The sequence below is a fragment of the Neovison vison genome, chromosome 7, assembly GCF_020171115.1.
Source record: "Neovison vison isolate M4711 chromosome 7, ASM_NN_V1, whole genome shotgun sequence".
Taxonomy (NCBI): domain Eukaryota; kingdom Metazoa; phylum Chordata; class Mammalia; order Carnivora; family Mustelidae; genus Neogale; species Neogale vison.
This window is the reverse complement of record NC_058097.1, coordinates 192,763,025-192,835,113: the sequence shown is the minus strand read 5'-3', so window position 1 is coordinate 192,835,113 and position 72,089 is coordinate 192,763,025. Positions and strand designations below refer to the sequence as shown.

General features: G+C 36.4%; 7 protein-coding genes and 1 pseudogene across 7 annotated transcripts; 2 read left to right on the top strand and 6 right to left on the bottom strand.

Annotated features, from left to right (window-relative positions):
• Positions 1 to 2,270, top strand: part of LOC122913645 — a 5,179-nt pseudogene extending 2,909 nt beyond the window's left edge.
• Positions 2,271 to 12,799: 10,529 nt separating this feature from the next.
• Positions 12,800 to 13,817, top strand: LOC122914408 (olfactory receptor 5W2-like). The gene has a single exon (XM_044261021.1). The coding sequence runs from the start codon at positions 12,800 to 12,802 to the stop codon at positions 13,736 to 13,738; it is 939 nt and encodes a 312-aa protein (XP_044116956.1). The 3' UTR covers positions 13,739 to 13,817.
• A 3,890-nt stretch (positions 13,818 to 17,707) lies between these two features.
• On the bottom strand, positions 17,708 to 18,712 carry LOC122914406 (olfactory receptor 5I1-like). Its single transcript, XM_044261020.1, has one exon. The coding sequence runs from the start codon at positions 18,710 to 18,712 to the stop codon at positions 17,708 to 17,710; it is 1,005 nt and encodes a 334-aa protein (XP_044116955.1).
• Positions 18,713 to 25,822: 7,110 nt separating this feature from the next.
• On the bottom strand, positions 25,823 to 28,540 carry LOC122913644 (olfactory receptor 5L2-like). The gene is made up of 2 exons (XM_044260296.1): positions 27,632 to 28,540; positions 25,823 to 25,864 (listed from the first exon to the last, which is right to left on the bottom strand). Exons 1-2 carry the CDS (start codon positions 28,538 to 28,540, stop codon positions 25,823 to 25,825), a joined length of 951 nt encoding a protein of 316 aa, XP_044116231.1.
• Positions 28,541 to 37,206: 8,666 nt separating this feature from the next.
• On the bottom strand, positions 37,207 to 38,142 carry LOC122914405 (olfactory receptor 5L1-like). The gene has a single exon (XM_044261019.1). The coding sequence runs from the start codon at positions 38,140 to 38,142 to the stop codon at positions 37,207 to 37,209; it is 936 nt and encodes a 311-aa protein (XP_044116954.1).
• Positions 38,143 to 46,270: 8,128 nt separating this feature from the next.
• LOC122914404 (olfactory receptor 5L1-like) lies at positions 46,271 to 47,206 on the bottom strand. The gene has a single exon (XM_044261018.1). The coding sequence runs from the start codon at positions 47,204 to 47,206 to the stop codon at positions 46,271 to 46,273; it is 936 nt and encodes a 311-aa protein (XP_044116953.1).
• Positions 47,207 to 56,860: 9,654 nt separating this feature from the next.
• On the bottom strand, positions 56,861 to 57,796 carry LOC122914403 (olfactory receptor 5L1-like). Its single transcript, XM_044261017.1, has one exon. The coding sequence runs from the start codon at positions 57,794 to 57,796 to the stop codon at positions 56,861 to 56,863; it is 936 nt and encodes a 311-aa protein (XP_044116952.1).
• A 4,303-nt stretch (positions 57,797 to 62,099) lies between these two features.
• Positions 62,100 to 63,041, bottom strand: LOC122914402 (olfactory receptor 5D18). Its single transcript, XM_044261016.1, has one exon. It carries the CDS (start codon positions 63,039 to 63,041, stop codon positions 62,100 to 62,102), a length of 942 nt encoding a protein of 313 aa, XP_044116951.1.
• Between the last annotated feature and the right edge of the window lie 9,048 nt (positions 63,042 to 72,089).

Sequence of the window (72,089 nt, the reverse complement as noted above, 5' to 3'; positions counted from 1 at the left end):
TTTGGAGGGGAAGGGTGTGGGGGGTTAGATGAGCCTGGTTGTGGGTATTATGGAGTGCATGTATTGCATGGAGCACTGGGTATGGTGTATAAACAATGAATTTTGGAACACTGAAAAAAATGTAAATTAAAAAAAAGATTTGGCAGGACAAAGAAAACTGAACTTTGCAAGCTTCAATAAAGTAAGAAATTCTAGACAGGATTTGGTCTATGGTAGTAAATTAGTAAGCTATAACGAGGCTGTTTATGCAGCCTACTAGGCTCTGAATTTCTTATAACTGGTGATAAGGATTTGTTTGCACCTCCTGATACAAGGAGGGCACCTTTGGCATGGGAAATTTAGTTCCTGTTTTCAGGGGACAGAGGAGAGTCAGAATATCCTCCTTGCACAGACTGTCTCTTAAATAACTAATCAATATGCCATAGTGGCATATTTGGGGTGGCCAGCCATGGCCCCTATGTTAGCATCCTGCAGTGATTCACATGTTGGAAAGTATCACACAGAACATGGCTCCTACAGTCTGTACCCACCAACATTGCCACATTGCCCAACTTTAGGGCCATCTACAATAGTTTTTTTTTTTTTTATTATAGTTGACACAATAGTACATTAGTTTCAGGTCTACAACCTGGTGATTCAACGAGTCCATATTTTAATGCTATGGTCACCATAAGGGTAGCTACCATCTGTCACCATACAATGCCACTGTGGTACCACTGACTGTATTCCTTATGCTGTACCTCTCATCCCTGTGACTTACTCCATAACTGGAAGTCTGTATTTCTTACTGCCTTTCCTGTATTTGCCCTCCTCTCCTCTGGCAGTGATCAGGTAAATGTGGAATCTAAAAGAAAAACAAAGCAAACAAACAAAAAGCAGAATTTGACCTCTAAATACAGAGAACAAACTGATTGTTATGTTACTTACTTTTTATGTACTCTCTGGATTTGTGTAATATAACAACTCATTGAACAACAGTAATAATGAAGTGTTCAGCTAAGGTAAAACTATATGTTGGCTAATTGAACATATAAATAAATAAGCAAATAAGTAAATAAATACATGATTTATAGAGTCTTCCAAAAATGGAGAATTCCTGAAAAGAGATAGTTTTCATAAGTAACTGATATGTTTCCTCTTTAATTTTAAAGTGTTAATTTCTACTATATATAAGGAAGTGTATTTCTTTTTTTTTTTAAAAAGAAGTGTATTTCTTAAAGAAAAAATTTATCCAAAATAAATTTAGAGTAAATTAAAATGAATAAATAAGTAAATAAATTCGATGCTTGGTCAGTTTTCTGAGGTTAAAAAAGACAATTTACAGAAATAAATCATGTTCTATCTTAGAGATAATACTTTTTGGATATATATGGAAAGGTCAAATTCTAAACTATCATTTTCTTAATTATTTTTGTTAGAGTTTACAACAAGAATAAAGAAGATGGACAGGGAAATTATTTTTCTTGGGAATTACCAATAACTGGACCACAAAGGGAGCCCTTGTACCATGTTTCTAGGCACTTATTAATTTCCTGGCAGATCTTGGAATGTTCATTACAATTACAATAGATTACACACCAATACTTTATCCTCAGCCACTTCTCCTTCCGGGATCTCTGCTATAGCATACAATTGGACCCAAGATGCAGCTGGCTTCACTTGCCAACATCAAATCAATTTCTATCACTGGCTGTGCTCTGCAATTCTTCACCTTCTATACTTACAGATTCAAAGTGTCTACTGCTGTGGTGATGGTCTTTGACTGGTACAAAGTCATTGGCCGCACCTTGTGCTCTCTGCCCATGGCCCGGATTTACATGGTAGGAATGTCAGATGCTTTGATACCCCTGACATTAACATCCCACTTATGTCTCTGTATGTCATGTGATTCATCTTTTCTTCTGTGATATCTCTCATCTCTTATTGTTGTCTCGCTTAGATACACAGGTCAAGGATTTTTTTTGTTTTTACATTTTTGTCTTCATTGAACTGAGCACCATTTTAGGAGTTCTTGACTCTATCTTGTCAGTCTTGAAGATCCACTCTGCTGAGAGAAGATTCAAAGCTTCTCCACCTACACCTCCCACCTAGGAGTTATGGCAATCTTCTGGGGAGCTATGCTTTTCATATATTCCTGGCCAAATTCTTCCTTCTCCTTAGATTAAGACAAAATGAACTCGTTCTTTTATACTCCTGTGAGTCCTATGTTAAATTCTTTGATTCACAGCCTGTGGAACAAGAATGTGAAAGAGATGATGGAAAAACTGAAAAAAAAATCTGATTTTAAGTAAGTATATAGTATAAAATATATATTTATATACATATACACATAAATATACTCTTCTGATTTCATATATTGCATTATTTCACTATATTATACTCTGCTATTGTCATAAATAAATTAATTAATACAGAAGTATTTTACTATGTCACTATGATACCAATATTTGGAGTTTCCTAAATATGGTATATTTTACTGTACATCTCCATTTAAAATAAATCTCACTTAATATTTGGAACACTTTTCTGTCGTCATCTTAGTGTGCTAATTTTGCATTTATTGTTTATTTTATGCATTATTTTAATTATTATAAGAACTATAAGTGTTTATTACATTGTTTATATTCCAATGAATTCAATAATGTAATATAAATAAATAAAATTAATTAAAAATAAATAAAATTAATTAAATAAAATTAAATAGTCTTAAGAAATATCATGATAACCTCTAAATCTCCCTGAAGTGAAAAGGTAAGAGACTCTAAGTTCAAACAAAATGCCTACCTGTAGAGTGTGGAGAAAAAACGATTCCTTGAAATTCTGTTTCAGATCTAAATGGTGAAGAGGATACAATGCGAGTGGGGAGAAAAAAAGGAATCCAGATAAAGATGCTGGAATTACAGATCCTGAGGTGGATAGGACAATGTCTTCTTAGAGGTGATGTAATTGTAAGGAAACAAAATTTTCCCTTTCTTCCCTTCCTGGTTCTTGGCTGATCTAATAATTAAATTGATATAAGATAGATTAACAGGAGAAAAAAAAATCAACTTTGTGAGTGCAGGATCTCATAAAAATATAAAAATAAGATGTGGCCAAATAAGGTATCTGTTACAATTTTTAGAAAAAGAAACAATACATTTGTGAAGAATTGACATGACAAAGAAGTTTGGATTCCATGTAGTAAATAAGTAAAGAAGTAACAGAGTTTGTCTATGTAGACTTCTCAGCCATCAGTTCCCTCTCTGGTGATGAGGAAGTCTCTCTCCTGGTGCAAAGGGAGTACATTTCACATAGAAAATTTATTTCCTGAAAGACAAAAGAGGCTCAGAGTGTCCTTCTTGCATCTGCTATTCCTTAAGAAACTTTGACTTAAAATAATCAGTGGCTGGGGCACCTGGTTGGGTCAGTTTGTTAAGCATCTGACTCTTGCTTTCCACTCAGGCCATGATCTCAGGGTCGTGAGATCAAGCTCCAAGCCAGTTCCATGCTCAGCAGGGAGTCTGCTTCTCTCCCTCTCCCTCTGTCCATACGCCCACCACTCCCTTTATGCACACACATTCTCTCTCTTACATAAAAAGAAAAATATTTAAAAAAAAGATCAATAGCCAAAGTGGTATCTTTTGGGGTGGTGTATTTTGCCCCCCTTCAAAATCCAACAAGAGAGGGATAAAAGGATAAAAGTGCCAAGTGGAAAGTCCTGATAAAGTACATCTTTGTGCTGAAATTCAACTCAGTCATTCCCACTTGGCTCTTCCTTCCCTCTGTCTTCTCCATCCTGGTTAAATGCTTCTCTTTGTGGTTTAAGGCATCAATGTACTTGTGGTTCAGTTGATTTGACCATTGTCTCCAATATAAAACGATGAATGTTCTTTGCAATAAGTTGAGTATCATTCTTATCAATCCCATTTCTTTATCATGTCTGGGGCACAAAGTGGAAAAACACATAAATAATAAAAACTACACCCTTGATAACATTTTTGAATATTCATTAGATATTTGTCAAAACGTAATTAAATCAAGGTATAATGTGTGCCTTGTATATATGTATTTAATAGCTTATAAGAAAATGCATAAAAGGGTTGTAGATACTAAAGTAATAAACTTAAAAATATACTTATATTAATTAGATGGGAAGTAAAAAAAATCATCTGTGTACTTTCTCGATGTGCTCATCTTCATTTGGCTCTGCTCAAGTTTTCTGATGTCAGCCACTGGAAGCAGCTTTTTGAGAAAACATGGATATGTACCATGGAAGACTCAATGACATTCTTAAGTATCTATCAGATAGTACTCCTTAAGTAATTATAATTGTCCTTGATGAAAGAATTTCAGAAAGAATTTCAGAATCAAACCTCAAAAGGCTCCTCTGCTTTTAAAGGTGACATTTGTGGAAAACTATGACAGATTGCGGGAAAAATGTGATGAGAAAAGACCTATGGGAAGTTTTCTTTTGGGGGAAAAAAAAAAGTTTTAAGGGTTTCCACTTGTACCATATTTTTCCAATTTATCAATACTCTTTTGTTAATCTTTCTTATGAGTAGCAACATAGCAAAAGCCATTCTTTTTGAAATGTATTGAAGTGTAAACCAGCCAGTGGATCAGAGGCTTCTAATTCAGGAGTTATAAATATGCTATCATCCTTCCATATGACATATGACAGTAAAATCATGTAAATACTGATCTGATCTGCATATTGGCCTCGTGAATCACATCTAATGAGTCTGGACTGACGAGAAGGAAATCATAAACCAATTAAATGAGATATCTTAGGCTCAACGAATGTATGTCTAAAAATGGAAGAAACCAATTTAATTAACTGTAGGCTTCATCTCCCTGATTTATGTAATTAGAGAGTAAAAAATCACTCACTAGGAATGTTGACTCGTAGACTCGTGACTTAAATAGGAACTTGGGGCAGATGGCCTGAACTAACCCTTCCATATGGGATTCTACAGAAATAGGAAAAAAAACACACACACACATTAAAAGGCTTTGGTTATTCTGGCTCATTTACTTCCTTCCTCACCAGTTCCCTTCCATTCTCTGTGTGGCTACATCACAGGGTTCTCACATAGTCACCAGGGACAGAGAATTATTATCCAGTATTATGTTATAAGTGACTATGGATATAATAGGCACGTTTCTGTACCTGGACTCCTTTCCTTCGGCCTTGCTCTGAAATCCCTAAGGATAAAAATGACATACTGATAGTAGATTTGGGCATTTGTACCACCTAGTGAGCAGATAGATGCATACTAATGATAGACTGTCTAGCACCATGTTTTAGAATATAACAGAAGTAAAAACTTAATAACCCAAACCTGTGTGAAAGCCAGAGGCAGCAATTTTCAGCCTCTTTGGACAGTCCTCTCCAGAAATATGCTGTGAGCCTGGCACTGAATACAACTTGAAATCACTGCGGTGTTTAACAACTTGTCCTTCCTCATCTCACACCCACTCTGTAAGAGGATCCCTTACTAGATTATCGCTAAGACCCTTTCCACTTGCCATAATCCATTGCCCTATGCCTGGGTAAATGTATCTACTGCTGGGTAAACGTATCCCCACTATTGGAAATGTTAAAATAAGGGTAAGCAAACAAACCAAACAAGGGGCTTCCTCTTCATACAAAAGAAGGGCGTTGTGTCTCGAGGCTGATTGGACCTAATGGTATGATATTGGCTAGAAGCGGTAGAAGTCTGAGCCTTGTAAACACAGCTTCTTTCCTGACCTCCTCTCCACTTTGAGGATCTAAGACACTTCACGGAAATTGTGGTACAACATTATTAGTATTCAGGTAGATAAAAATTAAAATCTCAGGTCTGTACCTTGACCCACCTAAAGAAGAACCAAAATGAAAATGATTCATGATATTAACATCAAGTACTTGTGTAGAGGTGGGACAATTTTTCCTCTCACACACTGATAGCAGAAATCAGAACCGAGCTACAAACTTGGAAAACTGTGTGACAGGATCTGCTATAGCTGGTCCCAAAATTCCTTCCCTACCTCTACATCCAATACAAATGAGTGACTATGGACATCCAAACCTTGTACAAAAATGATGGTAGTAGCATTATTTGGAAATGGACAATAGCATAGGGTATGGTTGTCCATTGAGATACCACACAGTGAAGAAATTTAGTAAGTTACCATCAGGTACAACAACATAAGGGAATCATATGCATAACAAGGAGTGTAAGACGTACAAGGTTACAAACCAAATGATTTCACTTCAGTATATTAAAGAAACATACTGAACTATCATACTGGACATCAGTTTGTGTTAGGGCTCATAGTCTCTGAAATGCTTTCATGTTCGTGTTTTGTTTTAGGTCATGTGTGCAGAGATATTTTTATTCCTGAAAAGTCACTAGTTTTTTTTTTTTTTTTAATAATAGATACACACACACACAACCTCAAAATTAATTATAAAATTAAAGATATTTACTATCAGATTATAGACAGCTACATAATTGCAGACAGGAAAAAAAGACAGCTGTAGCTACTGTAGACAGCTACAGAAATTTTAAAATCTCCAGTTTATTTTATAGAATGTTTTCAAGATAGTTCTATAAAATTAATAAAGCATTTCTAACTGTTAGAAATACTTCATTAGTCCCCTTATATGTTACTAAAAATGGGCTGCTTGCTTATAAAATAGAGATATTAGCAATGCACAACTCCTGATTTTCTTGTTTCCTATAACAGAAAGACTTAGTGAACTTGGTACCAGTATCATGCAGAGAACTTATTCAAAACAGCCCAAGAGGGGCGCCTGGGTGGCTCAGTGGGTTAAAGCCTCTGCCTTAGGCTCAGGTCATGATCTCAGGGTCCTGGGATCGAGTCCCGCATCGGGTTCTCTGCTCGGCGGGGAGCCTGCTTCCTCCTCTCTCTGCCTGCCTCTCTGCCTGCTTGTGATCTCTGCCTGTCAAATAAATAAATAAAATCTTTAAAAAAAAAAAAAAAACAGCCCAAGACTCAGGGCCAGAAAGCTATTATCTGAAGGAAGGTTTTTTGTTTTGTTTTGTTTTTGAGAGAGAGGACACACACGGGAGGTAGGTGGCAGAGGGAGAGGGAGAGAGAGAATCTTAAGTAGGCTGCATGCCCAGCACAGAGCTCTAAGTGGGGCTCGATCTCAGGACCACAAGATTATGACCTGAGCTAAAATCAAGGGTCCAATGTTCAAATGACTGAACCACCCAGATGCCCCTGAAGGAAGACTTTTTTTTTTTTTTTCCTTTGAGATCTTATTTATTTATTTGGCAGAGAGAGACAGTGAGGGAAGGAACACAAGCAGGGGGAGTGAGAGAGGGAGAAGCAGGCTTCGGCCGAGCAGGGAGAGCCCAGTACAGGACTTGATTTCAGAACCCTGAGACCATGACCTGAGCCAAAGGCAGATGCTTATTGACTGAGCCACCCAGGCACCTCAGGGAAGGCATTTGTAAGTAGACAGTTCCTATGTGGTGCTATGTTTAGGGATGCCAGTGCACCAAGGGAGTTCCTTAGTTAAGGACTTAGTTAAGTCTCTGACTTCTTAAATTTTACCTTTAGCCTTTCTCCTCATAATTAAAGAAAGCTGTTCTCTATTAACAAACAAATCCCTTTGGGAATTAATTTAGGTTATCCAATTTTGTGCAGTGTATTACCACACGCGCTCCAGATCTAATGGGGACCAGGAGGAGACCAAGTTGTCTGGAGGGCAACCATGTTTATGATGTTCAAGTCTGGCTCCCCTGTGAACTGAGGGTAGCCTGAGGAGATTCGACCTCCCTGCAGGCAGAGAAGCACCTGCAGGGGAAGAAAAAATGAGTAGGGAAAGGAATCAGAAGTTGATAGAGGATGACTGCTCCTCCTCCAAATAAGAGAGAGAGAGAACAGTAGGAAAACTCACATCACATGAGTTCATCTGATGGCAAGTTACTGGCCACTATTTAGGAGCTTTGAGAGTAGTCTTAGCAATATTTCCTAGAGGAGTACATTTGGTATTTGACATTTTGATTATCATACAAAGAATAACAATACATTTAGGAAAAATACATTAACCATTGCCATGAAAATCACTTTTCCAAAAGTTAAAAGTGTAGTCATCTCTTTGACTTTTGCTTGAAGGGTAATCTAGTTTTATAGAAAGTACAGGAAATTCTGTAACAACAGAGACGAACAAGCGAAAAAAAAAAAAATAAGTGCAAAACCTATGTCTATTGACTCCAGGTGAGGTTTCAGGAGAAATATGAAAATACCTGAAGCATTGGGATGCATAAACTGGTAGATGCCCCATGAACCCTACTTTTTTTGAGGTTTGCCTACACAAATTTTGCAATTAGGTTTGGGACAATTGAATTACCTGCCTCAAAATTTACTGTATGTGACATTTTCAACTTTTTTGGTAACATGAATCAAGAGTAGACACTTAAGGGGCGCTTGGATGGCTCAGTGGGTTAAAGCCTCTGCCTTCGGCTTAGGTCATGATCCTGAGGTCCTGGGATCGAGCTCCGCATTGGGCTCTCTGCTCAGCAGGGAGCCTGCTTCTGTTTCCGCCCCCCTCTCTGCCTGCCTCTATGCCTACTTGTGATCTTTGTTTGTCAAATAAATAAAATCTTAAAAAAAAAAAGAAGAGTAGGCATTTAAAGAATACATAGCAATGTGTGCTTGTAAGTGCGTACCAATGATTCACACACATGACAAATTATGACTCCGGAAACAGACAACACTGGGATTATCCCCCTGACCTTCGAGGTTGCACAAATGCAAGGAAATAAAATTTCTTTCCTATTTGGTTCATGGAATTATGCAACACAGGGAGCTTTCAAATCACTTTTTCTTCACACCAGCATTAATAATGTTCAAGTACCCAGCTAATATAATTAAATTGTATTACCTCCCATGTGGTAACACTTCTGCCCTCCATTGTCATTGGGGTCCCACCTTGGTGAAGTGGGACTGAGTCGTCTCTCATCTATTAGAAATCAGGGGAGTCTTTGGGAAATTTGTGAATTTTTGAATGTCACTTCAACACAAACACACTATCACATTCTGATGGGGGGGTTTGGAGTGCTAGCTTTTTAGGACAAAATTTGTTTCACTGAAATATATGCAAGAATCTCTTGTGAACATTTTCTGTAGATTCAATGAAATTTAGTGAGACTCTAGAGCCTGACTTATTGCTTCTCATTTCAATTTCTGTATCATGTTATGATGTGGTGAGATACAAGCCAGGACATGTGGTACATATGAAATGCATCATAATATGTGCCTATAATTAGACAACATAAAACTTCTGACTATGGTTAAAAAGGCCAAGAATGCCTTTATTTAAGGTCAATCTCTGTGCTCTTAAAAATCATTCACAGAGGGCGCCTGGGTGGCTCAGTGGGTTAAGCCGCTGCCTTCGGCTCAGGTCATGATCTCAGGGTCCTGGGATCGAGTCCCACATTGGGCTCTCTGCTCAGCAGGGAGCCTGCTTCCCTCTCTCTCTCTCTACCTGCCTCTCCGTCTACTTGTGATTTCTCTCTATCAAATAAATAAATTAAAAAAATCTTTAAAAAAAAATCATTCACAGAATTTATTTTTAAAAATATGTGGATGTATGGGGCGCCTGGGTGGCTCAGTGGGTTAAAGCCTCTGCCTTTGGCTCAGGTCATGATCCTGAGGTCCTGGAATCAAGTCCCGCATAGGGCTGTCTGCTCAGTAAGGAGCTAGCTTCTGCTTCCCCCTCTCTCTCTGCCTGCTTCTCTGCCTATTTGTGATCTCTGTCTGTCAAATAAATAAATAAAATCTTTAAAAAAATTAAAAAAAAATTTAAAAATCTTTAAAAAATATATATGTGGGGGCTGCCTGGGTGGCTCAATGGGTTAAGCCTCTGCCTTCAGCTCGGGTCACGATTTCAGGGTCCTGGGATCGAGTCCCACATCAGGCTCTCTGCTAGACAGGGAGCCTGCTTCCTCCTCTCTCTCTCTCTCTACTTGTGATCTCTCTCTGTCATATAAATAAAATCTTTAAAAATATATATATATATGTGGATATGGTGGTGTCTGGGTGGTTCAGTAGGTTAAGTGTCTGCCTTCAGCTCAGGTCACAAACCCAAGGTCCTGGGATCTAGCCCCGCAGGCGTCAGGCTCTCTGCTCAGCGAGGGGTCTGTTTCTCCTTCTCCCTCTGCCCTCCACATGCTCGCTCTTAAATAAATAAATAAAATCCTTAAAAAAATAAGAATATATAGATACAATAAATTACATTTGCATAATTTTATTCATATTAAAGTTTTTATGATATGTAGAATTACAAGTGGTCATTTGACAGAGGATATATAGAATAAATTAATGTGCATTAATACAATGGAATCCATGGCCTGTATTCATCATATTTATTTATATATATGATGTTTATGTCATGATATCACTTATTTAAAAAATAAAAATTCAGTAACACAGACAACAAAATGCAGTTATAAATAGGCAATGTGATTTCAGTCAGTGTTTTTTTGCTGTTTCCACAAAAATCTACATGGTTAATCAATTTAATGGGAACAAGTTTGTGTATCTGTGTAAGTACCTGGACATGAGTGGGTGTGTAATTGTTCTGTAAATTATGAAATTATCACAAAAATCAATTCTAGTAGAGTATAGGGATTGGGGAATTAGAAATAAGGAATTCTTGTTAAATGGGGTCATTTTGCTATTCCTAAAATAGGTATAATTTTAAGTGGTAAGGTAGAGAAGGACACATTTTTTTAATGGTCTGTATTTCTTATTCAATCACCTTACCCCTATGAAATATCAGAAAACAAACCACCACGGTATAAGCTATCTCGCTTATTCCTGTGAGACCCAGTTTTGAGCACCAGGGATCAGACTCAGAGATGATTATATAATCCAGGTCAGTCAGGAGACAATGCTGAAGCCTCCTACAGGCAAAACTGCGTGGGACAGAGGTCAGTAATTCTGGTACTAACTAACTAAATGTAACATTTTTTGCTGTTTCTCTCATTTATACCCCAGATTTTTTTTAGCCCTTTTTTAACTGAAAGCACGATATAAAACCAAGGAAGTGTCTGAGATATTATACAAACTTTCATTTCAATTACTTTTATGAATCTACTTATTTAAAATAAATATACATGTAGAAAGCAGGGAAAACAAAGAAAGCAAGTACGGATTGCACAGATGTCACCTATTTTTTATTGTTTTTCATGTCTTGTATTTTTATATATTCTTAAAATTTTTTTCTTAAAATTTTTAAGGAAATATTTTTAAAAATATGTTTCTACAGAGACTGATATTTAATTTAAATGAGTTTAAGCTAAGGGTTTGGAGACCAGTCCATTGATCACTAGATCATTATTCAGATTTTTTTTTAATCTCTTCTTCATATAACTTCATCTCCACATTTCCTAAATTTTCACAAACAGAGGAGGACTTGTATGATATTACATAAAATATAATTGGTTTGGGTAAAATAAAACAGTTGAACATATAATTCAAGTGACCATTTTTTTTTAAGCAAAGGGAGGCAGATTTCAAAGATATTTAAAAGTAGATGGGATAAAATAAAACAATATTAAAAAGTCTGGGAATTTGGAAAAGGTGCAGTTCAAATTTGAATCTCTCTGGAGTTTAGGGTTGTGGACAGGAGTACTTCTAACATGCCTCTTATAGATCTGAGCTATTGGTGAATAGACCATCAAAATCCTAGTAAATTGGGGCAGAGAGACTCACACAGTAAACCACACTCCCTTGTTTGCTGCTCTGTCACCTGCTACCAGAATCTCTATGATTAAAGCCCAAATGTTCTTCATAATCTCCCCTGAGCAAGAGCAGGTGTCCGAAGGGAGCATGATTAGACCTGGAAATTTCCTGTCTGCCCATTTTAGAGTGTGGCTCCTGGACACCCTCAAACTTGCTTCTCAGCAACCACACCCTCCCTGCTCCAGTGGGTCCTGAACCTCAGACTGGCTCTATCCCTTGTTTACTGAGACTGGAAAGGACATGAGGTGGGTGGGGAAGTGGAAGCATGTTGTCTGAAGGAATTCTTCATATGGCCCACTGTTTTGGATTTTGGAGGGAAAACAAAAGAATATATTTATTACTGAATGCCTATTCAATATATTCATAACTGAGTGCCTCTCAGTTATGCCTCTCTATTAGAGAATATAACAGTATTTCTACTAGATAAAAAAAATGTTTCTACTAGATGCTGAACACATGGCAACCTGGCCTAATAATTGTAAGAACTATGGCCTTAAACAGTGAGGACATTAATTTCCTTATAGAAGAAATAATTAGCAAAACTTATCATAAATAAAACATATGTTGGCATGCAAATAACATGCTTTAATTTTTTTAATATTTTATTTATTTATTTGACAGATACAGATCACAAGTAGGCAGAGAGGTAGGCAGAGAGAGAGGGGAGGAAGCAGGCTCCCTGATGAGCAGCGAGCCCGAAGTGAGGCTTGATCCCAGGACCCTGAGATCATGACCTGAGCTGAAGGCAGAGGCTTTAACCCACTGAGCCACCCAGATGCCCCAAATAACATGCTTTAATTTGGATGAAATTGTGCTACAAATTCTGTACAGTGGTGTACAGACATAGGCAATACTATTATCAAATCAGTTATACTGATTTGGGTGTATTTCCAGGACAGTCTGGTTCACCTAAACAGCCCTGACATTGCTTGTCTCTCTTCCTAAATGTAGAAAAACAGAGAGAACCAGCTGTTTAACTACTCAGATAGTAAGATGATGTTAATCTTGGTTCCGTTTTCCTTCTCTCACAAGCAGGGATTCCCAGACCTGAGAGATGGCTGTTGAGAACTGCACCGTGATTACTGACTTCCTACTCCTAGGACTCTCTGGCAGAAAGGATGTGCAACAGGGGCTCTTTGTGCTCTTTCTTCTGGTTTATGGGATAACCGTAATTGCCAATTTAGGGATGATCCTGCTGATCAAGCTTGACGCCAGGCTCCACACGCCCATGTATTATTTCCTGAGCAATCTGTCTTTCTGCGATGTCTGCTACTCCTCCACTGTCTCTCCCAAGATGCTGGTTGACTTCTTATCTGAGCAAAAGAGGATTCCATATAATTTATGTGCAATTCAGATGTATTTTTTCGGGGTCTTTGCCGATGTGGAATGTCTCATGTTGGCTGTCATGGCTTATGACCGGTATGTCGCCATTTGTAATCCACTTCTTTACACAATCGCCATGTCTAGGAAAATCTGCATCCAGCTCGTGTCCCTTGCCTACTTTGTGGGCTTAGTGGATTCAGCAATCCACACCTGCTGCACCTTCCGACTGTCATTCTGCAATTCCAATATCATCAACCACTTTTTCTGTGACATCCCACCCTTGCTAGCCCTCTCCTCTTCAGATACATCCATCAACGAGATAGTGATGTTCACTTTCATTGGTTGTGTGGTGGGGTGCAGCATCATTACTGTTCTCCTCTCCTACAGCTACATCATTGCTACCATCCTGAGAATGAACTCAGCTGAGGGGAGACGCAAAGCCTTCTCTACATGCGCCTCCCACTTGACCGCAGTGGCTATATTCCACGGCACACTCCTGTTCATGTATTTCCGACCCAGCTCCAGTTACTCCATGGACACAGACAAAATGTCCTCTGTCTTCTACACGGTGGTCATTCCTATGTTAAACCCACTCATCTACAGTTTAAGGAATAAGGATGTGAAAGGTGCCCTGAAAAAAGCAATCAGCACCAAATTGTGTTCTGGGTGAAGCTGTATTTTTCACCCAATGGTAATTATTTAAAGACTTTGTGAACTAAACCCGAGGTCTTTTGACATATTTTCCTGTAGTTTCACCAACACAATTTTCTAGATGTTTGCAACTATTTATCATTGTACCTAAATTGAATGTGAGAAGAGTTATTATTGATCTTGGTCTTGTGTTCTAGCTAAGAAAAAGTAATACCAGGTTCAATATCAGGTTGCTGGTTTGCAGAAAAACATATTTTTTATATTTGTCTTCTCTGTTCAAGTTTCCGTAAACGCAATGCCCTTTCCAGTATTGTTCACTAATATTTCTACTTTATGATTTACAAAGCTCAGGTCCCAAGGCCATTTAAAATATTAAATAAAGGCATGAGTGTCCCCTGCAAAACTGATGCAAAGGAGCCTTTGCAAATTAACAATTGCTCTAGACTTATACTCCACCCCAGAGCACACACCAGCCTGTGGATTTCCCTTCTGACTTCACTTTGGAAAACAGATATCATGCTGTTGACAACTGTACAGATGTTGCACAGAGAAAGTTGAGACCTACACCGCGAATGAAGGCCACTGGAAAGACTTAGTCTCCCTTGATGTGTTCATAGCATTACACGAATAAAATCTTAAGACGTTGCCTAATTTATACAGTTTATGTTGAAAGAAAAATTTATTAACTCTATAAAATGTTCAATAAAAAAAGCAAAGAACAAAGTAACATTTATGTAGAATTTTATTTGTATTAATTGGATCTGTGAGCATCTGTGAAATAAACACAATTTTAATAATGGTCATCACTGAGTAGCTGGATGTTAGGTAATCTTGTATTTTTTTCCATAAACTTAATTGCATGTGTTGTTCCCCTGTCATCAACTAACAACTAATCCATTTATGAAAAACATAACAAAAGGTTCTCAAGAGTATTCTTTTTATTTTAAGTCACTGTCAAGAAGGGAACAATAAGGGGCATTTTTTTTTTTTCTGGTTCCAGAGGCAGAGAGCCATGGTAGTACAAGGTTTTGCATTTAAGTCTTTTTCCCTATTTTTATACACTCCTTTAGTGTAAAAAATGGGCTGAGTGTACTTCAGAATATCATAAGAATTAAATAACACATTTAAATGGTGTAATATTCAGCAAGTTATTGGTCTTTCATGACTGATTGAATAGAATTTTAAGACAAATCAAAGTATATCATTATCTATTGAGTATTTTACTTTACAATTTATTTGTTGTTCATAGACTATACCATTTATCAGGACCTCTCCATCACTGTCCAAATCCCTTCCTATCACAATGTACTTTATTAAATTGTATTAAATATATTCCTATCTGTAAAGATTTAACCTATCCATGTTATAGAAAATTGGATTCACTGGCCAGCTTTCATATATGTGTAAGAACAGTAGATATTTGTTCGTCTTTATATTTTCTTTTAAAGATTTTAATTTAATAGGCTTTACACATGATCAGGGAACCAGGATTTTGTTTGTGCTTTATTTTCATTTTTAAAAAATGGTAAAGATGAGAGAAAATTTAAGATAAGAACAGGAATTCAAAGGGAGATAGAAATGGTTCACATCTATATACTATCATTTACTTGTTAGCTACGTGACCATAGATTACTAGTCCTGTTAACACTCAGTGTCCTCATTTCTTTAACATGACTTTAATATATATTTTATATATATATATATATTATAATTGGGTATATATCTATTTGTCTGAGGAATGATAATGGAGTTTCTAACATTCTAACATCATTCAGAGCCAACGAACTCCCTCTCAGGAACTAAACTCTGGTCCTGAAAGAAAACATGGCATATTCATGGCATCCTGTCATGAAATGGTGTCTCCAGGATCCATTGTCATTCACTTTAGAGCCCATTCATTCAGATTCCAGTTGTACATTGTAACCTCGGGTCCTCTTGGAGCTCTTTGCCCAACCACACTGGGACTTGTTTTTCCTGATGCTTCCTTTACTCCTGGTTGGAGCTGAGCAAAGACTTCTTCACTGCTACCCATTCTGGCCCACACCCTTCCCATGCCCAGTCCAGATACCTGAAATTGTACTTCTGGTTTGTCTCTGAGCCCACATTACCAAGAAATAAGTTTAGATAATTAGTTTCAGAATACCACATTTTGTGTTACCTATGTGTCCCTATCCCAAGGACGACAGCTGAAACAGAATGTTGTTGGAGGAGGTCGTGGAGAGAATATGATCACTGGTTGACCTGTAAGCTGGACCCAAGGAATCAGAGAATCCTCACCCATCCCCTGACCTTGGAATATACATTCTGCCCACCAGTCCCACAGTTTGAAGTGTTCCAAAGGCATAGCCTTGAGAGATCAATGTGCTGTTGAGAGGACCTAGATGATATACCTGACTGAACCCCAGTTAAGGCCTCTGTATAAACTTCTAGGATTCTGGAGTGAAGATCTGCTCATTTTATGACTGTCCAAGATAAACTTCATATGTAAATTCATTACACCTGCCACCTACCAATCTGGAGGGGGGCTCCTTTCTTCCATCTCTCCTCAGCCTCTGTGAGGTGGGTGTGTGGGTGATGTTTTGAACCAACTTACACTTAACAACAAAGGAACAAATATCCATCTGTTGTGATGAACCCATTCACTGTGGTAAATGTTTTCTCCTCAGTATTTAAGATGAAACACTTGCTTCTCATTGACTTCAAGCTGCCATTCTACTCTTCCCTATTGACAGCCCCCGTTGACCAGAGCCATAACTCAGTACTGAGCTGTATGGACAAAAACCTACTGTTAAAGATAATTTCCACTGCAGTGAATAGAACTGTGATTTTGGTTTATAACACAGCCTGCATTTTCACTGACAGATGGTTTTTCTCTCTTATTTACTCTGTCCCACTATCCAACCTTACCTTTAGTTTAGCCCTTTCTTTAGGCTTTCTGCCACACCTTGTGTATGGGTCATGTCCCAGCAGCCCACCTATGATCCCACCATCAGTTGGCTTCTGATCCCATCTCTTGCTGTCAGAGGATAACCTCCCAAGAAACTTTGCTTACCAATCAAGAGATCTCAAACTGAACCTATTCTTGAGGGACTAGTTTATTAGCCAGACTTTAATTTTGGTGATTTTACAAATTGTTTTTAAATAAGTCATCATACTTGACAATATTTTACAGTAGTCACATGTATATACAGTACCATTCTAGAGAAAAAGAAACAAACAAAAAACTGCAAGAGAAATAGTTATAAGTATATAATCTAAATCAAAAATAATCAATAACAAATATACTCATGTTTATTTCATAAAAATTTACTCAGTATCTACACTGGAGAAAATACTGTGATAAAGAGGCAATGCATCAAATGAGGGGCAATAATTAATGAAACGTCTAGTAGAGGGACAAAACACAGACACATACAACTACAAGATTAGATAGAAAATTAAAAGAGTCTTAAAAGTAGCATACTTAAGATTCTAGTGAGGTTTGGGATGTGACTTACCATCTATAATTGAATTGAATTGGTACAAAAAGTCATATGGTAATTAAAATTTAAGGAACAATTTTTTAAGAGAGAATATAATTAGACTGCCAAGCTACAGTGCACACTTTATATGGAAATAAAAATTAATTGAAAAATGTTTTCAATAAATTGCATTTATTTTATTTCACAAAAAAAGTTGTGGTATTTTAATGGCTTAGTCAATATTGAGAATAATTGCAATACATTTAGGATGGGAGAGAGAAGGAATAAAAATATGAAATACAGACATTAGGTAAAGGGTAAATCTATTCCTGGAATATATATTAAAAATGTCAACTTTAAAATAATAAAGAGACATAATACAGGTAATGTCACAGATTCTGATGTCATGCTTGGGCCCTATTTTGTAGTTGAGACTTCATTAGCCACAGATTTGGGGAACAATCATTTTCTTAAACTGACTTTTCCTGACATTGCTGAAAAGTTGTCAGGCTCAGTTTCATTCTTCCTTAAGAAAACAATTTTCGGCTGATCATTTTCCTTAAGGCTTTTTTGACATCTTTGTTCCTTAGACTGTAAATTAGGGGATTCAACATAGGTATTATCAATGTGTAGAACACAGAGGTCACTTTGTCAATATCCAGTGAATGACCAGTGCTGGGGCGCAAATAAATAAAAATAAGAGTGCCATGGTAGATCGTGACTATGGTCAGATGGGAGGCACAAGTGGAAAACCCTTTTCTTCTTCCTTCAGCAGAACCTGTTTTAAGAATAGCTGCTATGATGCAGACATAAGAGAGAAGGACTGCTAGAAGACAGATAGCCTCCACCAAACCAGCGAAGACTACCAGAATAATGTCATGCATGTAGGTATCAGTGCAGGACAGAGAGAAGAGTGGGGAGATATCACAGAAGAAATGGTTAATTTCTTTGGAGCAGAAAGACAGATGAAAGGTATTAGTAGTGTGAATAATTGAGCTCATGGTACCTCCCAAAAATGCTCCAAGGGCAAGCTGGCAGCAAATCTTCTGGGACATAATAACTGTATAAAGCAGTGGGTTGCAGATTGCTATGTACCGGTCATAAGCCATGACAGCCAAGAGGAAAGATTCTGTGTCAACCAAAGAGCAGAAAAAATATAATTGTGTAACACAGCCCTTATAAGAAATTGTTTTTTTATCAGAAACCAAGTCCACAAGTAATTTGGGGGCAATTACGGAAGAGTAGCATGCATCTACAAATGACAATACACAGAGGAAAAAGTACATCGGAGTGTGCAAGTGGGAACTGGTTGTGATTAATAACATCATCCCCAAATTCCCCATGAGGGTAACAGAGTAGATAAAAAGAAACACAGCAAAAAGAATCCTCCAAAGTTCTGGATGATCACTAAATCCCAAGAGAAAAAACTCAGTCTTCACAGTGTGGTTCTCAATCTCCATCCGCTGCAGTGCCCTTGGACTTCTGAAGTTGTGGCACAGCAATGATGACAATATTAATAACCACCTCAGCATTCACTAAAAAATAAGAACTAAAACAGTCAACATAGATACAAGAGGAATTCCACATCCACTTGGGCATCCTGGTAACAGCTAGGCATATCTACTGCTAGGATAGAGTTATACCTTTCAAATTTTCAGATTTTAAATTTTTTAAAAGATTTTAATTATGTGAGAGAGAGAGAGAGAGAGAGACGGATAATGAGAGAGAGCATGAGCAGCAGGAAGAAGCAGAGGGAGAGAGGGAAAGCAGACTCCCTGTTGAGCAGGGAGCCCAAGGCAGGGCTCAATTCTAGGACACTGGGATCATGACCTGAGCCAAAAGCAGATGCTCAATTGACTGAGTCACCCAAGTACCCCAGATTTTCAACTTTTTATTAAATTGACAATGCATCAGTTGTGTTGCTTAAAACTATTGTTTTCCATAGAGACACTACCATCAAATGAGTTGTTAAACTCCACTTTTACCAACTTCCTAATCTTCCACCAATGTCAAGTAATGTTGGTTAGCCACATGGTTATATAACAAACTGAATAAATAGCCTCTATCCCCACTTGTGTTGTTTTTATTTTCACAAGAGACAGCATTACTGGTCCAGGTGAACTCCCATTTAGGTAGAGGAGCAGAAGGTATACGTTTCTCACCTTGAGATGTGGTTTCACCTCTGAGGAACCAAAGAACTCCTATGAGTTGTTTGAAATCCACTGACAAAAGAGAAAGGAGAAAGGTTCTGCATTAGTTATAAAAGTCACTGAATCCCAGCTCTGTTGCTCAGAAGTTGTGAGACCTCAGTCGGGCCAAGCAACCACCGAGTTTCAGTCCGTCATCTATGAGAGTGATAGTACCTTTCCCATCAAAGGGCAAGTGTTAAATGAATGTCCTTCTACAGATTCAATCTCCTCACCATCTTGTCCTTTTGTGGTTCTAAAGCTGGCAGCATAACAATTCTGAGTCAATCCAGACATCTGTTTCATTTTTCTGGTATTCAAGCTATGGATTAAAACTGGAGAAATCCTCATGCCCACAAATGTGTTAAATTCAATCTAGGCAATGAGAAGATGATATTCAGGAATGTTTCCATGCCCTCCACAGTGAAAAATTGTAAAAGATGTTGAAAAAGCCTCATCTACCTACTTTACCTTTCTGCCTTTCATTGTCTTTGCTCTAGTTTAGAAAGTTGTTGGACAACCAATAGCAACACAACTGGTACTTGTGTATAAATATGCACACTTAATCCAGTGAGATAATTGATTCCCCTCCCTCCAGAAAATTGGAAAAAGCCAATTTTCTATCTATTTGTATATTTATTTGTGAATTCTTGTTCTATAATTCTTTGGATTATCTTTTGTACCAGTTGGAACAGTTGAATGAATTAATGAATAAATGAAGTAAAATCACTGACATGGTTTCATCTTATATTTGTATAAAAGTTAGACATATATATTGTATATATGGTTGAATAAATTGTTCTTTACTATTGCATATCACACGCAACTATTTTTCTCCTTTAATCACTATTATAAACCTTCATAATTCGTCCTAGGTATCATTCTGCAACCTTCTTCTCACTGCTAGAAGATTTCTGTCTCATAGAGAAAAATAGCAGGAAACAAATAAGTATGTGTTCAACTTTCTCATCAAGTCATCCTATAAACATTTAGGCTCATCAGTGACCTCCTCTCTTCCTTCCTTTCCATGCCCCTCCTCTATGAAGTTAATCCTTTCTTTTTTTTTTTTTTTTAAGATTTTATTTATTTATTTGGCACACAGAGAGGGGTAGAGAGAGAGAGAGCGAGCGCACAAGTAGGCAGAGAGGAAGGCAGAGAGAAAGGGGGAAATCAGGCTTCCCGCTGAGCAGAGAGCTTGATGTGGGGCTCGATCCCAGGACCCTGAGATCACGACCTGAGCCAAATGCAGAGGCTTAACCTACTGAGCCACTCAGGTGCCCCGAGGTTAATCTTGCAACTATGCACCCAATTCTGACTATCTATATCAGCTAATATATTTATACTATTACTACTAATGTCTCCTTCATAAACTTACAGCATGTACCATTGAAGTCAGTCTCACCATTAAAAATATTACTCTGTATCTATTTCTATTTATTCTCTTTTATTTTATGCCAAAATTTTTTTACAGACATCTATCTACACTGATTTCCACTTTCTCACTTCAGCCTACTGATATAGGATTTTTATGCCAACAACTTAAAACCATTTTTGTTTCAATCCCAAACTACACCCTCATTGTCAAATCCAAAGATTTTTTTGTTAGGTAGTGAACTTTATTTCTCTACTTCATGTAAGAGCTTTGACCTCTCCTTTCTTCTCTTATGGCTTCTATATACCTCTCTTGATTTCAGTACTAATGTCGATATACCCTTACTCAGCCTCCTTCATACATGGTGGCACTTTCCTAGGGCTTCATTCTCAACCTGCTTCTCTCCTCACCATAAATACTTTCCTTAAATTTTCTGCACCTTTTCTTACAATACTAGGTATGCAGTGATAAGTTTCCATATACCCATTCCAAAGCATCTGTCCAACTAAAGTGAACTATCAAATAAGCAGGTGTATGTTTCAGCATGCTTAAAACAAAATTTAATTACTATTGCTTCCTACAACTTATGCCTTTTCTATGATCCCTATCTTGGTATTCATCTGTACCACCTCCACTGCTAGTCCAAATAAGAAAAAACCTCTACCTCAAAACCAAACAAGAGCCATTGATTCAATCTGTGAAATGTGGCAAGTATCCAACGTCTCCTTCTTGTCATCACATCCCATTATTTAATGTCCTCCCCCATTTTCCTCAGTTCGAACCTCTAAATTGGCCTCATTCTCTCCAATTCCCATCTGATTTCCAAACATGATCCAAAATGTATCCATAATCTACTGTAAGAGTCACCTGTATAAAACAGATTTTGTAATGTATTTCCTTCTTCTTAAACCCTTAAATTATTCCCTGTTCCTTACAAGCTCAGTATTTAAATACACTCAGTTTTCATATATATTCCCATTTTTATCTCCTATATTCCATCTTACTCCAAATACTTTGTCTTAAAAAAAGTGTTAATTGGAGAAAGAAGCATCTCAGATTTACTAGTCAACTATTTGGAACTCTCCTTTCCTGAAATATATATGGCATCCTCCTTAGAAAATATCAACTCTCATTGAGTGACAGCCCATCTGTTCCTGTCTACGAATATGAGAGGCAAAATTGTAGATTGACCTAAAAGTGGAACAATGGCTACTGCTAGCAAGGCAAAAGGAAAAAAAAATATGTATATATATATACATATATATGTGTGTGAGTGTATATATATATGTATATACATATATAGTCAGTGGCTAGAGAGGCAAAGGTGGATGAAAATGTTTCTTTGTTGTGCCATTCATTTTTTTGCAAATTATGAAAAATGATTATCAAAAAGTAGGCATGAAAGAAAGAGGCTCCTCTTTAGGACAATCCTTAAATAAGCTTGGGTTCTGAGCCATAGAGAACAACCACTTTTTTGTTGAAGTTATTTTCTACCAAATCTTTAGTTTCTACTTTTCTTGTTTTTTTTTTTTTTCTTTTAAAGATTTTATTATTTATTTGTCAGAGAGAGAGAGCAGAAACACAGAGAGCTGCAGGCAGAACAGGCAGAGCAGGGAGAGGGAGAAGCAGGCTCCCTATTGAGCAAGGATTCTGATGTGGGACTCGATCCTAGGAATTTGGGATCATGACCTGAGCGGAAGGCAGCTGCTTAACCGACTGAGTCAACCAGGCATCCCAAATCCTTAATTTCTAATCATAGAAGTAGAGGTACCGAAAAAATCCATTTATATAGAGAATATTTACTTGTAATAATCTTTTAAAGATGTCATATGCTTTAAGACCAAAAAAGGCTTTCAGAATTGAAACATGAAATATGAAAGTCAAGGGAACAATAGAAGAGGAAAGGAATACAAGATAAAAAATTAAGAAGAGTCCAAAGAGGAGTCAAATATATCTGTTTTTCTATGTAACTGGCAGGTGAGAATGAGAATGAACTCTAAAAGTGTTTAGTAAAATTACCTATTCCTGTAGTCACTTCTCTATAGTAAGCCTTTGTCTCTACCTTTGTAAACCATTTTTTTTCTCAAATCCACTCCCTTAACCCTGCCTCTGTCCTGTCACCTGCGTATTGATAACTGCTCATATCAACACATAACCACAGGATAGAATAAATGATATGATACACAAATTGGGAGAGCCTTTATTTTATATCCCAGTCTGCTTAACTTTAAAAAAAATAATAGGCAATGAACCCCGTGTTTGTAGTTAGATTTCTAATCTGAGTCCAATAATTCTAAAGATTGTCTTAAAACTATCATCCATTAAATGTGTTTCTTTGTTGTTGGTGGTGTGTTTGTTGGATATGCCTTGAGAATTAAAACCTGTGTTATGCTGGGCACATGTATTCTCAAAACATCAGTTTCCTGCATGTAAAATAAATAATTATAGGAGCACTTAAAATCTTGCCCAACTCTGAGATCCCAGGATTATGTGAAGAGCACTTACCAGATTACTATCTTTCATTTACCTTCTTATGAGACTGTTGTCAGCATCAATTCATTTTTCACTTGAAAAAATCAGTATTGACAGCTAAATATTTAAAAAATTAACCCATTGCAACATTTTCCATAATCCATTTGGGCAGTTCTTTTGTTTTCATAAAAGAAACCTGTGCCTCCCTTAGGAAGGTAGTGGTTCCTTAATATAATGTGGGACCTTTTATATTTGCCTAGAGTCTTTTGAGGTTAGCTTCCAGAGCTCACCTAGGATCCCGGGAACTCACAATCTGATATGAAAATCCCAGTGGGAAAAGATACATGAGCAATTAAACAGTTCTATGAGGAGCTGATTAAAAACAAAATGAAACAATGCAGTATGTTTTTATATATCTTGAGGATGTCTCAAAGAAAAATCTATTTTTAGTTTTGAAATGGTAGCTTATTATATACAAAACCAAATTGTATTATTTGTTGTCTAATTTGATTTAACCAGTTTAGAGCAATTTATCAAACTATCAGAGTAGTATTCTATGTGATAGGATAATAGAATAACTAGAAAGAAGCGAAAATATATCTATCTGGCTGTTGAGAATTAGAAGACCTTGAAAATCAAACGTCAGTGGAAAACCAAGTATGAATGAAGTTAATCACTTGATATGTGCTATGTGTGGGTCTGTTACACATGGAATTCTGGCCATCCAAGGCCAGCATAGATCAGAGAATATCTCTTTAACAAATACATCTATTAGGTGCAACTGACTTGGCTCAGTTGAAGAACATGCAACTCTTCATCTCATGGTCATGAGTTTGAGCCCCATGTTGGGAGTAGAGATTCCTTAAATAAATAAACTTAAAAAAATACATATACTCTGTGAATTTGTATGCCAGATGGCAAAACAGAAAAGAGGATAATTTGCACTACACATTTAAGAAGTTTGTCAGGTACAGAATAGTGAATGAGAGAAGGTAAAAGAAATAACATAGTTCCTTTGGTTAGGTTTAGTCCTAGGTATCTTATGGTTTGGGGTGCAATTGTAAATGGGATTGACTCCTTAATTTCTCTTTCTTCTGTATTGTTGTTGGTGTAGAGAAATGCAACTGATTTCTGTGCATTGATCTTACTATGGACTCTGAAAAACAATCTGAGGGGTTTGAAGCGGTGGGGGGGTGGGAGGTTGGAGTACCAGGTGGTGGGTATTATAGAGGGCACGGCTTGCATGGAGCACTGGGTGTGGTGAAAAAATAATGAATACTGGTTTTCTGAAAATAAATAAATTGGGAAAAAAAGGAAAAAAAAAAAGTAAAACCAGTGGAAATATAAAAAAAAAAAAAAAGAAAAAAGAAATAACATAAGCAATTGCATAAAGATTGGAAAGTGTGTGGCATAATTGCAGACCTGAAAATGAGATTTAGAGAAAATGTGTTGCCTCCTGAAGAGAGATAAAGCTAGGGGTATGTGTGTGTGTGTGTGTGTGTGTGTGTGTGTATGGTATACCTAGACTAAGAGTGCCAAGGTGGAGAAACTCTGTTCCAGTTGGAGGACCAAAGGAGAAAGATGTTTACTTTGCCTTCATCTTAAAATCCAAAGTCCCTTGTGTGATGTGGGAAATTTACTCCACTTAGAACATTTGAAAAACAATACAGAGCCATATTTCATCAAACTCACAATATAACTCTATTCTATTCGATTAGTCAATATTTATTCATTTATTAAAATAAATAATGAGTAGCTGTCTTTGCTGGAATATTTTTAAATAACTCTTACCCTCAAAGATGTCTTTTTTCTTTTTTTAAATTAACATATACTTTTTTTTCAGGGGGTAAGAGTCTGTGAATCATATGTCTTACATAATTCACAGCACTCACCATAGCACATACCCTCCCCAATGTCCATACCCAAAGATGTCTTTTTTTTTTTAAAGATTTTATTTATTTATTTGACATACAGAGAGATCACAAGCAGGCAGAGAGGCAGGCAGAGAGAGGGGGGAAGCAGGTTCCTTGCTGAGCAGAGAGCCCAATGCAGGGCTGGATCCCAGGACCCTGAGATCATGACCTGAGCCAAAGGCAGAGGCTTAACCTCCTTAGCCACCCAGGCGCCCCTCAAAGATGTCTTTTTAAGAAACATTAGGAAGAATGAATTTCATAAGCCAGGTTTTTGCAGTTATTTTGTTATTATTAATTTTGCAGTTATTTTGTTATTAAGTTCAGTGATAACCCTGAGGCTAGCAGCTTATCTCCAGTTTATATTTAAGAGACTTGAGGTTAAGCAAGTTTAACTATCTTCCTCAAAATCACTCTTTAAGCTCCGAACCTGAACCCAGCTGTTTAAAAATCCAATGTCCATCATACTTCATTAAAGCATCAAGGACCTATGTTACTTTAAATAACCCATCCCAATAAAAATATAAACAATAACAAATATAAAATGAAATTCTAAGAAAGTAAGAAAACGAAGTGTTAACATTGCAAGGATACAGGAAAAATAAATCATACTTTGGCCTTTAAAAGGTGGGTGTGTTAAGTTTGAAAAGGTATCTTTATATATATATCAAGTTCTAATACATGGAACCTGTAAATACCACCTTATTTGGAGGAAGGGTGTTTACACGTGATAAGGGTAAGGATCTGGATATCAGGAGATTATTTTAGATTATCTGGGTGCTGTATATGCCTTCACAGATGATCTTATACAAGAGAAGGAGACTAGGGGCACCTTGGTGACTCAGACAATTAAGTGTCTGCCTTTGGCTCAGGTCATGATCCCAGGGTCCAGGGATGGAGCCTCATGTCCGGCTCCTTGCCCAGTAGGGAGTCTCTTTTTTCCTCTCCTTCTGCCACTCTTCCCTATTGTTCTCTCTTTATGTCAAATAAGTAAATAAAATCTTAAAAAAAAAAAAAAAAGAAAGGAAGGAGGCTATTTCTCACACACATACACACATACACACACACACGTGCACGTGCGTGTGGGTGTATGTGCAAGAAAGGTAGGAAAGATGAAGAGTAGAGAAGTTTGAAGATGCCAGTCTTTAAGGCTGAAATAATACAATCACAAGTCAAAGAATGCCTGTGGTCTCCACAAACTGCAAGAGATAAGGGAAAGTGTTGTCCCTGACAACCTCCTGTGGGAGTATGGGCACAGCTGACACCTTAATTTTGGCCCAGTGACACTGCTTTCAAATTTCTGCCCTTAGAACTATAAGAAAATAAAGTCTATAGTAGTAAGCCAACAAATGCATAGTATTTTTTTAGAAGCCATAGGAAATTAATGCAATCAATAGGTTTAGAATGCAATAGGCTTAAAAATATAGTAAATGACTAAAATAGTATCAGGCAAAACAAAGCAAAAATAATTAACAAAACCCCAGAAACTTAAGAAAAGTAAACCATCAAATACATGATCTACTCATTTATTAAGAAATAAGATAGAGTAGAGAACAAAAGGGAAAACTAAAAGTAGCAATAGTAAGATCAGAAAATACATTATTAATCACTTATAATATACCATATATAGTGGCAATAATTTAAGATACATCACTTAATTTTCATGCAAATCTCATTAGAAAATTAGAGTAAACCAGAAGGTTTACTTGTAGACCAAAAGTTTTTTTTTTAAGTTATTTATTTTTTTATTGAAGTATACTCAACATACAATGTTATATTAGTTTTAGGGGTACAACGTCATTATTTGACAATTCCTGTGCATGACACAGTGTTCACCTTGGGAAGTGTGGTTATCATCTGTCACCATACAACATTATTACAATGTTATTATCTGTATTTCCTTTGCTGTACTTTTCATCCCTGTGACTTATTTATTTTATAACTAGAAGTTTGTGCTTCTTAATCCCCCTGAAAGAAGTTTTAAAAGTCTTAAAATTATAATATTGCAAAGGTAAAAATAACTAAAGAGTGAATAAAAATACATATAAATTTACTCACTTTTTATTAAAAAACATAGGATATCAGACAGATGTATGTTCATTCCATGTAAAAAAATGAAATTAATTTAGTAAAAAAAAGGTTACATGCTCTAATGATGATGAAAAGACATGTCTATTGATGTGTACTTTGTGAGAAAGGTAATGGTTTTCTCAAAGTAAGATATCAAGTCTAACAACACCACACCAACCAATTCAAAGTAATCAGACATCAAAGAAGAGCAGAAAATGCAACAAGTGCATTTGAATTGTCCATAAAGAGATAACATATGGTTTAATAAGATAAACAACTGGAAAGCAAGAAGCATGCTTAGGCCCCCAGGTCATAAAATCCTTATCTACTTTACTTTTTGTTCACATCCACTCAAAACCAGCCACTCATTAAAAGTCTCTGATGAAACGCTAAGTCTAGTTAAGAAAATAATTTTTTAAAAGGTAGTCTAAATCCCAGTACTTTCTTGAGAGCTGATTTTACATCCTTGTTCCTCAAGCTGTAGATGAGGGGGTTCAGCATGGGAATCACTATGGTGTAGAACACCGTGGCCACCTTCTCGGTATCCACACTGTTGCCAGAACTGGGCCGGCAATAAATGAAAAGAATAGTTCCATGGAAGACAAGGATGGCTGTGAGGTGGGAGGCACAGGTGGAAAAGGCTTTGTGCCTTCCCTCTGCAGAGTGCATCCTCAGGATGGTGATGAGAATCAGCAAGTAGGAGGTGAAGATGATCACAATGGTGATGATCTCATTGACAGTGGCCACAATGAACACTGTGAGTTCATTAACAGAGACATCAGAGCAAGCAAGTGATAAGAGAGGGGGTAGATCACAAAAGAAGTGATTAATCACATTCGATCTATAGGATGGGATCTCAAGAGCTAAACACAAGTGGATCAGAGAACACACCATCCCCCAGAGGTAGCAGCAGGAAACCAGCTCCAAACAGAGATTCTGGGACATGGTGACCATGTACAGCAGTGGGTTGCAGATGGCCACAAAGCGGTCATAGGCCATCACAGCCAGCAGGAAGACCTCAGTGATTGCAAAGGAACAAAACAAGTAGAATTGCACCGTGCATCCCAGGAAGGAGATGGCTTTGTCCCTGTTTAAGATATTGGACAGCATCTTTGGCACGATGATCGTGGAGTAGCAAAAATCCACAAAGGACAAGTGGCTGAGGAAAAAGTACATGGGAGTGTGAAGTTGAGAGCTGACCTGAATCACTGCAATCATGCCTAGATTTCCCCAAACTGTGACTCCATAGATGAGAAGGAACAGCAGGAAGAGGAAGACTTTCAGCTCAGGGACATCTGTTAATCCAAGAAGGATGAACTCTGTCATAGAGGTGCAGTTCTCCTCCTTCATTTCTGCCATGTGTCAGGTTCAGGAATGTTAAATTTGTGTTTCTTCTAAAAAGGGAGTAAAAACAGATTAATAATAATTAGAAAAATATACCACGCTGAAAAAAAATAATTAGAAAAATATAGCATTGATAGCAAATATTGTACTTATAAGAATCAACAAAAACAGTGTTGATCAAAACGGACTCTAGCATCAACAAAAGCATTTAAAAAAAAGAAGTATTAGAAAACTTAAATGATTCCAACATTTACCACAAGACATCAAGATGATTAACTACGTTTGATTATTTGATCAAGTTTAAAATAGAGTCAATGATTTTCAAAGCCACATAGAAATGAACTTCTGTTCTCTGAAAACCCTTAAGAAGGTTGGCGAGCACAGTAGCACCTACTGTGATTCTATAAAACATATACTTTTTTTTTCATTGAGTCTCTCAGGAACATGTATTTGAAGCAAAGTTTTTTTAACATTCCCTCTTTAGGGAGTATGATAAATTTTTTGAGTTCTGCAGCTCACAAAACACTTATAAATTTCAAATTATGAGCCAAGAGATTTAAAATATAGACTAAAAATGAAAATTTTACACCAAACTAACAGAGTGGTTTAATCAATTATCATAGCAATAATCTACAACAATAAAGTCTTAATCCTGAGAACAATAAAAACTATATATTTTTATGAGATATTTCATTCTTAATGAGTTAGAGAAATATTTCATCACCTTAGTAAAATTATGAAAAACTAATCAAACTCTACATTTCAGTATTATTAATAATATTAAAATGGAAAATGTTAATGATCAACAATAGAGCAATTATTAAATTACAATGGGTCATATCTAGGAGAGAAAATTATCATGCTGGTGGTTAATTTTTTTTTTAAAAAAAGAAATGAGATACCAAATAGTCTACTTGGTGTACATATGTAGATGTATATAAAGATGTACGTAGAGAGGTATTAATACATCAGATAGGTCTGTTACCAATACCTATGATTTGGCCATACTGAAATATTCATCTTTTACCCACACCAAAGAGAGGTGCCTGAAAACTGTCTCAAGTTCTCTAAGCAGTTGGCTGGGAAAAGTGGTTATTTAGTCTACTCAATACAGTGGGATCTAGCACTGAGACCTTTCTTTAAAGAAAAGGCCAATAGGCACGGAGGGACTCTATTCTCTGCCCTCCCTTCTAAAGAGCAGGGGGAGTACACATATGACCTCTAACACGCAAGGGTTAAAATAAATAAAATAAAAATTGAGTGAAGACGTTCTGGACTAGAAGAATAACTTGGTATTTTCTCCATATAGTGAACTATCTTTAAAGAAGTAGAAGCATATCACTTTCCTGAAGTCATGTTTTTTTTCATTATCCAGCCAAGAACAGAGATAAACCAAAACCAAAACAAAACAAAGTACCTGAGTTTTTTGCGGGCTTCCCAGTTAAACAGGAAAGCCAGCTTGTTAAATTTTTTTCTGAATGTTCTAGGCTGTTGATAAGAAACTATTTCATGTCAACTTCTAAACAACTCCAAAATAATTAATCTCATTTTCTGAGCAGAGTGAGTTCCCAAGTCTTGACTGTCTGTGGACAGTGTGGTGGGCAGGTGACTGCAACCCTCATCATTAGCATGGCAATGAAGGAGGCTCTCCATGATCACAAATTCTTGATTTCATCACAAAAACTGGTCTGAAAAAAAAAAATGTTAACAAGAAACAGAAAGAGAATGAAGGAAGAGGGTTACCATTTGCTTATTCTATTCTTTCATACACATTTTGATGTTACAAAGAAAATTGTTCTAAATTCACCATTAAGTGCTTCTAAATACTAAAACACAAAAAGCCTTTCAAATAGTAATTGCACAGGAATCTTATTATAATCTAATTAAAAGATAGATGAGTTCGATACATGTTTAAAGTAATTGTTGACAGGGAACATAAATTCATGTTTATTTTCAAGTAACCAGAATCTAGCTCTAGCTTACAGACCCGAGTAATAGACATTTTCTCCCTGGTGCAGAAGATGTTAAGACATGTAGAGCAGACTGAGACTTATCCTGTAATTTAAGCTCCCGGGAATTGGGCTCTTTAGGCCCCCAAACAATTACTGATCCCTATGGTATAACAAAATATATAAAAGTTAAAGTGAGAGTATGTTTCATATAACCTACCTAATAATCTTTATGACATATCATCAGGAAATCTATTTTTTTTAATTATCCCAATTTGGGAAACAACTGTTCACAACCAAATATAGCCCCCTCCCAGCCTTCATGGTGTTATGTGATATTATATCGAAGTGTCATATGTGTGGGACACAGCTATAAGACCATAAGGAAATAGCATGAGTATTTCTTCCTTTCTAGTATCATGATAGAATCCATTAGTTTCTTCCTGTAAGGCATAGTGACAAATATATCAGAGTTCCTTAAAATACCATAAAATTAAAGATGCTGCTGGTCAGAAAACTCTAGATCACACTTATTGAGTCTTTGCTAGATGTTGGAAACTATTCTAAATATTATGCAAGTATTAATTCCTGTATTGTCCTAGTAACCATCCAGGAAACAGTTCTGGGTTTCATGCCTATCTTATAAAGAAGAGGATTGAGACACAGACAGTGGCTTCTTGGATCACCTCAAAATAAATAGCCAATAAAAGCAATTACAGCCCTCTGGTTTTTCCAGTCATCTGAATGTATGAAAAAAAGAACAAACCAGAGAAATTTCTGAGGTTGCTTTTTTTTTTTTTTTTTCAGTGCATGTCCAGTGCTGGAAGCCACTGAAGGGACTACATCAATTCTCTCTTCTAGATGTGTTCTTCTTCTGACTTTATATCATTCTAGGCCACAGGACTCTATTTGTTTGTGTGTATCACTGGCTGTACACATACATTTTTAAGGTATATGTAATCAACAAATAATTTCGAGTAAATAAATTTGCACACTCTCAACTACCACATAATATAGTCCTAAAATCGCTGCGCCAAAGATAACACCCAAGTTTGAGGAGACATTTCCTTTGGTTCTCCATTCCCAAATCACCTCACATAATCAACAAAACAGAAGACAAATTCTCACCAACTATCTCTTTTTGTGTTGTCCCATGAGTAGAAATCCATGGGCCAAAAGAAAAAGCTGTGATTATTGGTGCTCTTAAGGCATTTTTCATATTTTAGTTCCTCATTCAGGGCACCTGCAACTCATGGCATGCATCTCTCCCTCTTTCCATTTTACACAATATCTGTTTCAGGTTACAACTTCTACCAAGTTGTAGAAGTTAAATATTTGCCTTACTTGGTTTTCTAAATACTTGCTAAATATTTGCCTTACTTGGTTTTCTATGTTCCATTAGTAAGTGTTTTTTATATATTATGGGCACACATCCTTTCTCAGCTATAAAACTTGCACTTTTTGCTCCCAAATTTAAGTCTATGGTCTGTTTTGAGCTAATGTCTGTGCATGGTGTGAGGTAAGTTGAAATTTATCTTTTTTGCATACGACTGTCCAGGTACTCATTGCCAGTTATCGAAAAGACTGTCCATCTCCAGGAGACTGCCTTAGTAGGTTTCAGAATCACTCAACCATAAATCTGTTTATTTTTGGACCCTCAATTCTATTATGCTTTAGGATATGCTCACCATATGCCAGTACCAAGTACAATATTTTTTAAATTTCAGTTTCTCAGTAGTCTTTTGTTATTCATTTCTAAGCACTGAAATATTTTGATGTGTTCAAGAACTTATTTTCTTAGTGTTACATTGATATTTTATTGTTTACTGTGAAGAAATAAGATTATTTTGAAATACTGATGCTATATTTTGTTATCATGGTGAATCTGATTATTCTCATAGTTCTAATAAAGTGCACACACACGTGTGGATGTGTGTGGATTGTTTAGAATTTTCTTCATAGATCATGTATAATGTGAATAAAATCAGGTTTACTTTAAATCTGGGTGACTGGTGGACTGATTGATTTATTAATCTGTATATTTGTCTTTCCATGTGTAGTTATCAATCTATTAACACCTCAGTCTGTCTGTGAGACAGACATGGGCTCTTGCTGGGGGTGGGGCTGGCTTTTCTGGCTTTCACCCTTTTTTTTCCTAGGAGCTGGCCTGCTACCATGGCAGCCCCTGGACTGCCAATTTGGCGTTGCTCTGCTGCATCTTTGACCTTTCAATCTGTCTATGGGTGCTGAGAGTAGACATCCCACATAGATTGAAGTAATTTCCTCTATTTCTCCTTACTGCTAAATTTTATTTTATTTTATTTTATTTTATTTTTCTAAATTTTATCTTGAATGGGTACTGGTTGGTGCCAAATAATTTTTCTGCATCTATAATGTGGCCATGTGATTTTGTTGCCTTTTATTGTATGTAAGTGATGTATTACATTGTTTTTCATATGTTAAACCAATCTTGCATTTCTGGTCATGGTTCATAATCCTTTTATATGTTTTAATGCATTTGTTTTATTTCATGATTGGATATAATATTTTTTTGATAATTCTTGTGTTTATATTCATGAGAGATATTGGTTTGTATTTTCTTCCTCATTTTGTCTTTGGCTTTGGTATGCTGGAATACCAGGATAACTGCATGAACTGGAAAGAACATCATGTCCTCTGTCATCTAAATGAGGTAATTAACAATTGATACTATTGTTTATATCCCTGAAACAAATAATACATTATATGTTAATTTAAAAATAAACATAATTATACTATTGTTATATACTTATTTAGTGAAAACAACTCAGTCAAAGACAACTATCATACGCTCTCTTTGTTAAGAGGAATTTGAGAGGCAGGGCAGGGGGTCCTGGCACATAGGGAGGGAAAAAACGAAATAAGATGAGATCAGGAGGGAAACAAACCATAAGAGACTCTTGATCTGAGGAAACAAACTGAGGGTTTCTGAGGGGTGTCAGGATAAGGATAGGGTAGTTGGGTTATGGACATTGGGAAGGTATGTGCTATGGTAAGTGCTATGAAATGTGTAATCCTGATGATTCACAGACCTGTACTCCTGGGGCAAATAATACATTATATTTTAATTAAAGAAAAATGAAATCAAAAGGTGAAGCCATCTGTGCCTGGACATTGGTAGGGGGAAGGAGGGAATATTTTTATTAAAAATCAAATTTATTGTTACATATCTATTCAGACTTTCTATTTCTTTGTCAATTTTGTTAAATTGATCTTTTACAATTTTTTTATGTATCATCTAACTTGACTAAATTTTTAGCATGAAATTTTTTATACTATTCATTATACTCATTTTAATTTACTCAAGATTACTTTCCTCAATGATTGTGGTAATTTGTTCCTTGTTTTTTTTTTTTTTTTTTTTTGCATAGTAATTCTAGCTAAAATTTTGTCAATTATATTAATCTTTTCACAGTACAAACTTATTGGTCTTGTCTGTTCTTCATCTTCTTACTTTATTGGCTTGTGCTCTAATCATTATTTCTTTCCTTTGTTGTTTCTTCTTCTTTTCTCCTTCTTCTTCTTCTTTTTCTTCTTCTTCTTCTTTAATTTCTTCATGTGGAAGCTAAGTTTCTAGTTTTAAGAGTTTTCTTCTTTTCTAATGTAGTTATTTGAAGACCTAAATTTCCTTGTAAACCCTGGGAAGTACCTGTTAAAATTCCATAGTTTAGTTTTCATTTTCATCATTGATTTCAAACAGGAGCACTATAATCTTTGTTTCTTCTCTCTAGTGTTCCAGTTAAGCACAAATCAATTAAGTGATAATGTATAAAGGAAGGCAATTTCATAGATGTGAATATATATGATTATATAAAATATTGTAGGATATAATTATATATATAAATTTCTGAAATAAAGTTGTTTTAATTTCTTAGTGTATTTTTAAAATCATATCACCATTAAAATTGCTTCATGAACCAATATAAGATTATTATGCAGTTTTTATTTTACAGTAAGCAAAATAGTGAGTTTTTCTCTCAATTTTCTGAACTAATTTGGGAGTTATTAAAAAAACATAATATAGGACAAAGAATATATAAGTAATCCAAACAAAATTAGTGATAGAAGAAAGGCAAATATTATGTCATAAAATTTTTGAAAATTAGAAACTCGTATTTATTTGGCCCTTTCATAATAAATATTACTAATACTAGAAAAAAATTAATCCTTCCTAATAAACACAATAATCTAGTTTTGATTACTTATCTGTTTAGGTTATCATTAAAAAATGACAGGTAATTTAAAACATTTAAGGGGCACCTGTGTGGCTCAGTTGGTTAAACATCGGATTCTTGATTTTGGCTCCGGTGTTGATCTCAGGGTCATGGAATTGAGCTTTACATGGGCTCTGAACTCTCTTTTCCTCTCCCTTTGCCCTCTCCTGTCTGCACTCTCTCTTTCTCTCTAAAATAAATAACTAAAATATTTTAAAAAATAAAACAACATTTAAGAAAAGCAAATGGCTCTCAATATTTACAAGAAATCTATTCAATAATTATATGAAGACTGCCTAGGGAGTTCTTATGAAGAGAATTGAGGCTGCTTTTGTTCAAGTGACCAATAAATTAATAATATATTTATGATGATTGATAGTGGTAAAAAAGGAAGGATGAAACAGAATATTAATACATTTTCTTTGTTTTTGTTCTCATTATTAGCTTGCGAAACTCCTAATATTTCTAAACTTGTAAATATTTGTATCCCCCACACTGAAATTATTTCTGAAAAAAATTAAACTAGTTAGGTTTAGCCTATTTTACTTTTTGTTACTTTGAGCACCTAGCAACATAACTTGTATGCGGCATCAAATAGTAGCTCAAAAATTTGTTGAATCATTTGGTATATTGTATATGTGCAATAAATACTAGTCCTATTCTTTTTGTCCCTGCTAACTGAGAAATTGTAGATGTTAAATAAACAAACATTTTTGTATTTAAAATTTAGTGAAATAGGTGACAAGGAAAGGTATACATAGTTTTATGTTCAAGAACCTCACAAGCCAGTATTATTAGTAAATATCATAATAAGGTAGGTATTCAAGTTTTTATTTAAATTCTGGTTAGTTAATATACAGTGTAATATTAGTTGCAGGTAAAAAATTTAGTGATTCATCATTTACATAAAATACCCAGTACCCACCACAAGTGTCCTCCTTAATACCCATTACCTATTTCAACCATCTGTTGTTTGCCCCTACCCCAGCAACCTTCAGTTTCTTCTCTAGAGTTAAGAGTCTGTTTTCTGGTTTGGTTCTCTTTTTCTTCCCCTATGTTCTTCTGTTTTGTTCATCTGAGTAAAATCATACGATATTTGTCTTTCTATGACTGACTTATTTACCTTACCATAATACTCTTTAGTGCCATCCACAACATTGCAGATGGCAAGATATCATTCCTTTTGATAGCTGATTAATATTTCATATAATATGTACACTACTTCTCCTTTATCCATTTTTCAGTTGATGAAAATTTGGGCTCCTTCCATAATTTGCCTGGGAATTTGGGTAAATTGGAAGGGGAGGTGAATCATGAGAGACTATGAACTCTGAAAAACAGTCTGAGGGGTTTGAAGTGGCGGGGGGGGGTGGGAGGTTGGGGTACCAGGTGGTGGGTATTATAGAGGGCACAGCTTGCATGGAGCACTGGGTGTGGTGAAAAAATAATGAATACTGTTTTTCTGAAAATAAATAAATTGGGAAAAAAAAAAAAAAATGAAATAATTATGTGTTCTACAAATAGCTTAGAATTTGCCTTTAAGTGACAGCATTCTATTCCTGTGGAAAGTGAGAACGGAGACTTAGAGTGAACAAACAAACAAACAGACAATGTAATGATGACCTAAGTCAGAGATGCAGGTACTTACAGGAATGATTATTCAGTGATGGCAAGTATACCTGTGGGGGGAGATTTTTATATAGACACCTCCTATATATGTGTGTATATGTGAGTCTGTGTGTATATATATAAGACAGACAGTAGATATGTAATAAAAGTACAATATAAGAAATGGAGAGTGGGTGAGTGGGAAGGAGAGAACTAATTGTGAGCCAGAGGTCTTTCTAGACTCTTTGCACGGGACATGTAACTTCATGGGAAGTAATTAGTATTATTTCCATTTATTTCAGTTGAGATCATATCTGAAGTTCCAAAAGCATTGGACACTGCACCATCAAAAACAAAAATAATAAAGAAAACCAGAAATAATCATTAAAGCTTTAAAAAAGATTAAAAAGACACATACCCATATGGAAATCTCATTGCATATATAAACTGTTGGGAAAAGATGTGTTCTTTATTGGAAAATAGGAGGAATTCAACTTTGGAAAGGATTAACATTTCCATAATACATAATGAAAGAAACTGTTATTTTTAAGCACTTTTCATTAAGCTCATAAAGGTTAAAGAGTAAACTAAACATATCTTAAGGATCCATTACTAATAACCATTTAAGACATGAAAGACTGAAAGAAAGTGAAGACATAGACTTCAAGTTTGAAATGTGCTCAATCCTACCCTGGAGGCCAAGCAAAGAGACACAAAAACAAATGAATCAAAAGGAATCACTCAGAAACACCTACCTCCTGGCTCTTCCCTCCACTCGAACACTACAGTCCACACATTCACCCCTCTACCAGCCTCCAAGCCTCCACTTTGGGAACCTGAGTCCTTGTTAAAAAAATATTTTCTAGGAAAATATTTTGGAGCTCACAACTTTTCTGAGAGCTGCTTTTACATCCTTGTTCCTCAAGCTGTAGATGAGGGGGTTCAGCATGGGAATCACTATGGTGTAGAACACCGTGGCCACCTTGTCAGTATCCACACTGTTGCCAGAACTGGGCCGGCAATAAATGAAAAGAATAGTTCCATGGAAGACAAGGATGGCTGTGAGGTGGGAGGCACAGGTGGAAAAGGCTTTGTGCCTTCCCTCTGCAGAGCGCATCCTCAGGATGGTGATGAGAATCAGCAAGTAGGAGGTGAAGATGATCACAATGGTGATGATCTCATTGACAGTGGCCACAATGAACACCATGAGTTCGTTAACAGAGACATCAGAGCAAGCAAGGGATAGGAGAGGGGGTAGATCACAAAAGAAGTGATTAATCACATTTGATCTATAGGATGGGATCTCAAGAGCTAAACACAAGTGGATCAGAGAACACACCATCCCCCAGAGGTAGCAGCAGGAAACCAGCTCTATACAGAGATTCTGGGACACAGTGACAGTGTACAGCAGTGGGCTGCAGATGGCCACAAAGCGGTCATAGGCCATCACAGCCAGCAGGAAGACCTCAGTTATCACACATGTGCAAAATAAGTAGAATTGCACCGTGCATCCTAGGAAAGAGATGGCTTTGTCCCTGTTTAAGATACTGGACAGCATCTTTGGCACGATGATTGTGGAGTAGCAAAAATCCACAAAGGACAAGTGGCTGAGGAAAAAGTACATGGGAGTGTGAAGTTGAGAGCTGACCTGAATCACTGCAATCATGCCTAGATTTCCCAAAACTGTGACTCCATAGATGAGGAGGAACAGCAGGAAGAGGAAGACTTTCAGCTCAGGGGCATCTGTTAATCCAAGAAGGATGAACTCTGTCATAGAGGTGCAGTTCTCCTCCTTCATTTCTGCCATGTGTCAGGTTCAGGAAAACAAATGTTAAATGTGTGTTTCTTCTAAAATGGGAAGAAAAGGAACAGATTCATATTAACCTAAGAGAAATATAGCATTGATATCAAATATTGTTATTTTTACAATATAACAAAAACACAGTTGCCAAATAATTCAAGATGTTAAGTGTCTCACTGGATCCCAATGATCAAAATTGACTTTAGCATCAGAAGAAACATTAAAAAACTTAAATGATTCCAACTTTTACCACAACATATTGAGATGATTAACTAAGTTCGATTATTGGATGGGTTTCAAAATAGAGCTAATGATACATTTCAAAGCCACACAGAAATGTTCCTCTGTTCTCTGAAAACCCTTAAGAAGCTCAGACAGCAGTACCTACTGTGATTCTATAAAAGATATACTTTCTTTTTTTTTTTTCACTGAGTCTTTCAGGGTCAAATATTTGAAGCAAAGTTTCTAACAATCCTCTTTAGAGATTGTGACACATTTTTTGAGGTCTGCAGCTCACAAAACCCTTTTAAATTTTGAGGGTTTTGAAGGGGCAGGGGCGGGGGCCAGATAGTGGGTATTATGGAGGGCACGTATTGCATGGAGCACTGGGTGTGGTGCATAACAATGAATTCATAACAATGAATTCTGTTACACTGAAAAGAAATTTTAAAAAATTTGAATTATGAGGCAGGAGATTTAAAATATACACTGAAAATGAAAATTTTACATACCAAATGAACAAAGTAGTTATATCAATTATCATAGTAATGATCTGCAGTAATAAAGTCTTAATCCTGACAACAATAAAATCTATGTAATTTTATAAGAGATTTTATTCTTAATAACCTGTCATTAGAGGGGGGCCAGGGTAAGCTCATTCAGTTAAATGTCTGCCTTAGGCTCAGGTTATGGTCCTAGGGTCCTAGGATGTAGCCCCACATTGGGCTCCCTGCTTAGCAGGGAGTCAGCTTCTCCTTCTCCCTATTCTTCTGCCTCTCCACCCCAATAGTGCTCGCTCACTCTATCTCCCAAATAAATAAAATAAAAAGTTAAATCTTTAATAATATAAGCTGTAGTTAGAAATATTTAATCACATTGATAACATCATGAAAAACTAATTCCAAAACTACCTGGCAGAACTGTTTATAACAATGGAAATACTAATGGAAACAATGGAAAATACTGATGCTCAACAATAGAGCAATTATTTAATCACAGTGGGTCTTATCTAGGAGAGAAAATTATCATGCTGGCGGTTAATTTAAAAAAAAAAAAAGAAAGAAACGAGATACCAAATAGACTACTTGGTGTACATATGTAGATGTATATAAAGAAGTACATAGAGAGGTATGAATATATCGGGTAGGTCTGTTACCAGTTTGGCTATACCTGAAATATTCATCCTTTACCCACACCAAAGAGAGGTACCTGAAAACTCTCTCAAGTTCTCTAAGCAGTTGGCTGGGAAAAGTGGTTATTTAGTCTACTCAGTACAGTGGGATCTAGCACTCAGATCTTTCCTTAAAGAAAAGGCCAATAGACACGGAGGGACTCTATTCTCTGCCCTCCCTTCTAAAGAGCAGGAGGAGGATACGCATGACCTCTGCACATAAGTGTAATAAAAATTGAGTGAAGACGTTCTGGACTAGAAGAATAACTTGGTATTCTCTCCATATAGTGAACTATCTTTAAAGAAGGAGAAGCATATCACTTTCCTGAAGTCAAGTTTTTTTTCATTATCCAGCCAAGAACAGAGATAAACCAAAACCAAAACCAAAACAAAACAAAGTACCTGAGTTATTTGCGGGCTTCCCAGTTAAACAGGAAAGCCAACTTGTTAAATTTTTTTCTGAATGTTCTAGGCTGTTGATAAGAAACTATTTCATGTCAACTTCTAAACAACTCCAAAAGAATTAATCAATCTCATTTTCTGAGCAGAGTGAGTTCCCAGGTGTTGACTGTCTGTGGACAGTGTGGTGGGCAGGTGACTGCAACCCTCATCATTAGCATGACAATGAAAGAGCCTCTCCATGATCACAAATGCTTGATTTCAACACAGAAACTGGTCTGAAAAAAAGGTGTTAAGAGCAGTCAGAAAGAGAGAGAGAAGAGGGTTACCATTTGCTTATTCTGTATTCTTTCATACACACCCGTTTGATGTTACAGAGAAAATGTTCTAAATTCAAAAATAAGTGTTTCTGAAAACTAAAACACAAAATAATTTTAAACAGTAACTGTATACAAGTAGAAGTCCTGTTAAAACATTATCTAATTAGAGGAGAGATGGCTTCAATACATCTTTAAAATAACTGTGGATAGGGAACATACATTCATTTTTATTTTCAAGTAACCAGAGTCTAGCTCTAGCTAACCGACCTGAGTGACAGACATTTTCTCCCTGGTGTTGAAGACGTTAAGACATATAGAGTAGACAGAGATTTATACTGTAATTTAAGCTCCTGGGAAATGAGCTCCTTAGGCCCCAAACAATTACTAATCCTTAGGGCAAAATATATAAAAATCAAACTGAGACTATAGTTCATGTAACATATCTAATAATTAATTTTTAGGACATATCATCAGAAAATTTATTTTTTGAATTATCCCAATTTGCAAAACGAATGTTTAAAACTAAATATCTTCCTTCCCAGCCTTCGTGCTATGTGATATTAAATCTAAGTGTCATACGTGTGGGACACAGCTTTAAGACCATAATGAAATAGCATGAGTATTTCTTCCTTTCTAATAAAATGATAGAATCCCTTAGATTCTTCCTATAGGGCATAGTGACAAATATCATATTAGAATTCCTTTAAATACTGTAAAATTAATGATGCTACTGCTCATATAACTATAGAATAGATCACATTTATTGAGCTCTTGCTAGGTGTTGAAAACTATTCTAAATATTATGCAAGTATTAATTCCTTTTAGCTTCCTAATAACAAGTCAGGACAGAGTTCTGGGTTTCGTGCTTATCTTACAAAGGAGAGGATGGAGACACAGACAGTGGCCACTTGAATCAACTCAAAATAAGTAGCCAATAAAAGCAACTACAGTCGTCTGGTTTTTCCACTCATAACAATGTATGAAAACAAGGGGAAAACCAGAGAAATTTCTGAGGTTGCATTTTTTTTCAGTGCATGTCCAATGCTGGAAGCCATTGAATTGGATTACATCAATTATCTCTTCTAGATGCGTTCTTCTTCTGACTTTTTTTTTTTTTTTGAAGATTTTATTTATTTATTTGACAGACAGAAATCACAAGTAGGCAGAGAGACAGGCAGAGAGAGAGAGAGAGGAGGAAGAAGGCTCCCTGCAGAGCAGAGAGCCCGATGCGGGGCTCGATCCCACCACCCTGGGACCATGACCCAAGCTGAAGGCAGAGGCTTTAACCCACTGAGCCACCCAGGTGACCCTCTTTTTCTGACTTTATAATATCATTCTAGGACACAGGATTCACTGGCTGTACATATATATTTTTAAAGGTATATGTAGTCAACAAGTAATCTCAAGTAAATAAATTTGCACACTCTCAACCACCACGTAATATAGTCCTAAAATTGCTGTGCCAAAGGTAACACCCAAGTTTGAGAAGATATTCCCTTTGGTTCTTTATTCCCAAATCACCTCTCACAATTAACAAAAGAGAAGACAAGCTCTCATCAACTTTTTTTTTTTTTTTTTTAATTGCCCCATGAATAGAAATCTGTGGGCCAAAAGAAAGAGAGAGAGGCTCCTTGCTGAGCAGAGAGGTCCAATGCAGGGTTCTATTCCAGGACCCTGAGGTCATGACCTGAGCAGAAGGCAGAGGCTTAACCCCCTGAGCCACCCAGGCACCCTCATTTTTCATATTTTAATTCATCATTCAGGGCACCTGCAACACATGACATGCATCTCTCCTTCTTTCCATCTTACATAATTTCTGTTTCAGGTTACAACTTCTACCAATGTCTAGCTAAATATTTGCCTAACTTGGTTTTCTATGTTTCATTAGTAAGTATTCTTTATATGGTATGGGCACACATCCCTTCTCAGCTGTAGAACTTGCACTTTTTGCTCCCAAATTTAAGTCTATGGTCCGTTTTGAGCTAATGTCTGTGCATGGTGTGAGGTAAGTTGAAATTTATCTTTTTTGCATACGACTGTCCAGGTACTCATTGCCATTTATGGAAAAGACTGTCCATCTCCAGGAGACTGCCTCAGTAGGTTCGCAGAATCAGTCAACCATAAATCTGTTTACTTTTGGACCCTCACTTCTATTATGCTTTAGTGTATGTTCACCATATAACAGTACAGGTTACAATATATATATTTTTTAATTTTCAGTTTCTCGGTGGTCTCTTCTTATTTACTTCTAATTATTGCAATATTTTGATGTGTTCAATAATTTATTTTCTTAGTTTTACATTGGTATTTCATTTTAATACTACGAAGAATTAAGATTATTTTGAAATACTGAGACTATATTTTGTGATCATGGTGAATTTGATTATACTCATAGTTCTAAAATGTGCACACACATGTGTGTATGTGTGTAGATTGCTTAGAATTTTCTTCTTAAAAGATCATGTACAATCTGAATAAAACAAGTTTTACTTCAAATCTGGATGATGGACTAGTGGACCAATTAATTTATTAATCTATTTATCCATCTTTCTATGTATACTTATCAGTCTATTAATATTTTAATCTGTGATTACTGACAGTAGACATTCTGCATTGTTTTCTAACAATAGGGAGATCGGTCATTCCTTACCCATTAATTGGGATGATAGCAACAGCTTTGGTAGATTGAAGTAATATCCTCTACTTCTACTTAATTTGTAATTTTTACCTTGATTGGTTGCTGGATGGTGTCAAATAATTTCTATGTATCTATATGGTGGACATGTGATTTGTGTTGCCTATTACTCTACATTAGGGATGTATTACATTGTTTTTCATATGCTAAACCAATCTGGCATTTCTGCAATAAATCTCACTTGATCATGGTTCATAATCCTGTTAATAAAACATATGTTTTTTTGCATTTATTTTATTTCATTATTGGGTACAGTATTCTGTTGAGAATTCTTGTGTTTATATCCATGAGAGATATTGGTTTATGTTTTCTCTTTTCTTATAGATTTTATTTATTCAATTGAGAGAGAAACAGAGCAAGAGCAGGGTAGAGGGTCAGAGCAAGAGGGAAAAGCAGGCTCCCTACTGAGCAGGGAACCAGATGAAGGGCTCAATCACAAGACCCTAGGATCAGACCTGAACCAGTCATTTGCTTAATCAACTAATCCACCCAGGCACCCCTGTGTTTTCTTTCTTATGTTGTCTTTGTTTTGCTTTGTTATCAGGGGAATACTGGCATAATCCAATGAACTCAAAAGAGCATCATGTCCTCTATCTTCTATATGAGTTAATTAACAATTGGTACTATTGCTTATATACTTATTTAGTAAAAACATCTGGTGAAACAATCTATGTCTGGATATTGATGGGAGAGGCAGGGAATATCTTCATTATAAATTGAATTTATTGTCTACATATCTATTCAGATTTTCCATTTGTTTGTCAGTTTTGGTAAGTTTATGTTTTTCAGATTTGTGTCATCTAAGTTGACTAAATTGTTGGTAAATAGTATAAAATTGTTTATACTATTCATTATACTTATTTTAATTTACTCAGGATTACTCTCCTCAATGAGTATTAATTTTGTTTCTTGTTTCCTTTCTTCTTATTAATTCTAGCTAATTTGGTCAATTATATTAATCTTTTCACAGTATAAACTCACTGATCTCTGATCTTCATCTTCTTACTTTATTGGTTTGTGCTCTAGACTATTATAAACTTCCTTTGTTTATTCTTTTGTTTGTTTGTTTTACTTTCTTAATGTGGAAGATATGTTTCTAGTTTCAAAAGTTTTTCTCTTTTCTAATATAATTATTTGAAGACTTAAATTTCCTTGTAAACACTAAAAAGCATCTATTAAAATTTCATAGGTTGTTTTTCATTTTCTTCATTGACTTAATCAAGAGCAACATAACATTTCTGCTACTTTTCTACAAGTGTTCCAGGTGAGTTCAAATCAAGGAAGTGACAATGGGTAAAGGAAGGCAGTTTCATATATGTGAATGTATATGATTATATAAAATAGTGTCAGATATAGTTATATATCCCAATTTGTGAAATCAAGTTGATTTTTAATTCATTACTATAAGTTTAAAATCGTATCACTATTCCAAATTTTTTCATGAAAGAATATAAGATTATGGCGAAGTCTTTACATTACCCCAAAAAAACAGCTAGTATTTTTCTCTCAATAGTTTTCTGAACTAATTTGAGATTTATCCATAAATGGAGTACAGAACAAAGAATATATAAGTCATTCAAGCAAAATTAATGATAGAAGAAAGATAAACATGATGTCATAAAATTTTTGAAAAGTAAGAACCCGTATCTATTTAGACATTTTATAACAAATATTGCCAGTACTAAAAAAAAAAAAAAATCCTTCCTAATAGGCACAATAATCTAGGCTTTTTTTACTTCTTTGTTTAGATTATAATTAAAAATTACAGTTAATTTAAAACCACTTTAAAGGGGTACCTGGGTGCCTGGGGTGGCTAAGCTATGAACTCTTAATTTCAGCTCAGGTCATGATCTCAGATTTCTGGGATGGAATCCCACAACTGGCTCTGCAGTCAGTGCCAAGTCTGATGAGATTCTCTTTCTCTCTCTCACTTCTTGACACCCATCACCCATTTAACCCATCCTTCACCCAACCCCTTACCAGCAACCCTCAGTTTCTTCTCTATAGTTAAGAGTCTGTTTTCTGGTTTGCATATCCTTTTCCCCCACCATGTTCATCTGCTTTGTTTCTTAAATCCACGTATGAGTGAAATCATATGCTATTTTTCTTTCTCCAACTGACTTATTTTGCTTAGCTTAACTCTCTCTAGCTCAATCCACATCTTTGCAAATGGCAAAATTTCATCCTTTTTGATGGCTGGGTAATATTCCGTTGTGTATATACACCACATCTTCTTTATCCATTCATCAATCAATGGACATTTGGGCTCCTCCCATAATTTGGCTTAAAGATGAAACATTTATGTGTTCTACAAATAGGTTTAGAATTCAACTTTAAGTGAGCACTTTATTCCAATGGAGAGTTAGAGTGGAGACTCAAAGTATAAAACAAACAAACAAAAAATGAAACAAAATATAATGAGAGACCTAGCTCAGAGATGCCTGTATTTGTAGTAATGTTTATTCACTATGTCAACTATATGTGTGTTTGTGGAGTTTTTACATATAACTACACTTTTATATATTGTGTATGTGTGCATATATATTCTATATACACATATCTATAAGATATACAGTAGATATGAAATATAAATACAATATAAGAGAGGGAAGAGGAGAAAAGGACAGAAAGGGAGAGAGAGATTGTGAGCCAGGGGTCATTCTAAGCTCTTTACACATGACATGTAATTTAATTTTCCTAACATTCATGGGAGTTAATTAATTAATACTATCTCCATTTTTTTCAGCTGATTTCATATCTGAAGTTCCAAAATCACTGGACCCTATAACAGCAACAGCAACAACAACAAGAATAAAGAAAACAAGAAATAAGCAATAAATATAAAAAAAGACAAAAAATAAAAAACATCACATACTTTTGTGGAAATCTCATTCTATATATAAACTGTTGGACAAAGATGTGTTCTTCATTATAAAATAGGAAGAATCCAATTTTGGAAAGAATCGAAATTTCCATAACAGATACTGAGAAAAGTGTGATTTTCAAGTGCTCTTCATAAAATACATGAAGGTTATACAGCAAACTATATGTATCTTAAGAATCCATTACTAATATTAATTTAAGACATTTGAGATTTAGGAAAGCAAAGAAGTAAGCTTCAAGTTTGAAATGGGCTCAGTCCTACCCTTGAGGCCAATTGAAGAGGCACAAAGGCAAATAATCAAAAAGAATCACTCAGAAACACCTACCTCCTGGCTCTTCACTCCACTCGAGCAATACACCCCACACATTCACCCCTCCACCAGCCTCCACTTTGGGACCCTGAGTTCTGTTAAGAAAATATTTTCTAGGAAATATTTTCTAGGAAAATATTTTGGAGCTCAACACTTTTCTGAGAGCTGCTTTTACATCCTTGTTCCTCAAGCTGTAGATGAGGGGGTTCAGCATGGGAATCACTATGGTGTAGAACACCGTGGCCACCTTGTCAGTATCCACACTGTTGCCAGAACTGGGCCGGCAATAAATGAAAAGAATAGTTCCATGGAAGACAAGGATGGCTGTGAGGTGGGAGGCACAGGTGGAAAAGGCTTTGTGTCTTCCCTCTGCAGAACGCATCCTCAGGATGGTGATGAGAATAAGTGAGTAGGAAGTGAGGATGATCACGATGGTGGTGATCTCATTGAAGGTGGCCAGGATGTACAGCAGCAGCTCATTGACAGAGACATCAGAGCAAGCAAGGGATAGGAGAGGGGGTAGATCACAAAAGAAGTGATTAATCACATTTGATCTATAGGATGGGATCTCAAGAACTAAACACAAGTGGATCAGAGAACACACCATCCCAGAGAGGTAGCAGAAAGACACCAGCTCCATACAGAGATCCCGGGACATGGTGACCATGTACAGCAGTGGGTTGCAGATGGCCACAAAGCGGTCATAGGCCATCACAGCCAGCAGGAAGATCTCAGTGATTGCACAGGTACAAAACAAGTAGAACTGCACCATGCATCCCAGGAAGGATATGGTTTTGTCCCTGTATAAGATATTGGACAGCATCTTTGGCACAATGTTCGTGGAGTAGCAAAAATCCACAAAGGACAAGTGGCTGAGGAAAAAGTACATGGGAGTATGAAGTTGAGAGCTGACCTGAATCACTGCAATCATGCCTAGATTTCCCCTAACTGTGACTCCATAGATGAGAAGGAACAGCAGGAAGAGGAAGACTTTCAGCTCAGGGACATCTGTTAATCCAAGAAGGATGAACTCTGTCATGGAGGTGCAGTTTTCCTCCTTCATTTCTGCCATGTCTCAGCCTGAGGATAACAAACATTAAATTTGTGTTTCTTCTAAAAAGGGAGTAAAAACAGATTAATAATAACTTTAGAAAAATATAGCATTGATATCAAATATTGTATATATAAGATATAACAAAAACACAGTTGTCAAATAATTCAAAATGTTAAATACCTCAGGGGATCCCATTGATCAAAATTGTCTTTGGCATTAGGAGAAACCTTAAAGAAATTAAACCTTGTCTATCACAATACATTGAGATGTTTAATTAAGTTCAGTTATTTAATGGAATTTAAGATAGATTTAAGGATACATTTCAAACCCATAGAGAAATTGTCTCTGCTCTGCAGAAACTTAATAAGTGCTGTCCAAGAGAGTAAAACCTACTGTGATTCTAAAAAAATTTAAAAATAAATAAATAATAAATCTTTTTTTTTTAATTTGTATTTATCAGGAACATAAATTTGAAATAAAATTTTCTAATATTCCATTTTGGAGAAGTGTATCAATTTTTTGAGGTTTGTGGTTAACAAAAATCCTTAAAATTTTGAAATATTAAACAAGAGATTTAAGATATACTTTGAACATGTGAATTTTACTTATCAATTTAATTGTTTCATTTATTATAATCATGATGATCTATATTAATAAGGATTCAGAAAGATAGAACTCTTGAATACATTGTTTCTGGAAAGTAAGGTGGCATCGTATATCCAAAGTCTTAACCCCGACAATAATAAAAGCTATATTGTATTTTTTATGAGAGATTATATTCTTAATAAGGTGTTGTAAGAAATATTTAGTTACATTGATAAAATTGTGAAAAACTATGTTCAAAACTATGTTGCAGTACTGTCTATAATATTAACAATGAAAAAGTTGACTCTCAGAAATAGTAATTTTTAAACTGTGGTCCATCATATCTGGGACATAAAATTATGAAGCTATTTAAAATTACATTTTGAAGGTGGTTAATTAAAAAAAAGGACACTGAATAGTACACTTGGTGTATATATGTAGATATAAATAAAGAGGTACATTTAGATGTATGAATGCATATCATTAGAGATCTATCTCTAACTTGAAGATGAATCCTTTACCCTCGTCAAAAAAGAGGCACCTGAAAACTCTCCCAAATTCTCTAAGTAGTTGGTTGGGAGAAATGGTTACATTGATTATCATCTAAGAGGGATTGAGACTCCTTGAGACTGTTCCTCAAATAAAAGGCAAATAGAGGTTGAAGCATTCTATTCTGGGCCTTCCCTTCTAGACAGCAGAGGGAGTATACTCTTGACCTCTATGCATATGTGTAATGAAATTTAAGTGAAGAGGTTTGGAACTAGAACATAACTTGCTATCTTCACCATATCTTGAACAAACTTTAAATAGAGGAAACAAATCAATTTCTTGAAGTTATGATTGTTTTCATTACCTGGCAAAGAACAACAACAAAACAGAACAAAATACCTGGGTTATTTGCCTGCTTCTTCCTAATATTCTAGGCTGATAATCAGAAACTATTTCATGACAACCCCAAAACAAATCCAAAATAATTCATTTCATTCTCTGAGCACAGAGTTCACAAGTCCTGACTGGCCATGACCATCTGGCAGGCACATTAATGCAACCCTCAGCCTTGGTAGGACAATGAAGGAGCTCTTCCATGATCATAAATTCTTGATTTCATGAAAGAAACTGGTCTGAAAGGTGTTAGGAGGAAACAGAAAGAGAGAGAGAGAGAGAAGAGAGCTACCATCTGCTTATTCTATATTTTTTCATACATACCCTTGTTTGATGTTAAAGAAAAAATTGTTCTAAATTCACTATTGAGTGTTTCTGAATATTGAAAAGCAAAAGCATTTTAAACAGTAACTGCATACAAATAGAAGCCTTGTTAAAACATTCTCTAATTAGAAGAGAGATGAGTTCAATATATCTTTAAAATAATTGTTGACAGGGAACATTTTCTATTTTCATTTCTATTTTCAAGTAACTAGATGCTGGTTCTAGCTAGCGAACTTGAGTGACAGACATTTTCTCGCTGGTGCTGAAGATATGAAAATGTGTAAGCAGACAGAGACTTATACTGTAATTTAAGCTCCTGGGAAATGGGATCCTTAGGCCCCCAAACAATTACTAATCTCTATGGTATAAAAAAATAAAATAAAATAAAGCTTAAAAATTAAACCTAGACTACATGTGATATAGCAGAAATAAGATTCATCTCTATGGCATATCATCAGGAAATTCATTTTTTAAATTATCCCAATTTAGGAAATGACTCTTTAAAACCAAACATGCCTCTTTCTGTATTTCATGGTGTTATGTTATCACAAGTGTCATATGTGTGGGATACAGCTCATAAGGCGATTATGAAATAACATGAAGATTTCTTAGGAATTCTTCCTTTCTCATAACATGATAGAATCCCCTATATTCTTTTTTTTAAAGATTTATTTATTTGACAGACAGAGGTCACAGAGAAAGAAAGAGAGAGAGAGAGAGGAGGAAGCAGGCTCCCTCCTGAGCAGAAAACCCAACTTGGGGCTTGATCCCATGACCCTGGGATCATGACCTGAGCCAAAGGCAGAGGCTTTAACCCACTAAGCCACCCAGATACCCCGAGAATCCCCTATATTCTTATAAGACACAGTGACTAATGCTATATCAGAATTCTTCTACACACTGTAAAATTAATGATGTTAGTTGTCATAAATATTGACAAAAATACTGTCTACTATAGAATAGATCACACTTACTGAGCCCTTTGTAGGTGCTGGAAACTGTTCTAAATATTATGCAAGTATTAATTCCTTTTAGCTTCCTAGTAACTAGCCAGGAAACAGTTTGGGTTTCATGACTATCTTACAAAGGAGAGGATTGAGACACAGATAGTGGCCACTTGGATCACCTCAAAATAAATAGCCAATGAAAGCAATTACAGCCCTCTGGTTTTTCCACTCATAGGAATGTATGAACACAAGAACAAACCAGAGAGATTTCTGAGGTTTCATTTTTTCAGTGCATGTCCAATGCTGGAAGCCATTGAATGAGACTACATCAATTCTCTTGTCTAAATGTGTTCTTCTTCTGACTTCATAATATCAATCTAGGCCACAGGATTCTATTTGTTTGTGTGTATCGCTGGCTGTACACATACATTTTTAAAAGTATATGTGGTCAAAAGTAATCTAAAGCAAATAAATTTGTGCACACTCAACTACCACATAATATGTTCCTAAAATTGCTGTGCCAAAGATAACAGCCAAGGCTGAGGAGACATTCCCTTTGGTTTTCCATTCCCAAATTACCTTTCACAATTAACAAAAGAAAAGACAAATTCTCACCAACTCTCTTTTTTGGAGTTGCCCCATGAGTAAAAATCTGTGGGCCAAAGGAAAGAAAGAGCTGTGATTACTGGTGGTGTTCTTAAGGCCATTGTTCATGTTTTAGTTCCTCATTCAGGGTACCTGCAACTAACTCACGGCATGCATCTCTCCCTCTTTCCATCTTACACAATCTGTTTCAGATTACAACTTCTATAAATACCTAGTGAAATATTTGGCCTATTTAAAAATTTTTTACTTGGTCTTCTATGTTCTATTAGTATGTGTTCTTTATATATTATGGGCACAAATCCTTCCTCAGATTAATAATCTGCATTTTTACTCTCAAATTTAAGTCTGTGATCTGTTCGAGTTAATGTCCATGTATGGTGAGAGGTAAGATTGAAATGTATCTTTCTTGTGGCCACTGCCATCTTGGCCTTGAATGGCTGGGCAGCTGCTTATGGTCTGAATGCTGAGGCTCAGCAGTGGGCATGGACTCTTGCTGGGGCTGGCCCTGGCAGCAGTGGCATGGTGGATGGGTTATTGGATTGGTGTCATTGGCTTTCACTTTTTCTTTTCAGAGGAGCTGGCCTGCTAACATGGCGGCTCTGGAGACCCTGGCCTCAACTTGGCGTTGTTTTGCCGCATCTATGATATTTCAGTCTGTGAGTACTGAGAGTAGACACCCTGCATAGATTGAAGTAATTTCCTCTATGTCTACCTTACTGGTAAATTTTATCTTGAATGGATGCTGATTGGATTGGTGTCAAATAACTTTTCTGTATCTATAAGGTGGCCATGTGTTTTTTGTTGCCTTTTATTGTATGTAAATGATGTATTACATTGTTTTTTTTTAAAGATTTTATTTATTTATTTGACAGAGATGATAAGTAGGCAGAGAGGCAGGCAGAGGGAGAGAGAGAGAGGAGGAAGCAGGCTCCCCGCCAAGCAGAGATCCCTAAGCGGGGCTAGATCCCAGGACCCTGGAATCATGACCTGAGCTAAAGGCAGAGGCTTTAACCCACTGAACCAACCAGGTGCCCCTACATTGCTTTTCGTAAATTAAACCAACCTTGCATTTCTGGGGTAAATCTCACTTGATCATGGTTCATAATCCTTTTATATGTTTTAGTGCATTTATTTTATTTTACTATTGGATATAATATGTTTTGAGAATTCTTGTGTTTGTATGCATGAGAGATATTGGTTTGTGTTTTCTTTCTACCTTGTCTTTGTTTGGCTTTGGTAAAAGGGGAATACTGGCATAATCACATGAACTACAAAGAGCATGATGTCTTGTATGTTCTCTATGAGTTTATTAACAATTGGTACTAATGCTTATATACTTAATTTAGTAAAAGCAACTGGTGAAGAAGTCTGTGTCTGCATATTGGTAGGGGAGGGAGGGAATATTGCATTACAAATTGAACTTATTCTTACATATCTACTCAGCTTTCCTATTTCTTTATGGGTTTTGGTAAATTAAGCTATTTCAGATTTGTCTGTCTAATCTAAGTTGACCTAAATGTTGGCATGAAATTATTTATACTGTTCATTATACTCGTTTTAATTTACTCAACTTTACTCTCATCAATTTTTTATTTTCAGCATAACAGTGTTCATTATTTTTGCACCACACCCAGTGCTCCATGCAATCCGTGCCCTCTCTAATACCCACCGTCTGGTACCCTGACCTCCCACCCCCCACCCCTTCAAAACCCTCAGATTGTTTTTCAGAGTCCATAGTCTCTCATGGTTCACCTCCCCTTCCAATTTTCCCCAACTCCCTTCTCCTCTCTAACTCCCCATGTCCTCCATGCTATTTGTTATGCTCCACAAATAAGTGAAACCATATGATACTTGTATTAATTTTGTTTCTTGTTTCCTTTTCTCTTAGTAATTGTAGCAAAAATTTTGTCAATTATATTAATCTTTTCACGGTACAAACTCATTGATCTCTTCTGCTCTTCACCTTCCTACTTTATTGGTTTGTACTCTGGTCTTTATTATCATATTATTAACTTTGTCCTTTTTAATTTTTTTTTTTTTTTTACTTTCTTAATGTGGATGCTATGTTTCTAGTTTCAAGAGTTTTCCTTTTTTCTTTTTTTTTTTTAATATTTTTTATTTATTTATCTGACAGACAGAGATCACAAGAGGCAGAGAGGCAGGCAGAGAGAGAGGAGAAAGCAGGCTCAGAGCAGAGAGCCCGATGCAGGTCTCGATCCAGGATCCTGGGATCACGACCTGAGTCGAAGGCAGAGGCTTTAACCCACTGAGCCACTCAGGTGCCCCAAAAGTTTTCCTTTTTTCTAATATAGTTATTTGAATACTTATATTTCCTTGTAAACACTAGGAAGAATCTATTAAAATTTTATAGTTTGGTTTTCATTTTCATCATTGACTTCAGTCAAAGCAATATAATATTTCTGCTACTTTTCTACAAGTGTTCTATAAGAGTTAAAATCAAGTAAGTGACACTGTGTAAAGGAAGGCAGTTTCACAAATGTGAATACACTCAAATATGTAAAGTAGTGTGGGATATAATTATATACCCAAATTTGTGAAGTTGATTTTAATCCATTACTGTAAATTTAAAATCATATCACCATCCCAAATTACTTCATGAACCAATGTAAGACTACCGTGCACTTTATACATTACCTTCAACAAAAACAGCTAGTCTTTTTCTCTCAATAACTTACTGAACTAATTTGGAATTTATCCAAAAATGAATACAGAACAAAGGATATATACATTTTCAAGCAAAATTAATGACAGAAGAAAGATAAATATGACATAAAGTTTTCGAAAAGTAGGGACCTGTACCTATGAGGCTGTCTTATAATAAATATTACTAGTACTAGAGAAATTTAATCCTTCCTAATAGTCACAATAATCTAAGTTTGACAACTTATTTATATATATTATAATTAAAAATAAGTTAATTTCAAATGACATTTAAGAAAAACAAATGGCTCTCAATATTTTTTAAATTTTTGTTTATTTATTTGAGACAGAGAGAGAAAGAGAGCATTAACGGGGGGAGGGTCCGAGAGACAGGGAAAAGTAGACACCACCCTGCTCAGGGAGCCTGAGACAGGGCTTTATTCCAGGACCCTGAGGTCATGACCTGAACCAAAGGCAGACACTTAACTGACTGAGCCACACAGGCACCCCTGAATGGCTCTCAAAATTTTAAAGATTTTATTTATTTATTTATTTGACAGAGAGAAATCACAAGTAGATGGAGAGGCAGGCAGAGAGAGAGAGAGAAGCAGGCTCCCTGCTGAGCAGAGAACCCGATGCGGGACTCGATCCCAGGACCCTGAGATCATGACCTGAGCCGAAGGCAGCGGCTTAACCCACTGAGCCACCCAGGCGCTCAATATTTTAAAGAAATCTACTTAATTATTTTATGAAGACTACCTAAGGAGTTCTGATGAAGGGAATTGAGATATGAATTTTATCAAATGGCCATATAAATTAATAATATATGTTGATTGATAGGTGATTGAAAAGTAGCATAAAACATAGGACATGAATATATTTTATTCCCAATATTCTGAGAAACAAGTCTATATTTCTAAAATTCTTGTCAATATTTGTATCTTCCACACTAGAATTTTCTGAAAGAATTAAGAATAATAATTTTGTCTTATGCAAATTTTCATTCCTTTCAAGTGCCTATCATGTTCCCTTGTATGCTTATGGCACAAAATAGTAGTTCAAAAATATTATTGAATCACTGACTTAACTGTATATGCTCATCTCATGAACATTGTTTCATGTTCTTTACTCCCAAATAAATCTTGTGTGTTTCTCTCTTATTTCTCCTAAAAATTTGCCCACCCTTCAAGGTCAAGCAAAAGATGCATGCAATGATGAAACAATCTCTGATATCCGCCAATGATTTTGAACTGTGCCTCCCCACCAACCATATTGTGATAATAATACTGGCTTGTGAGTTTCTTGAACATGAGACAATGTATATCTTTCCTTGTCATCTATTTCACTAAATTTAAAATACAAAAGTGATTATTTAACATCTACAACCTATCGGTTAGCAAGGAAGAATAGGGAATAGAACTAGAATTTACTGCACACATTCAGCATGCCAGATTTGTTGTCTACATTTCATCTTCCCCCACATACCACCTTATGAACTACATCATATTATATCCTTTTGTAGATGATAAAAACCGGCTCAGATAAATCAGCTGGTCTGGTTCATATTATCAGGGCCAGGTATAATTTCTCTGACCTAAAATTCATAACTTTCCATTGTAAATACCTGAGGTGATTTTTTTTAATCTGAAGTGATTTTTTTTTTTTTTTTAAATAAAAAATGAGCTTGAGGTGCCTGGGTGGCTCAGTCAGTTGAGTGTCTGACTTTAGCTCAGGTCATGGTCTTAAGGTCATGGGAGAGAGGACATGCTCCCAGCTTAGTGGGGCATCTTCTTGTCCCTCTTCCCCTCCCCCTGCTCATGCTTTTATGCATGTGCTCTCTCTCTCTCAAATGCATAAATAAAATCTTTTATAAAAAATGAGCTTGATACACAGGTTATTCAACGATCACAGAAAGATGGTCTATAATAACAGAAGTAAGTTTTACCAGTACATACATTCAAAATGAACAAAAAAATGTGTTTTTATTATCTGACTGTGTCTTTGATGCCCTTATTTCTCAGGCTGTGATGACGGGGTTCAACATGGGGATCACCACTGTGCAAACACAGATACTGTTTTGTGTGCTTGGGGTTTTGGAGTTATGGCACACAGTAGGAGAAGAGAATGGTGCTGTGGAAAATGCTGATGGCTGTCACGTGTGAAGCTGATAGGTCGAGAAGATTTTGTGGTGCCCAGTTGCTGAATGCATCTGAAGGCTGGTGGCAATGAAAAACACATAAGGCAAGAGAATGAAGAGCAGTGTGTTCACCTCACTAATAGTCGTGGCAGTGAAAAGAAGTAACTGGTTGAGATAAGACTCAAAACAAGAAAAAGACTTTAGCAGAGAGGTGTAACAGAAGAAGTGATGATTTTCAACCACAAAAAGATAATTTGAAAGCAGAACATGTGAGGATCAAGAGACATTCTACTCCCCATGCATGTGATATGGCCACCAGTATGGAACAGGGTTTCTGGGACACAGAAACTGCATAGGGGAAAGGGTTGGGGACGGCCACAAAGCTGTCATATCACATGCCGTTATAGCAGATAGAATTAATGCAATAAGCACAAAGATGACTAAAAAAGAAGTGCATCATGTACCCTGAAAATGCATTTTTACCTCTTTTTTCTTCAAGTTTTTTTTTTTTTTAAGATTTTATTTATTTGGCAAAGAGAGCAAGAGGGCACAAGCAGAGGGAACAGCAGGGGAGAAGGAGAAGCAGGCTCCCCACTGAACAGAGAGCCTGATGCGGGGCTTGATTCCAGGAACCTGGGATCGTGAGCTGAGTGAAGGCAGACGCCCACCAGCTGAGCCACCCAAGAGCCCCTCTTCTTCAAGTTTTTATTTAAATTCCAGTTAGTTAACAAACAGTATAATATTAATTTCAAGTGTAGAATTTAGTGAGTCATCACTTACATGCAACACCTAGTGCTCTTCACAAGCGCCCTCCTTAACACCCTTCACACATTTAAGGCATCCGCCCCACCTCTCCCCTCCAGCAACCCTCAGTTTCTTCTCTATAGTTAAGATTCTGTGTTCTGGTTTGCCTCTCTTTTCTTCCCTCACTACGATCACCTCTTTTGTTTCTTAAATTGCACATATGAGTGAAATCATCAGATATTCGTCTTTCCTTGACAGACATATTCCGCTTACCGTCGTACATTCTATCCCCATCCAAATCATTGCAAAGGGCAGTATTTCATCCTTTCTGATGGCTGAGTAATATTCCATTTTACAGATATCCCACATTTTCTTTATCCATTTATCAGTTGATGGGAAACAGGGCTCCTTCCATAATTTAGCTAGAAAAGGAAATATGTATGTTTTGTACAAGTAGATTAGAATCCCACTGACATGTGACAGTATTTTATCCACAATGGAGAGTTAGAATGGAGAAACAAAATAAAAGCAAGCAAAAAACAAAATGTGTGATGAGCAACCTAAGCCAGAAATGCGGGTGCTGGTGGTAGTGGTTATTCAGTGATGGAAAGTTTGAAGAGGGACAAATGCAAGTGAATTAAAAGGAATCACTCAGAACTCTCTACTTCCTGGCTTTTCCTTCCACTCAAACACTACAGGCTACCCATTTACCCTTCCACCAGCCTCCACTTTGGGACCCTGAGTTCTGTTAAGAAAATATTTTCTAGGAAATATTTTCTAGGAAAATATTTTGGAGCTCAACACTTTTCTGAGAGCTGCTTTTACATCCTTGTTCCTCAAGCTGTAGATGAGGGGGTTCAGCATGGGAATCACTATGGTGTAGAACACCGTGGCCACCTTGTCAGTATCCACACTGTTGCCAGAACTGGGCCGGCAATAAATGAAAAGAATAGTTCCATGGAAGACAAGGATGGCTGTGAGGTGGGAGGCACAGGTGGAAAAGGCTTTGTGTCTTCCCTCTGCAGAGCGCATCCTCAGGATGGTGATGAGGATAAGTGAGTAGGAAGTGAGGATGATCACGATGGTGGTGATCTCATTGAAGGTGGCCAGGATGTACAGCAGCAGCTCATTGACAGAGACATCAGAGCAAGCAAGTGATAAGAGAGGGGGTAGATCACAAAAGAAGTGATCAATCACATTTGATCTATAGGATGGGATCTCAAGAACTAAACACAAGTGGATCAGAGAACACACCATCCCAGAGAGGTAGCATAAAGACACCAGCTCCATACAGAGATCCCAGGACATGGTGACCATGTACAGCAGTGGGTTGCAGATGGCCACAAAACGGTCATAGGCCATCACAGCCAGCAGGAAAACCTCAGTTACCACACACGTGCAAAACAAATAGAACTGCACCATGCATCCCAGGAAGGAGATGGTTTTTTCCCTGTATAAGATATTGGACAGCATCTTTGGCACGATGATCGTGGAGTAGCAAAAATCCACAAAGGACAAGTGGCTGAGGAAAAAGTACATGGGAGTGTGAAGTTGAGAGCTGACCTGAATCACTGCAATCATGCCTAGATTTCCGCAAACTGTGACTCCATAGATGAGGAGGAACAGCAGGAAGAGGAAGACTTTCAGCTCAGGGGCATCTGTTAATCCAAGAAGGATGAACTCAGTCATATTGGTGCAGTTTTCCTTCTCCATGTTTCCACTTTATTGACGTTGGAGAAAATATTAATAGTTACTCTCCATTATATGATCCCAAATTCAATTTTTGACCGTCTTCTAAAAAAATATGATAACAAGTATTTTAGGTAATGTTTTCAGTGAAGAAATAGGACCTTGCTTTCCTGCAGGCATTGTGGCAAAGATGCACAAGACACCACTTTAATTCACAGATCACACAAAAACATTCACATCCCGAACAGTTTATATGCCTCCTTAAACGAGGCCTACACAATTCAGAGCTTGAAATTGAATCATTGGGAAGACATCAAACATTATTTAATTAGCCATATTGTTGAAACTCAAATCCCTCTTTCCTGGCAGAATGTTTAATGAGTACTGGGAATATTAAGATCTCAGGAAATAATTTTTTAAAATACACAGAATTCTCTGTTTTCCACAGAAATAATGAAAAGTCTATGTATTTAAGATTGTTAATTCACAAGTGTTCATTTTTTATCACTATGTTTTAAATAGAGAAGTAGCTTTTATGTTCCTTACTGGCATTTTTTCTGTAAAATTAGCACAGTGATTTTGTTAATTATGCTATTCAATGCCAGCCATTTTTCAGGGAACTGGCCCTGGATTCAAACTTCTTATAACTATGACTCTGAAGCCTTATAATGACCTTTGACAAATACGTTCACTGCTTTAAATCTATTTGAGGAACTAATCAGAAATGTACGATGAAAGTATTAAATGTTTGGTGGTGCATTGCAACATTATTTGTGATAGTAAAACTCAGAAAAAAAGTGTCAAACAAGAGGGAAATGGTCAAAGCTATGGTACCTATATATTATGCAAAACTATGCAGCTATTAAGGGGATATTTTTGAAGAACATTTAATGACCTGACAAATAGCTATGATAAAATGGCAAGTTAAAAAGCAGTAAGCCAGGGGCACCTGGGTGGCTTAGTGGGTTAAAGCCTCTGGCTTTGGCTCAGGGCATGATCCCAGCATCCTGCTTCCCTCTCTCTCTCTCTACCTGCCTCTCTGCCTACTTGTGATCTCTGTCTGTCAAATAAACAAATAAAATCTTAAAAAAAAAAAAAAAAGGAAGGGCCGATCCTTAAAAAAACAAAAAAACAGTAAGCCAGATGGCACAGATAGAATATTATATACATGTATACATAAGTTGCTTTGAGTATTTAATGCTCATGAAATCCATCAAACCTAAATATTTTATTCTAATCATTTGGAAAAAAAATGTAGAAACTTGCCTTAATTCACAACATGGAGACACATTGATTATTCCTGGAACAAACAGAGTCTACACTAAAATTCAATGAGGTCAGGCATTTCTTCTTTTTTGTTTGTTTGTTTGTTTTTTCAAAAAAGGTATGAAATTTAAAATCATTTTTTATATGATTTCAAAGTTAAAGCATATGTGCCTTAAGAAATCTCAGTCTGAAAACAAAGTTATTCTGATAATATGGTTTTCTCTCTTCAATAGCCAACAGAAGTCAGTTGTCTCTTTCTCAGTTCAACGTAGCATATAATTTTGAAAACCCCACTCGTTTTCAAGACTAAAGGTGAAAAATCAGACTCTTGATTACTATTTATAGAGAAGTGCCTCTTAACCAGCAGCGATTTTGATCCCTCTGGGACATTTGGCTCTCTGAAGACGTTATTGGTTTTGACAATAGAAAGGAGTGCTAGTGACATCTAGTGGCTAGAGCTAGGCTTGCTGCTGGACATGCTAAGCTGCCCAAGGGAGCCCCAAACCCCACTTCCCTTCACACACATACCAAGAACACATGCAGACACAAAAATAGTATGTGGCTCAAAAGGTCCATAGTTCCGAGGTTAGGACACCTGCTGTGGAAGGACATTTCTAAGTGTGATTTCCAAGAATGAAATAATTCCTTTCCTTTCTGCTTCAGAGGTGGTCCCTACTTCTGTGTCCCTCCACAAACAGTCCGGAGGACTCTTTCCTGCTATTCTCAGCATCAGAGTGACCATGAGGGGTATCTCCATGTGGTCTTTGCCAGACTCCATGGATGGAGTCAGTGTGAGCGAGGGGAAAAGGAAAGGAGGGGGCAAGACATTCTTCCCTACTTGCTTATACTCTTTTCCCTCTTATTCCAGCACCTGTTACAAGGTATTTGGTCATGCAGATTAGACTATTTCCATTCCTCATTGAGACTGTTTCTCAATACACAAAGAAAAAAGATGTTTTCATAAGGGAATAATCCAAACATGGCATTTCTTAAAATACTTTCTAATTAAGAAAGAGCAAAACACAGGGTTTTTTTTTTAACTTTTATTTATTTATTTATTTATTTAATTTCTTCTCAGTGTTCCACAATTCATTGTTTATGCAGCACACCCAGTGCTCCATGCAATACGTGCCCTCCACAATACCCACCACCAGGCTCACCCAACCCCCTACCCCCCTTCCCTCCAAAACCCTCAGTTAGTTCCTCAGAGTCCACTGTCTAACACAGGTTTTTTAAAAAATATGTTTAATACTAGTGTCTTCCTCTACAGTTCCTCATTCTCATATACATGGCTATAATATTTTATATTATTTTATTTTATGAGAAAAAGAAAAGAGAGAAAAATCTTCCAGCTTCCAGAAAATATCATTTAGTGAAGTGCAACTAACCTCTGTGTAAATATTGCTTCCTCCCTTTCTGAAGATGCTATCGTGGAAAGGTTTATGCTTTTGTGTGTATGTATTTCTGGGACTCATATTCCCTAAGGTCTCCAAAGTAATTAATGATATCTGTAGCATATAAATCAGATATCAAGAAAACCATACTATCCTGACACTCAAACAACTAATGACCTCTATGAAGTATAAACAAGGAGAAAGGCTCTCCCAGCTTGTAATATCCCATATTACAATTCAATAAGTTTCCTTCCAGAGTTCACGATAAAATTGCAGAGAAATGCATGCTAGATCCAAGCATTGCTTTGAGGACTGGGCATCATGAAATCTGTGTAGTCATGAAATATATGAACAGGCCTTATAAACTTTGCCTGTGCTATACTCAAAAGCTCTTTCTTGGAAGGCATGTGGTCTGAAGTCAAACCAGAATTCTGCCAAATGCCAGAAATGGGTGGGAATAACAAGCCTCCTCTCCTGAGAACAGTAATAAATGCTCACATACACTGAACACTTTCTCTGTCCTAGGTACTGTTCTGAATACAACTATTAACACATTTTGTTTATAAAAATAAGTGAGATCAGTATAGTTATGCCCATTTACAATAAGGTGACTGAGGCCCAGACTGTTCTAACTTGCCCAAAGTCACACCCAAAAGTCACAGATAAAATGAGGCCATATGCTGCTTTTTGATCTGTGGCACCAATATGACCACGTGAGGAAGAGCAGAGCTTCTGATCATGCTGGGACAGCAGCATCTCCCTTCTGGATGCCAGATGCTATTAAACAGAATTGGCACAAGGATTTCCCCCAGCTCTGCTCCTTTACTGGCTGTAGAATGCCTCCTAACCCAACGGGGTACAAACCACAGCCTGTGTTTGTATTCTTGCATATAATCACACATTTCAAGAACTCCATGGATTTAATTAGTTACAGATAATCATTTTTCAGATTTTCATTATATTACATGGATTTTCCTAAAATGGATTCATCTGATAATTCCCTGAGTTTGAGATATTTTTCTGGGTGTATTTTTCACCTACCACTCATACCCTGTTGTCTCTAAAATTCTGTCCATCCTGTCATCCAAAGCCAAGATCAGACAAAAGCTATTTTTGAAGGCATTACTCTAAAACCCTGAAATGGACTTGAACTTTTCTTTCTTTCAAACACCATGGCCGCCTTCTTCACTGTCTTACTGTCAACACTGGATTTTGTATTCCTTGAAGATGGAGACCGTGTCTCATTTTAACTGCTACTTGGATTTTTGTGAGATAAATTCACATGTTTATTGAGAGCCAAGTGTACTGCAGGTATGTTATAAGAAAGGGCAATGAAATTAATCTTTATTGAGATCATACAAAGTATTCTACATGGTATCTATATTATCATTTGGTCTTCACAATCAGATAAGAGCTAGATTATGTTACAATTTTGTAGATTAAAATCTAAAGATGAGAGAGGCTATTCTTTTGTTTGTTTATTTGTTTTTTGTTTGTTTTTGTTTTTTCCCAGTGAGCAAGAGACAAGGGTAGTCTCTTTGAATCAAAATCCACATCCTTCCCATTGTACCTTAACTCTTCATTAATTTTAAAGTTATCTTTACAATCAACCTTTATGGGCACACTGTATTTACATCTCAGGCATAAATGCTACTAAAATCATATGCTCAAAAAGAAAAGACTTTAGTGCCCATTAACTTGCCAACTGTACCCTTGACATCCTTATTTCTCAGACTGTAGATCAGGGGATTCAACATGGGGATCACCACGGTGTAAAACACAGATGCCACTTTGACTGTGTGTCTGGAGTTCTTGGAGTTGGGCACACAGTAGAGGAAGAGGATGGTCCCATGGAAGATGGTGATGGCGGTCAGGTGGGAGGCACAGGTGGAGAAGGCTTTGCGGCGACCACTGGCCGAACGCATCTTGAGGATGGTGACAATGATAAATACGTAAGACAAGAGAATGATGAGCAGTGTGCTGACCTCATTGAAGGTGGCAAAAATGAAAAGCAACAACTGGTTGATATAAGTATCAGAGTAAGACACGGAGAGCAATGCAGAGAACTCACAGAAGAAGTGATTGATTGTGTTGAAACCCTGAAAAGATAATTTGATAGCAGAGCATGTGAGTATCAAGGAACATGCTACTCCCCATGTATATGATCCGACCACCAGCATGGCACAGAGTTTTCCGGTCATGGCAACTGTGTAGAGCAGAGGGTTGCAAATGGCCACAAAGCGATCATAGGCCATCACAGCTAATAAAAAGGATTCAGTTACCACAAAGGTACAAAAGAAAAAGAATTGTACTACACATCCTGAAAATGAAATGGTTCTGTCTTGTACAGTCAGGTTTTCCAGGGCCTTGGGAGCAATGATGGAGGAGTAGCAGAAATCCACAAATGAGAGGTGGCTGAGGAAGAAGTACATGGGGGTGTGCAGTTTGGGGTTAATCTTGATTATGACTATCATTCCAATATTCCCTACAACAGTGACACTATATATGGTCATAAAAATCAAGAAGAGGGGGACTTGCAGCTCTGGATAATCTGAGAAGCCCAGGAGGGTGAATGTAGCCCCACTTTTATTTCTCTCTGACAGTAACATGATGGTTTCTGCTTGTCAGAATCTGAATTGGTCCTGAAAACAAAATTATTAAGGAGAGTGAGGATATGAGAAGTTTGCTTAGCTACCCTTTAGCAAGAGTAGAAAAGGAAGCAAAATATCTTTTCACAGTTTCTCTGTGCTATGTGTTTATTATGCAAGGTATGCTAAAGGTTTTATTTTTTAAAAGATTTTATTTATATATTTGACAAAGAGAGAGAGAAAGATCACAAGTGGGAAGCAGGCTCCCCGCTGAACAAAGAGCCTCATGTGGGGCTCAATCCTAGGACCCTGATATCATGACCTGAGCCGAAGGCAGAGGTCTAACCCACTGAGCCACCCAGGTGCCCCTTTTTAAAACAATGAAAATCATTTTTAAAATTTTCTTTAAGTAAAAAAGCAATACAATTACTGACTTAAAAATGTGTAAGTTCTCAACTGTAATGTTTAATATTTACAAAGAAGAATATGAGATAAAGGGATTTATGGTTATTTTAAATCAAATCTTCCTATAGCACATTTAACTGTCCTTGAACATTATAAATTCATAAATGGTATGGCTAGCATAATATGATGATTGATTCTGCCGGTCCTAAAAACAGTACAAAAATGACAAATTTCCAAACAAATTAATTTTTGTCAGGTTCATACTGTGACATGAAGAATAAACACCCTCTTTGACCTTGACTGCAGGAACTTCTTGCAAGACATGTCTCCAAAGGCAAGGGAAACAAAAGCAAAGATAAACTATTGGGCCTTCATCAAGATAAAAAGCCTCTGCACAGCAAAGGAAACTGTCAAAAAAACTAAAAGGGAACTTGCAGAATTGGAGAAGATATTTGCAAATGGCATAACACATAAAAGGCTGGTATCCAAGATCTATAAAAAACTTCTCAAACTCAACACCTTCCCCCAAAAAATAATTCAGTCAAGAAATGGGCAGAAGACATGAACAGACACTTCTCCAAAGAAGATAGACAAATGGCTAGCAGACACATGAAAAAATGCTCCACAGCACTTGCCATCATGAAAATACAAATCAAAACCACAATGAGATACCACCTTACACCAGGTAGTGAAAAGAAGGGACACATGTACCCCAATGTTTATAGTATTGATGTCCACAATAGTCAAACTGTGGAAGGAGCTGAGATGTCCATATCAGCTGATGATTTTATATATATATATATATATATATATATATATATATATATATCTCATAAGATGTGGTTTATATATACAATGGAAAATTATGCAGCAATCAGAAAGGATGAGTACTGACCATTTGCATTGACATGGATGGGACTGGAGGGGATTATGCTAAATGAAATAAGTCAAGCAGAGAAAGACAATTAGTTTCACTCATATGTGGAATATAAGGAATAGCACAGAGGACCATAGGGAAGGGAATGAAAACTGAATGTGAAGAAATCAGAGAAAGAGAGAGAGAAACCATGAGAGACTCTGGACTCCAGGAAACAAACTGAGGGTTGTAGAAGGGAGGGAGGTGGGGAGATGGGGTAACTGGGTGATGGCCATTAAGGAGGGCAAGTGATCTGATGAGCACTGGGTATTAAGCAACTAATGAATTGTTGAACACTACACCAAAAACTAATGATGGACTATATGTTGGCTAATTGAACTTAAATTAAAAAAAATATATAAGAATAAACACCCCTAACAATTTATATTTGTGCCTTTACTTTTCATTTCATATAACACTTTAATCTTTTTCTTTCTGACTCAGTAAATCTGATATCCAAAATAAATCTTAATTAGTTTTCCCAGAGTAATCCTCTCAACTGCTGGGCTCCTGTCAATCCTTCTGCATTGCTTGATGAATAACAAAATTAGAATAGATGATAAATATAATAATGTCTACGTCCTTATTCTAGAGATGACAAAACAGAAGCTGGAGAAAACTTGACTTTTCCTAAGACATGTAAATAAGGATCAGTCTACAAATCTGTGACTAGAGCCCTGATTGGAATCCCAGCCATGTGTCCATTTCTCCACATCAGACTCTGACTGATGTTCTAATAAATAAAATCTTAAAAAAAAAAATATGGGGCACCTGGGTGGCTCAGTGGGTTAAAGCCTCTGCCTTCAGCTCAGGTCATGATCTCAGGGTCCTGGGATCGAGCCCCACAGGGGCTCTGTGCTCAGCAGGGAGCCTGCTCTCTCCCCCTCTCTCTCTGTCTGCCTCTCTGCCTACTTGTGATCTCTGTCTGTCAAATATATAAATAAAATCTTAAAAAAAAAGAAGTTATTTTAAACCAATGTTACATTTAATGTGATGCTTCTGGTATCCCAAATGCTATTACTAAATTGTTGGTAAAAATATCCTGTATCACTGAATCCAAGAAACAGAAGAGCTGTAATCTTCTTACCTGTTTTTCACCCATTTTGTTGTAATTTTTGTTTAGACACATGTGTTTCCTGTTTTGTAATCTTAATTAAAGCTGGTCCCTTTCAATTTTTTTCACAATAGAGTCTGTTCCAACTCTGCTATGCTCATTTCATTTAAATCTTCTCTATTCTACCTTGCCTATTTATTCAGTAAATTATAGAAACAAGACAATGCACATCCCCAGTTTTCACATTTCTTCTATTCTCCCACCACAGGCACTCCTTGTTCATCTGAGCGAGCCCCTCTAACACAAAACTGTGTGAATAAATGCACTTTCCCTTCCTTGCATGTTTAGATATGTTACTCTTGCAGTGACTAAATATTTCTCAAGAACTGTCTATATCTAAGTGTAAATTTCCACCTCCCATGTTGTTTTATAGATACCCTACCCTGAAGTTAATATCAATCTGCCTCTAGAATCTTAAAACAAACCTGCTGATGGCACATGTAGGGCCTCTCCTGGCGGGGACTGATAGGTATATGCTTATATCTGTAGTACAACCTTTGGGATATGAGCTCAAGGGATATGACTTGCCCATTCTCTTGAGGTCATGAAATCCACAATTAAAATTAATCACCTTTCTCTGGTGTAATTCTTACAAACCTGGAGAAGCACTGGGAACATTTCAGATAAAAATTTATATTTTATTTAGTTTATTTTTTTTATTTTTTAAAGATTTTTTTTTTTTAATGTGTGTGTGTGAGAGAGAGAGAGAAAGCGGAGAGGGAGAGGGAGAGGGAGAGAAAGAAGCAGACTTCCCAGTGAGCTGAAAGCCTGACATGGGGCTCAATCCCAGGACCCTGAGATCATGACCTGAGCTGAAGGCAGATGCTTAACTGACCAAGCCTGCCAGGCACCCCCAAAATTTATGTTTTAAAATCACTTCCTCAACTTCTGATTACTCCCATACCATCTTACAATTATCAACATTATGGAATTATAAAAATCATCTTAACCAAATACTGAGTGACAACTATATGCTGGGCATGAGCCTCTTTCTACCATCCACTCTAATCTGTTGGGTAAGTGTGAAGATCTGTATTTTAGGTCTTTACGGTTCGTTGAGAATTAAAGCAGAAATATTTACAAAGTTAAGTATCAAGTTGAGAAAATGACCTAGCCTCTTTGAAATCTTGTAATATTCTATTACTTTTTCCCAACTCTGCTTCCTGCAGCTGGTCTGACCTCCTTGCTTTCGTCCCTTGCCTTTGTTGTTGTTGTTGTTTTAATATTACCCACTCCTTCTCTATGTTCTTTTCTACTTACATTTCCTGCACGCTGAAATGCTTTCCCTCAAGTTTTTATTGAAATGTACCTTTTCAGTGAATTCTTCCAGGAACTTAAGTATATTCCTACAGGACCTACTCCATTACCTAATTGAGCGTTTAAATTACTTCACATGGTTCAAATATATTTTAACCCTTATTTATTTCTTTTATTGTATATTGTTTGGTTCCTCTTACTAAGATAAAACTTCCAGGAAAGCAGAGAACATACATTGCTTTGCTCACTAATATATTCCAAGCTCCTAGGTGAATGACCAACATAAAGTCAGTGTACCATGAATCTTTAATGAATAATAAATATGACTTTCCAAAGGAACTGTAAATAGAGCCAAACTACCAGAACTATGAGGAATTTCACTACAGAGAGGAGATAGTTGATTAAGTATGTTTCAGAAGTAATTATTGAAACTGTGCAGTTAAAATAAAACAAAACATAAACCTAAACAAACATCCACTCCACTGAACTTCCTATCTCTAGTCAGGTTTATTACAACAAAAATCTTGAAATTTTCAAGATCATGTACCGCATGGTAAAATTTTATATAGATATGCCACATCTTTTTTTCCCCAAATTTTCATTTAAAATCTAGTTAGTTAACACATAGTGTGCATATAGTGTAATACTGGTTTCAGGAACAGAATTTAGCATTCATCACTTTCATGTAATGCCCAGCGCTCATCATAACAGGTGCTTTCTGTAGTACCCAACACCCTTTTGGCCCATTCCCCACCTACCTCCCTCCATCAACCCCCAGTTTGTTCTCTATCATTAAGAGTGTCTTATGGTGTGCTTCCCTCTTTTTTTTCCTTCCCATATGTTCAGCTGTTTTGTTTCTTAAACTTCACATATGAGTAAAAGCATATGGTATTTGTCTTTCTCTGATTAACTTATTTTCCTTAACATAATACACTCTAGCTCCATCCATGTCAATGCAAATGACAAGATTTCATTTTTTTGATGGCTGAGTAATATTACATTGTATATATATATATATATATATATATATATATATATATGCTACCTCTTCTTTATCCATTCATCATTTAATGGACATTTGGACTCTTTTCATAGTTGGTTATTTTTGATAATGCTTCTATAAGCATTGGGGTTCATGTACCACTTTGGATCTATATTTTTGTGTCCTTTAGATAAATATGCAGTAGTGCAGTTGTTGGATTATAGAGTAGTTCTACTTTAAACTTTTTGAGGAACCTCCATAGTGTTTTCCAGAGTGGCCTCACCAGTTTGCATTCCCACCAACAGCATAGGAGGGTTCCTCTTTCTCTCATCCTTACCAACATCTGTTGTTTCCTATATTGTTAATTCTAGCCTTTCTGAGAGGTGTGAGGTACTATCTCATCAGGTTTTGATCTGTATTTCCCTGATAATGAGTGATGTGGAGCATCTTTTCATGTGTCTGTTAACCATCTGTATATCTTCTTTGAAAAAAAAATGTCTACTCATGTCTTCTGGCCATTTCTAAACTAGATTGTTTTATAGATATTGAGTTTGATAAGTTCTTTGTTGATTTTTGATACTAATCCTTTGTCAGACATGTCATTTGCAACTATCTTCTCCCATTCCATAGGCTGCCTACTAGTTTTCTTGATTGTGTTCTTGGCTGTGCAGATCTATCTCGATGAAGTCTTCATAGTTCATTTTAGCTTTTGTTTCCCTTGCCTCCAGCTATGGGTCTACTAAGAAGTTGCTGTGACTGTGGTCACAGAGTTTGCTGCCTGTGTTCTCCTCTAGGATTTTGATGGATTCTTGGCACTCATTTAGATCTTTCATCCATTTTGAATTTATTTTTGTGTATGGTATGAGAAAGTGGTCCAGCTTCATTCTTCTGCATATGGCTGTCCATTTTCCCCAACACCACTTATTATTGACGAGACTGTCCTTTTCTCCATTGGATATTCTTTCCAGCGTTGTTGAAGATTAGTTGACCGTAGAGTTATGTATATAACATATCTTCTTCATCTCTTCAATCAATGGACATTTAGACTCTCTCCATAATTTAGCTATTGTTGATAAATGCCCCTATACCTATCAGGGTGCATGCATGCCTTCAAATTAATATTTTTGTATCCTTTGGATAAATACCTAGTAGTGTCATCACTGGATCATAAAGTAATTCTATTTTTAACTTTTTGAGGAACCTACATACTGTTTTCCAGAGTGGCTGCACCAGTTTGTATTCCCATCAAGTGTAAGAGGGTTCCCTTTTCTCCGCATCCTTACCAGCACCTGACATGGTTGAAGCTAGAGGGTATTAGGCTAATCAAAATAAGTCAGCCAGAGAAAGAGAAATACCACATGATTTCATTCATATGTGGAATTTAAGAAACAAAACAGAGGAACACAGTTGGGGGTAAAAGAAGCAAACCAGGAAACAGACTCTTAACTATAGAGAACAAATGGAGAGTTACTGGGAGGGGTGGTAAATAAGTGGGGGTGTTCATGAATGCACTTGCGATGAGCTCTGGGTAGTCTATTGGAATGTAGAATCACTAAATTATATACCTGAAACTTAAATTACACTGTATGGAAGTGTATATAAAATAAAAACTTGAAAAAACATACACTCAGTTTTATTATGCATCTCAATAATTCTGCAGTTGAGGTGATGTTCTCTGCTGTCTAAACCTGCTTGCAAAATTATAACTTGGATATTTCAGGGTGACATTATTTATGGCAGAATGAAAAAGAAGGAAACCTACTTGGGTATATCTGTGGGTGTGCTTTAAAGCCCTATTTATGCCACTATGTTGGTATTTCTTAGAATGATAAAATATTTGTTGCCATTTGTTGAGTACTTCTGTAGTACATTTTCATTAAAAAAAAAAAACACTGAGTAATTTCAGGTCTGCAGAAATAATCTGAGGCAATAAAACTTTAAAAAGACTTATCTGTGAAATTTTAAAACTTTAAGTCTTTGGGACACCTGGGTGGCTAGGTCCATTAAGCATCTGTCTTTGGCTCAGGTCATGATCCCAGGATCTTGGGATAGAGTCCCACATTGGCCTCCCTCCTCAGTGGGGAGCCTGCTTCTCCCTCTGCCTGCTGCTCCCCTGCTTGTGAGTGCTCTTTCTTTCTCTGACAAATAAATAAATAAAAAGTTAAAAAATTAAGTCTTTTGAAAATAATCAAGGAAACAAAAATGTGAAAATATGTACCCTTGTCAAAATAGCACCTCACAAAAATATATTCTTAAAAATTCCACACACATTTAGCTGTTATAAATAAGTTCCCTTTCTTATGAAAACAGTGTATTATGTAACATTATGTTCCATATCTTATGTAACAGTTCTGTGTGTGTGTGTGTGTGTGTGTGTGTGTGTGTGTGTTCAGGCACATGTGCATCTACATGTATGTGTTTCAGGAAATTTTGTGCAAAAATTAGACCATTTGTGCAATGTTGCATGTCCCTCATTTGGTTTACTGCTTTATTTGGTGTCTTTTGACTTGTTCCTGATCCAGCTCTTTAAAACTGATACACCAAGAAATCTTAATAGTTCTAGGTCACTCTTGTAGTTTCTGTTAGACAAGAATTCTTCATATGTGGTTCTGATGACTCCCATTGCATCAAATTTCAAAGCACCTGTTAATTGATTGTCTGACTCCTAGTGATTCTCAGTGTGATCTCTGAATTCAGGTAGTGTTAGCTACATTACTTCATTTTAGCATTCCCACCAACATTTGGCTTAATGATTTTAATACTTATTGAAGCCATTGCCTTGAACCATAATTTTTATTCAGAGCTCAGAGATAGTGATTGTCTAATTCCATCTTATTTTCTACTTTTCATTCTTTCTGAATTTCCCCTCATAGACCATTAGGTGACCCCAAAATACAATTCATAAATGAAAGACAGAATAAATATTTATCTCTCTATTTGCCAGTTTTAAGAGTAATGCCTTGAACCCCCTAACAACCCTTAATAGTGGTCAATGACTTTCTTTTTAAAGTATCTAGATTTTAATTTTTAGGCTTAAGCACATTTTATGGCTTTAAATTAATTGCAGTCAATATTTATTTGCATGTCAACTATAAGCTAGTTGGAGCCATTTTAAATTGTCTCCTATGTCTCTTTGAAATTATCCAACTAGCTGTTAATACTATTCTTGCTTTCTGGAAAATCAAGTTGCACAACGTTCATTAAATCTCTGCCTCAGATTTCAGATCAACTATTTGTCTAAACAAACAAATAAACAAACAAACAAACAAAAAACACCACCACCACCAACAACAACAACAACAAAAAAAAACAGTTCTGTTTACAGAGCAAATATTTCCTTTCAGAGAAATTTGAGGAATAAAGACACTCATTGCTACTGAGTTGTCATTATTTATTGGTGGTATTATTTAGAAGGGCAAAAATAAATAAATAAATAAAGATTAAAATTTATAAAGTAGTTTCTATCTAGATTTCTAATTCAAATTAAGATGAAAAAAAATTTTTTACTTACCTTTTCATACTTTAGAGCTGTAATTTTCCCTCATGCTGATAACTTTTGTTTCAATGGTGTTTTAATAGTTACTTATGTATACTAAAATAAGCATAGTATATAGTGGGAAGGTATACTCAAAGTGCTGTCCTTTAGAAAAAATGTTTACACCATTTTATCATGTTTCCAATATTATAAACAGATTCGCTATTATCTGTTTTCAAGTTTTAAATATTTATTTTTAACTTTTGATCTAAATATATGTCTTTTAAGACATGTCTAATATCTAATTTCCTCTAAGTCAAAGCTACAAAGTAGGGGTGCCTGGGTGGCTCAGTGGGTTAAAGCTTCTGCCTTCAGCTGGGGTCATGAGCCCAGAGTCCTAGGATGGAGCCCCCCCACACCCCTGCGTCCAGCTCTCTGCTCAGTGGGGAGCCTGCTTCCCTTCTTCTCTCTGCCTGCCTCTCTGCCTACTTGTGATCTCTGTCAAATAAATAAATAAAATCTTAAAAAAATTAAAAAGCTACAAAGTATATTCCTCAAAGTTTTCTTTCAACTCTTCCTATCTTTATTAATTTTGTTTCCTTTCCCTCTTCTAGAAAAAATATTCTACGTCTTGTCTTTATTCCTTTAAGAAAATGAACTGAAGAACATGGAAAATGTCCTTCACAGCAATAAATAGAAAGGTTTCTCTTTCCTCATGACCAGATACTTTTTACTGTGACACATAGGTTACTCAGCCACCTTTATGCCGGATTGCATACAGTATGTTGTTATTATAAATAATGCTAGTGAGTACATTATTTACAGTTTATCTGCCACTCTGTCTTTGGGAATGATTCCTAGAACCATCAATGTTAGAAGAGGATGAGTGTGTATGTAAGGTTGCTTGTAGCTCCTATCAC

What these genes read in the sequence shown, in the direction of transcription:
- LOC122914408 (XM_044261021.1), top strand. Translation starts at nt 12,800, where the DNA reads ATGGCTGTTGAGAACTGCACCGTGATTACTGACTTCCTACTCCTAGGA.
- LOC122914406 (XM_044261020.1), bottom strand. Translation starts at nt 18,712, where the DNA reads ATGCTGAGGTGGTTATTAATATTGTCATCATTGCTGTGCCACAACTTC.
- LOC122913644 (XM_044260296.1), bottom strand. Translation starts at nt 28,540, where the DNA reads ATGAAGGAGGAGAACTGCACCTCTATGACAGAGTTCATCCTTCTTGGA. An exon ending in TAAAATCAGCTCTCAAGAAA is followed by an intron (nt 25,865 to 27,631) that starts GTACTGGGATTT and finishes CCTGATATCCAG; the next exon opens with ATCCTTACCCTTATCACGTG.
- LOC122914405 (XM_044261019.1), bottom strand. Translation starts at nt 38,142, where the DNA reads ATGAAGGAGGAGAACTGCACCTCTATGACAGAGTTCATCCTTCTTGGA.
- LOC122914404 (XM_044261018.1), bottom strand. Translation starts at nt 47,206, where the DNA reads ATGAAGGAGGAAAACTGCACCTCCATGACAGAGTTCATCCTTCTTGGA.
- LOC122914403 (XM_044261017.1), bottom strand. Translation starts at nt 57,796, where the DNA reads ATGGAGAAGGAAAACTGCACCAATATGACTGAGTTCATCCTTCTTGGA.
- LOC122914402 (XM_044261016.1), bottom strand. Translation starts at nt 63,041, where the DNA reads ATGTTACTGTCAGAGAGAAATAAAAGTGGGGCTACATTCACCCTCCTG.